We start from the raw sequence: 72,089 nt of genomic DNA, 5'->3' as shown, positions 1-72,089 counted from the left end.
GGTGGTCATTTCAATTTTCACATATAAGGCTTTACATTCACCCTTCATAGTTGGTTTCACGGTCCGTGCTATGTTGCATACATTACTGATTACTACAACCATCTACCTTCTATACCTTTCTATTAACTTATCCCTTACATATATAATCTTATTGTTTTCCTTTAGGTCCACGCAATAAAGCTTTTGTTCACTAACTGCTTTTTATTAACCATACGCAACTCCTCGAGGTCGGTCAAAAGCGCCATAAGCGCATTACGTAAAAATACTACTGTTTTCTAGCCTTGTTCGTTTATTTTAATATGTTGTTACCTTCTCTGTGAATTTACTGATATTTCTAAATGATAAATAAACGTAACACATGAATGGCAACCCATTTTATGTCATGAACAACTTGTGGATTTTCTTCTTTATAAAAATTAGGGCAATTTCAAGGATATTATTATTATTATTATTATTATTATTAATTATTATTATTATTATTATTAATTATTATTATTATTATTATTATTATTATTATTATTATTATTACGATTAAAGTATTTTACCCGGCAACACCTTCCTTCCTTTATGTTCGACTTCGTGTAGCGCTATTCCCTTTAGTAGTGTATGCGGTCTTTCATTCAACTCCCAGTGCGCTTAAAACATTTAAAAGCTTTTTTTTTTACAAACCACCCGCCCTAAATGAGGTTTTCCTCATCAACACTAAGTAAAAGCCAAAATATTCCAAGTCCCGCTCTTCGTTCATTTTAACCTAACTTAGTATCTATAATTGAAAAACTCTACATACTAATTTATATGACTTTTCCCTTTGCCTACTATCATTCCATTTACCGCCTAGTATTACTAAACTAAATTATATTTTCCAATTTAGCAGTTTTCTCTTACGTTTCTCCACTTTTATTATTATAAAAATGGCATCCAGTCTCTCTCTCAACTACCACATATTTATTTATTTAAACATCTCCATTCAAAACACAACACTTCAAAGTTAGTGCATCTATTTTTCATATCAGAAATTTTCCTAAAATTGGTGCTAGAAATTTTAAGTTCAATTCCCTACGTAAACTTTTCTTCCTTCACATTACGTAAATAAATGGTGGTCCTATCTAAAGCGCGATCAAAGATAAATCCTAAGTTCCATACTAATTAAGTACTATACAGTAAGAATAATAATTCACAATAATACATTATTTCTACGTAAAATTACTATTTCTTTTGCTCTAATGCATAAGTCCCTAGTTCAATTCTTAATAGGTAAACAAACAGTGTGTGCGTGGGTTTCCTTCCACTTTATTCAAAGGCAAAGCTAAAAAACTATTTGCTTTAGCCTACCCTCAAAATTAATTTGTAAAAAACAAGCCAATCCCCTTCCCTCCCACAACGCAGCGCTATTCTCATGTCCGGACGCTATCAAACTTATTCTGAGGCTTACTTATAATTAGTCAAAACAAATTAGGTAAGGTATATTTCCCTTTTTCTGTTATTTTCAAAGGTCCTTTTTAAAAGAAAAGCATTAAACTGATAATGTATATACAAAAGGTTAGCAAGAAATAATAATAATTATTAATTGAATATTACCTTCCTCCTACATATTGCCTAAGTAGGTTTTAAATGAACAGATAATATTTTTATTAACTATTAAATCCATAATGAGTTTAAAATATACAATTACTATTACGATATTACACTAGTGTTACCCCCATACAACTCAATATATCATATACTCAATAATAAATATAATTTATATGTTCCCCTTCGTAAATCAACTCGCTACATCAAATTAACACAAGTAACTTCCAAACAATTTTAATAGAATACTCAAAGTAACAGCGCTATATTAAACGCAATTGTATCTAATTTTACACAATAGAGTTTTGTGTTTCTTTTCCAATCAATACGTTTCTCCAATAAAATAATAGCGCTTATTATTCTATTCCTATAATATTTAATTAGTGTTCTATTACATTGTTCATATTTCACAAAAAATATTTACTTTATCTAAGTTACGAAAAATAACAATTAGCATCCCTTTCTTAATTGTATGCAAATATAAGTTCCCCCAATGGGCGGGTTTCAATGCTGTTTTCTACTTTTCCATGCCTTTAAGTTTCTAAATTAATTAACACAATAGCAAACAAGTTTGCTACCAGCTCCCTCCTTTTCTATTATAAATTAATACTTGTACAATGCAGGTCAAAGCCAAACCATTTGTCACTCCCCCTCTGCTTTTTTCTTCCCATTCACAATACAAAACTTTACCCCTAAGTTAACAATATATATGTACTTACGTTTTACAAATTTCCAGTTCTGTTCCACTAAGCAAAAAATACTCTTCCTAAAAAAGAAAAAATAACATAAAATTAATAAATACTACTACAACAAAAATCATTTTTTTTACTACTACTACTAGCAAATATCAAAACAACCCCTAACATTCTATAATAGCTCAGTGGTTATTTCAACTGCATACAATCCCTGGTTCAATCCCCAACTATCATAAAATAAAATTTCTGCTGTCCACCATTTCATACTTGGTCCCTCAGTTTAATTCCCGCTTGCTCACTCAAAAAAGCTAAATAAAATTCTTTTTTCAACACATTCACAAATAGCATGCCCACAAAACGCGCTCTGCATCTATTTTCTGCATTCATAACATCTAATGTGCCACCTACTGCATATACTACGCGCTCTGCCTCCATTTTTCCGCATCCATACAATCTAATATATACTATGTACACGATAGCAGTCGCTAACATAAACAATGTAAAAGTTATTCCATTTAGTACGCGCTTTGCGTCTACTTTCACTATTCATAGGATCTAATGTATACTATATACACGATAGCAGTCGCTATCATACCGTCGCTGTGCTAATGCTGATCTTTCATACTATGTTACTGTCACCCGCTATACAACTAAGTTACATATCCATAAGTATGATTATATAGTCCATCTCTTAATACCATTCTCAACCATCATATTTACTAAATGCTAAATTTGCATTTTTCATGCGCTATATACGCCTTCCGTTCATGCTCTTGTCACCCATTGCATCCATCTAATTTTGCCCTTCCGTACGCTATATACGTCATCAATTAATACTAGTGTCACCCAACACGCATTATATATGTATTTTGCATTTTCCATACGCTATATACATCATTACTTCATGTCGCTATTACTCATTACCAATACTACTCATTATGCTCCTATACGCAGTATAGTATACTTTTCACATTATCATAATCATTTATTACCATTAATATTTACTGTACATAAAACTTGGCAATGTCGGCCATCTTTGTTTTAAATCTGCAACTTTGCATACTATAAGCGGCCATTTCCACAAAAAACTCTTACGCACGCTTCACCATAATACGCTACCATCAAAACCATATACGCAATGCCCGCATTTTTTCATCGCACCACAGCAAAAGGCGGGTCGCATATACTTCGTCACAAAAATTCCGCATACCAGTACAAACTCTTATTCAACAAAAATGGCGGTCACGCAAAACAAATCAAGTTCCGTACACAAAATCATTCACAAAAGTATGTTCCGCATACATATAAAATCAGTTTACTATAAATCAAGTAAATTCCTATGTTCTTTCATTCAAAACATGTACAGTTTCTACTATACATTAGTATCAGTTACCATAACGTAAAGTGTGTTCTGCCATATGGACATTAGGTAAGTAAACTATTTCTTGTTTTATTCCACTATTCATAAGTTCGGACCAACACAACAATATACTAACTGAAATTTCATTATTGTCTGCAAGCTCGCGTAGCGTAATCACACTCAACACTCTCGTCTTTGGTGCTTGGGGTTTCCCACCAATTATTTCAACATTTTTTCATGACAAACACCTGCTCAAAGGTTTTTTCGGGAGTTCCTTCCACTTTCTATATACTTTTTTCTTTACAAGTTTCATAAAACCAATAGTGCCTTTTACCTCACCGGCATAATCGTCGGACGTAACACAATAAAATCGTTACATAGTTCTCTCAATATTTTCCCTTCTCCGCCCGTCATCGTTCACTTACTTTAATCATACGTCTCCCATTAAACTCACACATTTCATTTCGCAAATGTACCATACTTTGTATGCTAAAACAGTCTCTTTTTTTTCCCTACATATTTAAATAAGGCAATGTCATTTAAAACTTGTACACCATTTATTCATTCATTCAAAAATCTTTATGTTCGCCATTGCTTCTTACTCTGCTAAAAGAAAAAAAACAAAATGATGGAAAACCACCAATGACCAATCTATCTTAACCAACACTCCACCCATTAAAGTCAACCCTTCTGTCAATGTCTTCAGCACCGCCTTCCTGTCAATTTTCAACAGCTTAAAACTCCTTCAGGTCAATTTTCAAACCCCCTGCCAAATAGCAATATCTTTAGCCCTGCCTACTGTCATTCAACGCTAGTAATAGTTAACAAGACTTCAGCCATTTTAAAAATCAAGCAAAGTCTCTTCATTATTTTTATAATTCGGTTTTAAAATTACATATAAATAGTTTTCTTTTTTCAAATAAAGCTCTTTTAACTTCCAAGTTTAAATCGCTTGGCTTCAAACCCCAGCACCAAAATAAACATCCATTGTGGCTAGCGTACGCATTTTTTTTTCGTAAAAAGCCAAATTCCATTCCCCGCAGCAGCTAACATACGCGTCTTTGCCGTGGCAAAGCCGGGTTCCATTCCCGTCAATGGCTAACTTGCGTGTCTTTGCCATAGCAAAGCCGGGTTCCATTCCCCGCAACAACGGCTAGCGCGCGCGTCTTTGCCGTGGCAAAGCCAAATTCCATTCCCGGCGGTGGTTAACATACGCGTCTTTGCCGTGGCAAAGCCAAATTCCATTCCCGGCATTAGCTAACGTGCGCGTCTTTGCCGTGGCAAAGCCGGGTTCCATTCCCGGCGCCATCTTATGTCTTTCAAATTGTTAATATAATCATTACAAGCAAAGTCTTGTAAGCATATACAACAATATAGCCTCGCTGCCAATAATTAATAATTGCCAATAATTGAGTTAATTCAAAAGCAACTCAACAATCAAAGTACTACCATTATATTTCTAATAACAGGGCATTTATCTCATCTTATATTTTTAATATTCAATTCATATAAATAAATAAAATTCCTTACCTTCAATAATAAATCCAACCGTTCCAATCAAATGACACCGTCTACAAACAACTTAGCACTTAAAAACACAACATTAAAATCATGTAAGGCAATATACTTTATTTATAATTCAGTTTTTGCTTCTTATCCACAAAAGGAGGAGGGATTTATCTTCGCCCACGTATTTCATCCCACGTTCATGCAAACGAAATCAATATCTCTATGCTTATTATCCAAAACTTCCCTTTTTGCCCACGCAAAAGGAGGGAAGTCTGCTCCAATTAAAACAAGATGATACACATATCATTACTTCCTTTGATATTCTAATCAAACACACAAGTTACGTGACTCAAAGCATATATTGCTTTCCGTCACTTTATTCATATCTTATATTCAGTTTCCGCTACAAAAGGGGAGAAAAGAAATCATATCACAACCTCTTCCGCTCTAATTAAAATTATCATAAAAGATTTTCAAAATATCAAACTTTCTTCCGCTCCAATTATCGACTCACAAAATTAATCATTCTTGATAATTTTTATCACTTCCGGGTCTAATCTCCCCCAGTGCTATTCAAGGGAACACACAATGATAATTTCCACTCTATACTATACGATTTAATATGGAAATTAAAGTCTTATCGAACCCGGACTTCCTGGGGACATCTAAGCTATTTTCTACTGGGCACTTTCGTTTTATTTTTTTTTAAAATGTTTTTAGACTCATCTTGATGCAAAGAAATTACGCTTATAGGCGATTTAACGTATTTTAGGGGAATAATTTTGTGGTTCGTTGGCGTTCCGTCGCTTCTCTGCCGGTGGTGGTATAATTTTCAAAACGGAAGTGAGACCAATTTTTGGCTGCGGGATCGCCAATTTTTTGGGACATCTCACTAGTTGCCTATCGGCGGTCTACCGACGCTTACGGCATGGGGTTGTCCCCTCGCGAGTGAAGCAGATTGTAATCGACCAAGAGTGCAGTGGTGCCCACCCCCCCTTATGTCCATGACGCACCCCCCCTTAATTGTCTATCCATAGGTGTTCTTCCATGAAAAAAAAATCTTTTCGATTAATTTTTATACCACCTCAAACATATTTATATAGATTTTTAACCCCCCCATAAAATTTCAATGACGCAGTTTGCGTCATAGCCCCCCCTTGTGGGCACCCCTGCAAGAGTGTTTTGGAAAAATGGGAAACATCTTCCGAATTCGACTTCTGAATAATCCGTTTAGGATCAAGTCGAATCAAGGCTGCGCTACGGGAAGGTAGAACAAGTGAGGCAATCGTTCCAAGCACTACGCTCGACAGCTTCCGTCTCATTCACGACTTAGACTCTTCAGGAAAAGTAACAAGTTTATTACTTGTAATTTATTCTTTGAGTCAAAGTATTTTGCAATAAACCATCGTTTTGTAAGATATTTTTACGATTGTATACTATTAATTTCGAAAATTGTACTCATAATATAATTTCCCATCATGGATTTGAAAAAAATCAAAGTTGGAGCAAAGAAAGATCTCCGATCCACATGTCTCTTCATATTTGATATGGAAGTCTCGTCTTCATTATTGACCCTTAATTTATTTTAGTCCTAGGCAACGCGAATCGACGGGATGGCTCTAAGTGAAAACATTCATTTAGATGGTTAAGTAATCAGGAAATTCCTGCTGTTATTTCACGAAACACAACAGATCTTGAGGGAAAAAAAACAACTTTGCTTACCAGGGGGAGGGAGTAAATCATCTGCTTACGTTTGCTTAACTAGGAAGAAGGAAAGGGCGCCGATCCTGGGGGACCGAGCCCGCTCAAAGCTCATGTAGGCCTCCTTTGTATTTATGAATATACAATATTTGGCATTATTTGAATGTAATTTGTCTTAAAATCCTCATATATATATCTTCTGCATTTGAATGCCCCCCTCCCCTCCAAATTTAAAGAGAAATTGGCGTCCTTGGAAGATCTAGTGAAATGAATAAAAATGTGATAACGTAATACTTGAACAACTCTATCTAATGGAGGAAAGTAAATTAGTATTCAACACTTCTTTCAGTTTTAAGCATTTCAAAGATTCTCGTAATTTAGTAGCGTCCCGGATTTGCATTTTTGAAGTACGGGAACTTTATACCTTAACGTGGGAATCGGTTTCGGACCATGCATTTAAGCCGCTTTGCCATAAGAGGCACAAGGAGTATTTCTTTCGATTTCCTCAGGAATATTGCGAATGGTATAACTTTTAAAACTATGTTTAAAAAAGAATACACATCGACATAATAAGATGATAATCTGATATCTAGGAAATATATTGAATTGTTTTTAACTTGTTCTCACGCTTCCAAATCAGTATTTATGCTATTTTTTATTCCAGCCTTTTAATATAAGCATTTCAGACTATTGTCTGTTCTAGGACGATACAATTCTAGTTCATGTATATGCTAGCTTTGGAAATGCAGTAGAGTTTCGCTTATCCGACATAAACAGGCAGGCAGAACGCTGGATAATATGGATGTGTTAAGAAAAGACCTATTAAATGTAAAACTTATGATATAATTTTACATATTACGCATCTAATAATAATGTTTTATAACAAATAACTGCACTGCACTGAATCAGGGACGTATCCAGCGTAAGGGCCTGAGAGCTGTCTCTCTCCGAAACTCAAGCACTTTTTAATAAACTTGCCTTTACCCTTTTGAGGTTCTTTTATATCAGTTTACTAGTAGTCAGTGTCCAAACTTTGGGCAATGTGCTGTTGTCTTGTTATAATTCTAAGAACATACCATAATGCTATTATACCAGGTGCAGTGGCGTATTTAGGGGGGTGGCTTCCGGGCTTAAGCCCCCCACGAAATCTTACTTAGTATAGTAAAGTAAATGAAATATCTTGCAGAATTTTCACATTTCCAGGCAAAGCGCCCCCCCCCGAAAGTTAGCAAATCCCCTCCCGAAACAAAATCGTAAATACGCCACTGACCAGGTGGAATTAAAGAACAGTTTTAAATAGGATTAACATTTCGTTTCCGTTCTGTTTTTAACTTTAATATATTAGAACGATACACTCCAAGTCTTCTTGCTATTTTTGTTATGTGATATACGTAGCAGACAGTTTTCTTTAGTTACATTTCTCTCGAAAATATGTTTTATTTTGTTTGTGCTATAATGCAGTTTCCAAAATAAACCGGTTTATAAATGAAAAGTAGGAAAAAGTTTAAGAGAGGTACAGAACTTTTGCATTATTATTATTATTATTATTATTATTATTATTATTATTATTATTATTATTATTATTATTATTATTATTATTATTGATATTTAAAAACATTAGAATTACGTGCTTACGAGGATTCGTGTTGGGCCCCCTCCGAATAGAAAACCTGGATACGTGTCTGCACTGAATGATAGACGTATGAGTCAAGGTGTAGACGGGCGCGCTAGGCGATAGACTCCACAGCATGAAAAATAGACTAAGACCACAACTTGCAGATCTTCTTGCCGATTGGTGCTATTTGCAATGATATATCGGATCATATGGTATGTGGAACAAAGGATGGTCGGATAAGCGAGACCATGGTGTATTGGTGTTTCACGCACCTAAACCTGTAAAATGTTTGTATAAACAATTATCTTTCACTCCCTAGCTAAATTTGTGGGTATGATCACACACCTTGCCTCATAAAGTATAGTCTTATAAAGAAAAACGTATTTTTTTTAAGCTAAATCCTAAAGAAAAGCCAACTTCGATTTTTTTTTAAATAATGGCAAACTAGTCCACTTCATCACGATAAATCACGTTTGGTACTAAGATGTCTTTCTCTGTCCGTATATATCCTTCACACTTCGTTGGAGACAAAATTGTTTTTTTCCCCCAAGAAAACAGGATGAGAGAAACTATACAACAACATGAACAGAAAAAAATAGCTATTAACAATAGTTCTCTAATCCTGGATAAATACGTCATTACAGCAAAATATCAGTAAGTTGTCCTTATTATATTGCTTCGGTTCTTATTAACATGAAAATTATAATGTTTTGTAAAAAAAAGAAAAGAAAAAAGAAAAATGAAAAAAAGAAAAGAAAAAAGAAAAATGAAAAGAAAGAAAAGAAAAAGAAATGGGATGGGATGGGACGGGATTCGATGTGGTGTCAAAATTATAAAATAACTACGACTCCGCCACTCTACCCACCTAACCACGGAGGCTACATGGTGTTAGCTCTTTTTTTTTAAAGAAATAATCTTCATAACCATGGTCCGTATCGCTTCGAACCTTAAGATAAGAGTTTTTCTGTTTAATTCTATATTTTCGTACGACATCTTAGTTACAGAAGCTAATTTATATTTGGCAGGCAATCTATACACTAGGTTTTAACCAACAAATGCAACATATTAGTCCACTATCCAGTTCCTTGATCCAACTTCTCGATTCCCCCACTGAATTCCCTCCGCAATTGTGATCTGCTACTGAAAAAATCCCTAGAAATCATCGTTGCCAGTATTCACAAAACCGAGCATAATTTTGTTTTTTGCCTATATTTTTATTATTTTATTATATTTTTGGAAATATCTCCTTAGATGAATTGCTTTCTATTATCTCCACATACTAATAACTGAATTTTAGCCATAAACGTAAGGAAAATGGAATAAATGCGAAAAATCTTGAGTTACAGTATACGCGCAATTTTTTTTGCGCATGGGAGTACATATCTATATATAGAAAATAAGTACTCCAATTCCAATAAAATTGTAACTCTATAATCAAAATAATTATTACGCGGTAGAGGAAAAATTAATCTTGCTACCCATTGAAAGAACAGATAAAACAACACAAAATAATGTTGATTTCAGGTTTTAGAAAAACGAATTGTGGAGAATTTAGTTCCACAATATCCGACGTATTGGCAGAGTTATAGCCCTCTGTACTGGTTATTAAAACCTTAAAGAAATCAACGTGACAGACTATCACCAAACATATTCCTAAATCCGTAACTAAATATGCGCTAAAAGAAAAACAAAAAAAGCTTCCTCCTTCTTGTACAAAAGTAAAAGTACGAATACCCACAGGTAAATGTGTAATCAAATCAATTCTTCAAATATATATATCAGTATATATCATATAAGCACAAATTTTCGTCATACATAAATCCCAACTCATCTTCATGATGAAATACGCAAGTTTACTATATACACTGCAGGCGATGAAAAATTGATCATTCCAAAAGATCACTAAAATCACACAAGAGGTTATAACGGTGTATATTCCATTGAAAAGAATCTATTGACTGAGTATATTCCCAATAACTAATAACAAATCGTAGGATCAAATCAAAAATCCAGAGAAAGAAAAACTTCATTCTTCTTTACATTCACATTTAGGTCATAAAATTCATCTTGAAAAATGCAAAAACCGTAAGAATTCCTTCTTCATCACTATCATAACATAGATAGCATACAAATATCGATTCACAGTTGCGTCTATCTCCCTAGTTTTCTTCTGCTAAACGTAATGTATCAATAAGATGCTGATTTGGCGCCTAGATACTAATTTATTCAGTTTATAAGCTGTTGATAAGATGACTAGGAAAAAAACGTGTTCTGCAAAGTTAACCAACAGTTCTAAGTAACTGAAAAAACAATGATGTCTATATGAGTACTCCTTTTTCTCCTTCTTTTCGTTGTAATTGTTATTGCCGGCAATACTTAGAAATACAAACAAACCAAAACAAATTCCATAATGACATGGCCAGTGTCAAAACAAAATTCGTCACCAACTTCACAGATGTTCCTAATCCATCAAATCTTCCTTTGAGAACCGTCTTGTTTTTTCCTCTTTTTTAAAAAAAAAAACATTTCAGAGAACAGCTTCCACTTCTTTTCCTTCTTCCAAGGGAAAATACACATGTAAAAGACGCTGATAGAGATCCCAATTCTCCTTGTCGAAAATACACAATACAATAAGGTCTACGTTGTCCACATGATCCTCTAAAAATTTTCGTGTACTCAACAATGCAATTCTCACAGCAGGTTCCTTAGGGAAATGAAATGCGCCAGCAGCGATGCAAGGAAAAGCCACAGTTGAAAACTGATTTTTCAACACAAAATCAAAACAATTGTTATAACAATTCTCCAAAGTCTTCTTGTTTGCATCTCTGGGACCAGACGTCAATAATACATGATCAGCGGGGATATCATAGCCTGGAGCAATCTTTACTTGTCCTGGTTTCAAAGAACGTATTTTCTCGCAATCTTTACGAAATTCTTCTCCTGCAGCTTCTTGGACACTTCCTAATGGATAGGATGGACACTTCTCCTAATGGAATAAGTAATTCATTCGTGGGGTTGACACCAGCGTCAGCTTTAATCATAGCGATATCTCCTCGAAAAACACTGATTTTCTTGTTGATTACAGAGTTGGCACCAAATTTCGGTTTCAAACCGGAACAATTCTTCCCTGTTTCAGCCCAAGTGGGTAATTGGCTGGCAATCACAACCTCACGAAGATTCACAGATGGAATATCTTCTTTTTCTATCATGTTTACTACGGGATTAAAAACAATTTCACAATGTTCTTCTTTTTCTTTCTCTCTCTTATGTTTTTTTCCTGTACTTCAGCACAGCAGGCATTTGCAGTAGCATTCTCAACAACGTCTTGCATATCCAAGTCAACGTCATCTTCTTCTCCCTCTTCCTCGTTTTCCTTCTCCTGTTTTTCGTAGTACTTCTTCAATCTCTGTACTGCAATCGAATCAACCTTGAATCTTCCTTGCGCAGTTCTGAACTTAACAAAATAGGAATTTGGGTGGTCAATATCTTGAATTATTCCTGGATCAAAATAACGTTCACTGAAAGCTCTGGTGGATCCTTTCTTCATGGTACTGTCCAAAATCCATACCTTGTCTCCGACTTTGAAATTGGGTTTCGAATGACGTTTGTCATAAAATTTCGTTGCCGTCTTATGTCTCTGGAACCATTTATCATGGGTTTTGTCTCCTATTTCTCCAAGTTGCTGTAAACGTTCAGCATTGTCCTGAAATTGACAAGGGGTGTCCAAAATTGCTTCGTGTAGCATTCTACATCTAAATCCATGCAAAAGTTCAAAAGGGCTGTATCCAGAGGATAAGTTAATAGTTAAATTGTGGGCTGACACAACAGATGGCAGCAGTTCGACCCATTTTCCTTGATCTTTATTGCACAACGCAGATTTCAGTCTCTGTTCAATGTTTCGGATAGCTATCTCAGCAGTCCCGTTAGCGTAATGAGCTTGAACATTTACAAATCGAATCTTAGCTCCAATCATTGCACACAACTCCTTGAATAGGTTACTTGTAAAACATGGACCTTTCTCTGTGACTAATTCTTTAAAGAAACCGTATTTCAAAATTACATTCTCATAGAGAAAACTACTTACAGAAAATGCTGTTATATCTGCTAATGAACCACAAATAGTATACCGAGTAGCAGCATCGACAACGACAATTAAATATTTGTGTCTCAAAATATTACTCGAGGAGTACACCCCTCCAATGTCTACGAAAATGCAATAGAAAGGCGGCAATTGAGGATACGTTTGCAATGTACCATAAGCAGAACCAGGTTTAATTTTGCCTGACTGATAAATTAAACATTCCTTAAATTTCTGATAGGTATATTGTTTCATATTAGGGAAATACACAAATTTTACCAAAAGATCATATGTCTTAGAAAAGTCTCCGTGAATTGAACCAATGGCAGAAGTATGAGCCGCATCAAAAACTTTATAGCGTAATGAAACAGGTACAGCAAATAAAAATTTCATACCACTAGATGTTTTTTTTTTGTTTTCTATATAAAATTCCATCTTTAACCGTGAAATAAAATGCCTGTCTTTCAATTTTTGGATTTTTCTTTTCCTTGTTTTCTAACCAATCAAAAATATCCTTATAAAACGGGTCCTTCATTTGTTCATCTCTGAGAGAAGACTCGTCACTTAGCATATTGTTACACTCAGTAACAGTGGAAGAAAATACTCGAGGGTCTTCCTCATTTTGTTGCTCATCAGAAATGTCCCTGGGGGCACGAGAAAAACGTGAAATAGCGTCAGCTTCTAGGTTAGACACCCCAGATATGTGTGTCACAGTAAAGTTATATTGTTCAATAAAGCTAAGCCACCTAGCAAATTTGCCTACATTTTTTGTCTGTTTCAGAAACAAAAGACTCTTACAATCGGTTTTCAAAAAAAAAAGTGACGTCCTAGTAACAAAATAACGAAAGGATCGAAAGGCATATATGATGCTCAAAAGTTCAAGTTCATAGGGATGTCTAGACTTTTCACTTTTACTTAAGCTACGGCTACAATAAGCAATGGGTGCTAACTCTTGGTCATCTGGAGAAGATATAGGTTGTTTGAGCACGGCAGCAAGACCCCAAGTTAATGCATCACAGAACAAGTATACAGGGTGTTTCGGATTGTAATGCATTAAATATGGCGATTTTATGATAAAGTCTTTAATTTTCTCAAAAGCATCTTGTTGTTTTCGTGTCCACTTGAACGGTACATCCTTTCTGAGAAGCGAGTTCAAAGGCTCCGGAATTTCAGAAATATTAGGTAAGAATCGTCTTACAAAGCTAGCTAATCCTAGAAAACTTTTCACATGTTTTTTCGTCTTCGGACGTTTATAATTATTAATAGAGTCAGTTATTTTCTTGGAAATGCGCAAGCCATCGTACGAAATATCCCAAAACCGTTAATGAAAAATAAGCCAATTTCGTTTTTTTTCTGGTGCAAGTTTAAGACTACGGTCTCTAATTCGTTGAAATAACTTCGTTTAACTTACCTAAATCCAAATTGAATTGGACGATTAGACGTTAAAACAAGAGGACATTTGGTATGTATTTATTATTTTTCTATTGTTGGCATACAGTCTAAAAAGGAACATTTATTTGGAATTTACCTTATATAATGTGATAACATGCTTTACAGATATTTATTTCATAAATTGTTGTTTAAATGAATTCGCGGATAGTCAAATTTGTTTGATATTTAACCCGAATTTGCTTGAATTAATAATCTCATTTTTGAGAAGTTGCTTTCACATTTGTTTTCGATTTTTGAATTCTAATAAAATTTGTTATATTTCTTTCGTTGAAAATCTCATCTTTGATTCTATCTGTGACCTGAGAAAACACCGCAAAACGTACCATTCGAGCGGTTTAGTATTAATTTACTCAGATACCGCAACATACTCTAATGACAGGATTAACAGCATCCACTCTAGACTCATTGACAAAAATTTCGGCTTTAGAACAGATTTTCTCATTGGGTTCAAAATATTTTTAACTTCCACTAAATCATCAATCTTACGAACAGGTACTGAAACATTGGAATTTGGAGGCAAAGTAATAGATTTCGCCGTTATGAAATACGCTTGCATAAGGTTCGCTGTTTGTTTGGAAACTGTGCCTATAGCATGACTTTCAGGTAGCGCGTGATCAGTAGGCTTCCCAAACCTAACTATATGAACTACGTGAATATCCTGGTTGATAGTAACATGTTGAGGAAGTAACCAATCATTCCCCAACAAAACTGAAGATGCAAATTTGTCTACAACTCTAAAAGTATGCGTAAATGAATAGCCGTCAATTTTGAACTTCAGCACAGCTAAGGTGTTAGTTTCAAGTCCTTTACCCGAGATGCCACGGATGATAGTACGTCTTTTAACAAGTCTAGTGTTAGGAGGAAGAAGCTCCCTAGTGCAAATTGAAATTTGACTACCAGAGTCCAACAACGCTTTATACTCTTTGTTTCCAATAGTAATTTTGATACAAGACAGAATCCTATCCCTGACAATAGGCGTAGTTATCGTGTGGGTCTTAAAAGCAGGTCTCTCATCATTCCCTGAAGTATTTCCGCTATGTAAAGCATTATAATTATTACTTTCCTTGAATTGTGCTATGTTGCACTCTAATGCTTTAGGCGGACAGTGTATTTTGTTATTCACGTGAGAAGTACTACGATTCCCTTTGCGCTTGTTCTGTTCGTTCTTAGCAATAACAGAAGTATTCATCGCAGAGCCCATTCTATCATGCATATTATTATCATTCTTGGCACTCTTACATTCAGAGAAACTAAAAGAAAGAAAGGAGTTACATTTCTGTTGATGAAGCGGCTGTTGATAACCGTATTCTTTCCCAGCTGATGAGATATCATAATGCAAACGTGCAAGCATTTCTTTTCTCGTCTGTTGTTCTTCGAGAGGAAATGACACATGAGAATTATCGCGCAATGAAACATCAGCTATCTTGGCGATAAATTCCGGTGTACTGTACTGCAAGACTTGTTCTTTTGAATTAGCTCTAATAAGCGTCTTATAATTCACTATTAACTCAGCTGACTGTTCTTGTAATAGAAATTCACACAACGCATTAACGGATGAAAACGATTTATTGCATGTAAGCTTAAAGAACTGAGGCAATAACCCTTCAATTAGGAAATTGATTTGTTGTTGTATAGGCATGGCTTTATCAAAACTAAGTATGAGATCTAGCTTCTCATAAATATATGTCATGATAGGTTCCCCTTCTTTTTGATCTCTAGAACGAATGGTGTGTTCCGTAACCTTCTTAACTACAAAACCTCCAAATAATGTAATCATTCGTCTCTTTATATCTACATACGACAAGTTCACAAATTCGTCTCTCCTAGTTAAAGCTAAAAGCCACGCTAAGGCTCCGTCCCGTAATAGATATGGAAGCAAATGACGCTTCTTCACTGCATTGAACTCATAAATGACGCAGTAAGCTTCGAAATACTCAAAAAAAAAACGGATGACGTCTTCCCCATACTTGCCGTCAAAAAATGTGTGGCGCACAATCGAATCTAGAGACGGATGTCGAGCTTGTGCCATAATGCTACAATTCACCATTTTCTCTAAATATCTCTAAATAGTATGGCTAAAAAGCACATAAAACAAAATAACACAGCAAATTGAGAGGGTGGAGGGAGGGTGGTAAAACAAATAGAATTTCATCAAATTCTAACGGTGGGCGGCAAACAAACTAATGCAAAATGAATCTTAAATATGTCCAGCTAAATGGAAATAATCAAGGTTTACAGATATGTGTGCATCCACACAAGTTAAAACCACATCTCCGCCATGTGCAGTCGCCCCTTGACGGTCTGAAAGCTCAGATAATGTACTCATAAGTAACGCAATGGGGGATGTCAGTACCGACAAGTTGCGCCCAAGATTTTGTATACGTTGAACTTAACAAAATAAGAAGTACGGGATCCAACCTTGGTTGCAAGTAAATACAATCCAAAACGTGCAAAAGAAACAGACTGTGATGTATAAGGGGATGAAAAGGGGTCAGAAGGGAGTGACTTTTAGGAATGGTTAACGTACTTGCACTTACTTGCGGGTCTGATGGTTGCCTTCTTGACAATTCTTCCAGCGGACCGACGTCCGTTCATCTCTCTGTTTGGCTGGCAGGTTGTTCAAGTAATCGAAAGGAGAACGTCGCCATGTTCCAACTGCTTATCTAACAGTGTCGCTTATCTAACAGTGTTACCAAATAAAAATTTAATCCTTCCGCTACCGTTTGCACTTTATTCGATTTCATTATGAGCATTTTTATGAAAATTATAACCAAATTAAATCCGTCCAGAGTTTATGAAAACCCTGTATATATATATATATATATATATATATATATATATATATATATATATATATATATATATATATATATATATATATATATATATATAACTTTATCTATAGCCGGAAAAAATTGTAAGTATTATCTATCTATCTACCTATAATCTTTGACAATGTCTATTGCAACAACTATTTAAGAAATGACAAATAATAATAATAATAATAATAATAATAATAATAATAATAATAATAATATATTTGAATATCTTTTAGTATTAGACGCTAACTATCAGTTTCCAACCCTGCTTTGTACCAACATTCTGGCTCGTAGATGGAAACAACGAAGGGAGTTCGACAGCGGCTGTGATAGTGAGTGCCTCGTGGCTAGTGGTGCTCCAAGAGGAAGGAGTTAAGTGGGCCCAGTAATACACCTACACTACACTTCCACTTTCTGTTACATTTACACGTACATACAATCCCTTCTTTTTATACTCTTTCTCTTTTCTGTTTTCATTTCACACTTCCCACTTTCCTCTACTTTTGCCCTGTTCACCTTGGCTTTTAGCCCTCTTTCCCTGTCTGAACTCCTTTCCCGACTTTGCCTTTTTTCCCGATTGTGTCCTGTATATTATTCTATTTTGTTTTTCAATCATAAATCCTCTGTTTGCGGTACACATTTGACCAATTAGCATTAGTAGCACCTTTGACTAGAAAGCTGGTGCACCTACCTATTTGCCTGTTAATAGTCTTATGAAGTGAACTGAAGTGAACAACGAAGTGTTGAAGTGTGTTCTGGTTCGTGTCAGGTGTCACAGTGTGGGAGGTGGTAACACATCCCATCTTATCTACTCTATACTTTAAATCCTTTGTTAATTTATTATACGCTTAATACACTCAATAACTGCCCAATGAGCTTTGTTACCAGCATTAAACAGGTGATGAAGAAAAAGAACCAATTGTTTTCAAAAGTCAATTATTCTGAATTTTATTAAAAGCTGATCCTAGGTTTGATTCGAAGTTGCTTCTCTGAACGTTCTTGTAAATCATTTCATTAACACTGGCTGCATAAAATATAAGGGAAGTATAAGAATAGTGTCAAATTCTTATTAAATTTGAAATCATAATGGCTGGTGAGGCGTTTGTTAAGTTTGAATTGATGTGCAAAAAAGAAATTGATTATGACTTACGTCAGGAAGATCCACTCGAAGGGAAAGGGTGGACATACGAACTGATGACTGACAACAAAGAACTAGTATCTGCAACGAAAGGAGAGCAAACAATGGACAATCATAGTGCTAAGTATTCTTTGGATGTAGAAATAAACGTTGATAGGGTGAAATCAAAATTCGCAGTACAAGAAGATTCTGCATTTGAAAGTAATTTAGATACGCTAAGAAAAACAGTGGTTCAAGGGACTTGCACGTCGTACTCTAAGGACTCCCAACAATTAACAAGAAGTTTAAATTCAGTTCAGCCAGAAAGGTAATGTTGAATGTTCCGTATAGTAATTGGTTCAGGTTGGTAATACGGTTACATGAGTTTGGAAAGTTTATAGGTTAAAAGCAATACCTGACGAGAAATATCTAGGTATGGGAGATACCTCGAACGTAAATTAATAACCTACAATTTAGAAACGGAATGGCACACATAGACTAATCGTAGGCTATACCAATTACTAGTAATAATAAGATCGATACCACCTATATAAATGTTATGTAGTTGGAATTTTCATGAACTAATGATTGCTTTATAATTGATGACACATTTCTCATCAAGCCTTGTATATATTTACAATATGAGTGCTCGACGATAGTGTTTAATTTATATAGAGGATTTTGTAAAGTAACAGATGTCGAGAATGAAATTTACACCACAATTTTCAAAATTTAAACGTGAAAGGTGTTATACTGGAGGTGCCTTCCATTTCAACTCAGGCAATAAATAAATAAATAAATAAAAATTAAAATAAAATAAAATAAATAAAATTATACCATCAACATCTCAGATATTGTTGAAACTTTTTTTTTTGGAAATAGACATGTTTTTAAACAGACCCTTTTTTTCTCGAAAAAAATTTTCCCGCCAAGTAATGGGCCATCAAAGACGGGAGCACAATTTATGAATTGGAAAAGACATGGAAAATGGTCAACTTCGGAGCCCCACCATTCAGCTATGGAGACAGGTAGAGTTATAATTCTTGTTGTGGTATGTACATAGGGATATAAATAAACTATATTTTATTATAGTTGGGTTTGCGCATGCGTACCTTTTTTTTACATATATTAGCAAATGAATGTTAATTTATCTGAAAAGTCAGTGTTTGCGAATTTTTTTCGAGCACTTCCGGTTCGAATTTTAAAATTCTGTTTTCACGGTAGGTAAGACCTAGTTGCTCGCCTTGCGAGAAAACTTTTGTATCGCTTCTGTGTGCAACCGTTTTGTCCCAAAAAAATCGAGAATATGTAAAATTCTCAAAAATCGCCATTCTTGGGCGCCATTTTCTCGAAAACATCATCCTTTAAAGTTCTGAAATTTTGTCAGATGGTTTAGCTTAACATAAATAATAAACACACCGAATACCATTCTCGACCAATGCTTCATGAATTAACTACGGCCTTTTGAAGTTAGCAAAGTTTCGTTAACTTTGATATCGTAGTTAGCAACACTGGAAACAAAAATGGAATGATTTGATGATGTTTGTGGTTCACATCAATTAAATAAAGAATAAAAGGTTTTCCTGGCTGGTTGTTTATTATTTTGATAAAAAAGCGCTCTGAAATTGTAAAACGAGCCTCCCCCTTCTTCGTTTTCTTTTTTTTAAAAAAACGAAGTAATCTGAGATGGGAATTACGATTACGAAACACACAAATTTTAAGTTCACTTACTCAAAATAGTCTTCAGAAGCAAAATTTCACTGATTTTTTTTCACATGGAACAATTATTTGTTTGCTTCGTGTCTTCTTCGCTAATAGCAGTAGTACACTCAAAACTCGTCCATAGGTGGATCCAAGGAGTCGATCGCCCTCCCAGAAGAAACTTTCTTATCTTATATATAAATAAAACCCATTCGAGAGTTTGCAGCTCTTAAAAGTTGCTCTAAGTAGCAGTATTACACTCCCCCTCAGAAGTTCGTTCTGGATCCGCCCCAGCGTAGCACATTGTCGATAAGTACAAAACACTTATTTATACTTCTCTTATGCTCTTCTGGAAACCTTTACCCTGCTGAAAGTCCGTGTGGAAGAATAAACAGCACTTCAACTGTACGTAATTCATGATTTAGGGTACAGGTTTCCACACGGACTCCTGTTGTATTTATGAATATACAATATTTGGCATAATTTGAACGCAATTTGCCTTAAAATCCTCATATATATACCTTCTGCATCTGAATCCCCCCCCCCCAATGTACAGAGAAATCGGCGCGTTTGCGCATATGTATGTAACAAAAGTTCCTTTTTGCAGACTTCTTAAATCTACACTTTGAATTGCAGAAGCTCGATTTTGCGGAAAGCATGAAGTTAGTTCATAGTGACCCGTTACTGCCATAAAAACTTCGCCATTTTCCGAAAGCCAAAGGTGACTTCGTTGAATACCAGTTACCGGTCGCATACTTTCCCATTCTTGTTTTTTTTTTTTTTTTTCTTCCGGAAGTTGTCGAATTCAGTTCTAGGCAACAAAACGAGAGTAATACCCGGAGTTTGTACTTGCACAATACTCACGAATTCTTCTGCAGTTTTAATACTGTGTATCTGTTTCTGCCTAAGGTTACGCCGCGTTGCCATATTCTTTACACCTCCCCAATACTGTCGCTGAGACCCTAGCTTGGCCGGTTTCACTGCAAAACCACTGCTTTATCGGACCTGTCTGCATTTCGAACATCTGAAAGCGATTTTTAAAGTGGGATGCAGCACCATCATAAATCACTGACACGGTTTGGGAAATTGTACACTTATTCCACGTATTCGAACTTTTTCTATAACCTATATTTTCGCTTTTCTTCGAGTATTTTTAGAATTTTGTCTATGGCTATGAGTACATGAGCCGAATCGTGTGTTTTGTCGTCGCTTATTACAACAAAATTGTCAGTTGTTCCAGATTCCGGTGATATAACTGAATTTCACTTTTCAGAATAACAGTCCAGTTTTCAACGAAGTCCACATGAAGTAAAATAGAATTTGTATCTTGAAATTTTATACGATGCTTTTCGATAGCAATTAAGTCTCTTTGGATTTTCTTGATGTAGTCATGAATTACAATCCTTACAGTTAAACCAGCAATGTACGATACGAAAACGGAAAGTGGCACTGTTTTTTTAACGAGTTTTCCCATAAGGCGTACGTAGTACTTTCATTTTCCGCATGATCAAAGACTCTGCACTTATTCCTTTCATTCCAGGACATTCAGTACATTCTTGAAGAAGACAGCTGTCATTTTCAGCGGGAAAAATGAAATGAAATTTTAAAGTTTTATGTCCCACGGTTATGCCGGTTAGGCTAAAGGAGACGGTGATGATGAGAGATGAGTGAAATGGTGGAAAGAAGAGAGTGGGAGGAAACGGGAAAACCCCGAGAAAACCCGCGAGGACGGTGTTTGTCCACTACAAAGTCCACACGGCGCGAGCTGGGATCGAACCAGGGACCCCAAACACCGGAGGTAGACGCTCTACCACTGAGCCACCGCGCCCCCGTCTCATTTTCAGCGGATCATACTACTAAAGGAAATAGGACACTCATGACAGCTTCAATACAGGTTGCACCTTTGATATGTTGCAACGCAGTAGCAGATAACTTAAAATTTGCACAATACACACACACACACACTTCCCTAGCAGGTTGCGGACTCACCCACTTTAGTCGAATACTATAAAATTCCGAGTGACCCAATCATATGCTGAGGTTGTTCTGTTTAAAAGAAAGTCTGTAAATCTTTGGTGGAACGCGTAAGAAATTGTTTCATTTTTTTATTTTTATTTATTTTTATTTATCTTTTTTTGTCCTTTTTCGATTACTGTAATGACATCGAACTTAATTGAGACTTTGTCTGGATCATTCCAAGTCATGACTGAGGTAATAGTTCAGGCTTTTTGTAGATCGTCAGAATTTATTGGATGGCCATTTTAAGTAAACTTAAAATTTGTGTGTTTCGTAATCGTAATTTCCATTTGAGATTACTTCGGTTTAAGAAAACGGACGACTAAGGGGGAGGTTCATTTTACTATTCCAGAGAGCTTTTTGGATCAAAAAATAAAAAAAGCAGTCACGAAAACATTTTGTTCTTCATTTAATTAATGTGAATCACAAACATCATCAAATCATTGCATTTTTATTGTTTCCAGTGATATCAAAGTTTGTTTCCATTGCTAAATGTGATATCAAAGTTAACGAAACTTCGTTAACTTCAAAAGGCTGTGGTTAATTCATGAAGCATTGGTCGAGAATGGTATTCGGTGTGTTGATTGTACATGTAAAGCTAAACCATCTGACAAAATTTCAGAATTTTAAAGGATGATGTTTTCTAGAAAATGGCGCCCAAAAATGGCGATTTTTGAGAATGCAATTTCTCGAATTTTTTGTGACAAAACTGTTGGACACAGAAGTGATACAAAAGTTTTTTCGTAAAGCGGGTAACTAGGTCTTACCAACCGTGAAAACAGAATTTTAAAATTCGAACCAGAAGTGCACGAAAAAAAAATTCGCAAACTTCGACTTTTCAGATTAATTAACATTCATTTCTTACTTTATGTACAAAAAGGTACGCTTACGCAAACCAAACTATAATAAAATATAGTTTATTTATATCCCTATGTTCCTACCATATGAAGCATTATAACTCTACCTGTCTGCATAGCTGAATGGTGGGGCTCCGAATTTGACCATTTTCCATGTCTTTTACAATTCGTAAATTGTACTCCCCGTCTTTGATGGCCCATTACTTTGCGGGAAAATTTTTTCGACAAAACAAAAAAATATAGGTATCTTAAAAACATGTCTAGTTGCTATAAATAAGTTTCAACAATATCTGAGATGGTGATGGTACATGCTCTGCCTGAATTGAGATGTTAGGCACCTGGAACTATGATCGTTTGGAATTTTATTCAGAACTTAGCTAGAATGAGTCTAGCCTCACTTTTCCGGAGAGACATTAACAAAATGCAAGATGAAGGAGAATTCAAACGAACAGGAATGTTAATTAATTGCAGATTTCCGTACTGCTACTCATTTCATAATGTAGAGACCCAAAACTGCACATTTCATACCGGTACTAATTTCTTTTTAAGGAAATCGACCTTTTATATTTTCACCAATCATTTCTAGGTTATGGAACTTCCATTTCTCCCTACAGGTTCACTTTAGGGGCTTATTGCACGTACACGATATAAGAATTATTGTACGATCAACACTAACAAACTGTGGCGGTATGTTCGTTACTCTACACTGGATGCATTCCGCTACTTTCACTATTAAAATGTAGGCGGGTGGGTGAGTGATAATATAGTGGTTTTGTACTGGTACTTATTTAGACTTTAGTGGTTAGAAACAATACCGTCGTAATAGCCTACAAAAAAACACTAATGCACCTTGGTCTATTGTTTATCTTGCGGGTCCCCCCAGGAACACCCCACCCGGATCCACCATGCAACAATACTGCCTATATTGCATACTGGACGCGCTCACAGATACACCTAGAGGCACCCACAAAGTTAACCTGTCACAACCATCACTTCCAACCTACTGAACCCAGAATTCGGGGACCAGAATGTGCTTATGTAACCCAGTGTAAGGGTATAATATTAAGCTGTATTTACAACGTTGTCACTACGTATTAAATTACACGTATAAACGGAGCTTACAGTTACTTGCTTGCTTAAAATATTTTGCTTACATGCATACAGGAAATAAAAAAAACACAAAGATATCATGCATAGCTAGGAATTTCTATATATGTTTCAATTAGGCATTAGGCAATTATTTTTATTTTAGTCGTATGATTTTATATTTAATTGAGGCCCTTTAGATTAGCGCGCGGTTACCGTTCGCGTAAAATTCTTTTTTAAAGGAAAAAACCCTTGCAACAATAACTTATCTGAATGAAAAAGTTTTTGTCCATCCTCTTCTTACCAAGTTGCACTGTTTCAATGTTTTGCTTCTATTTAAGACATTTCTTTTTTGTTATAATTTACTTATGTAAAGTTATCAATAAAATTACCCTAAATGTGAGGGAACGTCATCTCATGCCTTGGCAGGACACTTGGCATATTATTCCCTATTCAATAAAAGGCTTCGGCCGTCCGGAAGTCACATAGTGGGTCACGAACGCCTACTAAAGCCAGCAATATATATATAAACATTTCAAAGTGTTTTTACGCTTTTTTTTATCCCAACTTACTAAGTTTAGGATTTACAAGATGATTTATTGTAAATGACAAAGCATAACTGCAACAATTAATTTCATCTATTAAATATTTCAAATGTTTATCACATTCTATCTATCTTTTCACTAACTTTTCCATATTTTCGTTTCGACTCTTGCTAGAATTAAATACAGATAAATCTACTTTCACATCATTAAAATTCACATAAATTGTGGTGTCATGTTCACACGAATCTACATTTAGACAATTTGGAGTTGTGAACTCTAATTAGTTTTCATGTACATGTTTTTTGGCAAGTTCTAACCAAAGTTGTCTAGTTTTTGAAGTTGGTTTCCAAACTTTCATACGATCTATTGAATGAGTTCCTAATTATTCACCAGTAAGTGGGTCTATCAGTGCAAACACCTTATCTGTTATTTTTGTTTACAAAGTAAAGGCCTCTTGTACAAATGAAAAAAAAAACTTGCTAATTTTCTTATCTACAGCTGAACTAGGATGACTTTGAAGCAAAAAGAAAATCATTTTCTTTTATAACATATTTACCTTGTGTTTTATTATATTTTTCATTTTTTTTCAAATGTTTTCTTTTCTACGAGAATCAGCCATTATAAGTCTATTTTCCTAATTTAGAGGTTCATATTCATCATATTTATCATTTGTAACTATTCCGAAATACAGAATATTGCGGTTATACAATGAGATAAAGACTTGCTGGACTTACTCCTAAACTATTACATACAGAATAGTTTAGTAAAACAACAATTTGCAATATACCTCTCCCGTGTTAAGTGGTTATCATTGCACAACAATTTAAACAAACGATTAGTTTCTCTATAGATTCTCTCCACCACAGAACTCTTTGGATGATATAGACTAACATAATGGATTTTAATCTCATATTCTTTCATTTTTTCCTTAAATTTACTAGAAACAAAACAACTACCATTATTCACTAAGACAACGAAACACCCCAAAGTGGAAAATAGTATTGCTCTAGACATTTTAAAACGCATCTCGCGGTTGCATTTCTCATAGGAAACATTACATAATATGTACTAAAAACATCTAGCACTGAAAAAGCGAACTTATTTCTATTCTGAGAAGCTTGATACGGCCCTAAAATATCAATAGAAAGCATATCTCGTATGTTCTTTACTTTTGCAGTCTGCAAAGGTTTAGCCGGAGGTGATGTTTCAGCTTTTGTTAACTTACAATCCATACAGTCGCTTTATGAAATCAATAACGTCTCTTCTTAATGACTTCATATAACACACTTCTTTAATAGATGCAATTGTTTTTTCAGCACCAAAAGGACCTTGTTCATGAAAATACTTAACAATTTCGGGAACCATGAAAGGAGGTATACAAATTTTCCAAGAGTCTGGAAAATGTAACTTCTATTCAACAAAACATCATTATTTAACTTGTTAAAATTTTCAGTTCCTATTTTTCACTTTTACGTATGGGTCATTTGGAATACGCAAAAACAATTCTTTTTTTGTACTCTGAACATTCTTGTCTGATTCTGAATTCTTCAACAATAAAATTTCCGAAACATGATGGCAAAACCTCAAATTTATTAACTTCGTGTTGATCAACTTTTGTTTTGTAATATTACCCGTGAGAGAGGATCACTCAGCTGATTACCTTTAGTCTTAATATAAATTATTTTTACTTCGAATCCTTGAATTTCAATGCTCCATCTCGCTAAACGTGAATTCCAATTTCTTATGTTATGGATTTATACTAAAGAATGGTGATAGGTGTAAATTTTTATATGTCTACCATACAACAATTGACACCATTTTCTTAAAGCGACAACAATTGATAAAGCCTTGTTTTCGGTCGTTGTGTAATTATTTTCAGCTTGTTTTAAAGTTCTACTATGGAACCCAAGAATATGGCGTTCGCCATTAGTTTCCAGAAACAAAATGTTCCCTATAGCCACTGAACTACAATCTGTGATGATACTAAAATCATGATCTAAACGTGGATGAGTTAACAATACTTCTTGAGCTAAATCATGTTTCAATTTTTGAAAACTAATTTCACACTCATCATTCCATATCCATTTTTTCTTTTTTTCTCAAAGGTGCAAACAAATGTTCAGCTTTATGTGCAAAGTTACTAAGAAATTTTGAACACCATTGAAATAAACCAAGTACTCGTTGTAGTTCTTTCAGATTTCTAGGTCGTGGTAGATCCTTTATAGATTGTACGTATTATGGATCTTTTGTTATGCCTTGAGAATTTAGATTAAAACAAAAAAATATTTTTTTTTGTTTCAAAATGAACATTTTGTAGGATTCAACCTCATTCCTGCTTCATGTATTTTAGTAAATATTTCATCTAGCAAACAAATTTGCTCTTTGAAAGACATTGTTGGTACTAAGACGTCATCGACATAACAGGCCAGTTGATCATCATACAATCCGAAACCTAACACTGTTTGTAAACAAGTCATGAAAGCTACTGACCCATTTAAGTATCAAAAGGAACAGGTGTAAATTCATACATTTTGTTGTTCCAGTAAAAGGCTGTATAAGGTCAACATTTATCAGAAAGACTGACTTGCAAGTAGGATCCAACAAAATCAAGACAACTATAAAATTGAACACCTTGAAATTTTAACAATAGGTCATCAATTTTGTTTACTTTCAACTGTTTAAGTTTTACATGCTTATTCAAGGAGGTCAAATCGAATACGGTACGTAGTTTGATGTATTCTGTTTTGCTACATATAACAACGGATGAGCATGAATAGACACACACTCTTCTACAACTCCGTTTTCAAGCCATTCTTTTATTTGTTTTTCTATGTTATCTTTAAATTTAAATGGTAAGGGATATTTTCTCTTAACAGTAGGTTTGTCAGTGTCAACTTCAATAGTGTATTCAAAATGATTACATTTACCTGGCACATCACTGAACACACATATATGTTTAATTAACAAATTATAAAGTTGTTGTTTTTGTTGGTCATCGAGATCAACAATTTCATTTACTTTTTCTTTAATGTCACATACAGAAGGAAAATGTTCATTTTCTGGGCTATTATCTTCTACTACAATTCCTGGACTGGTTTGATTTAGAAAATTGATTTTGTACATACTATGAGATTCTTTTATTTCATATTCAATATCGCCAATCTATTTTCCATACAACTCATACAAAAATTTTGATTCCTGTACTAAATCTAAATTTAACTCTTTCAAAGATTTATTATTTACATCTGGATTTTGGTATCCTTCACGTAAATGCTCATATATTTTATCTCTTTCATTAATTTCGTTTAACTATTCAGTCATACATTGTTGTCTTTGCTTAAGCAAATTCTTTACTACGGGACATTTACTTTCTAAAGAATGGCTAAGGTCTTCAGACTCACTTTCAAAAGAAATTTCTGAATCATCAAACTAAGTGACTTTTACATTGTTTACTAACTCAAACTTCTAACCTTCTCCCTTTTGCCTTGTCAAAATTTTAACTTGGTTACTAGTTCCAGAAGAAGGCGAATTACAATCGCCTCTGTCAATTCCCTTTTTCATAGGTACCCTAACGACATTCTGGCCGTGGCCTAATAAAACGATTTTCTCAGCAAAATCTGTCTTTGCATTTGCTAAGGTTAAAAAATCTCGGCCTAACAAACAAGAACAATTTAAATCATTTACAACCAGAAACCTTATGCCATACATCAAAGGCCCTATTTCTAAACAGAGAATAACTTCACCTTTTACTTATTTCATTTTTTTTTACCAGAATAATCAACAAGTACAATACGGGAAGAGGTTATTAATTGAGCATTAGAAACAATGGCAGAAATGGATTTCCACATTTAATAGCTAAGCAGGCTAGCAGATGCTCCAGAGCTGCACAAAGCGTAAATTTTTTCATTGAATATTTGTACCTTTATTTCTGCAGTAGCCTGTGATGAAACAATTTTTTTTAAATTTCTATCACTTTTCCCTTCATCCTCGGATGAATTTTCATCACTATCCCATTGTACAACATGTAAAAGTTTCATTTCAATAGTAACATACACAGTATGACAACCATTAGTGAGTGCATTTACGTTATTACCAGAACTTTTACTGACTTCCCTGTGATGAGCACCCACCACACAAGGGGAATTTAGTTTGGGTGCGGAAAACGAACTTGTCAATCTGGAAGCAAGACGGGCAAGAAGGTTTTGCAGCCAATGGTTTATAGTTCATTGTGTATAAGATTTTTAATATATATTATGTTTCCACTTTCCTCCCTTTGTTTAATTTGCATCTTTCCTCGATTTTATATATTTTTTCACACTATTTTCGAAAGTATTCCGCCAAAATATGAGTTTTTTGTTATCTTGTCAGCACTATCGTGCATTTATAGCATTTCGTATACTTCATACTGCCTTTTTGCACAAGTCCGTACTTTGTGCACGTTTAGATGAAAACGCTCAGCTATTCCCTATAAAATCAGCAAGTTGGCTGCTGAACCCTTAAAAATTACAGTCAGATTTACATTTCAAATATTATTACCAGTTGGTGAAAAAAATGGAAGGCTGAAATTGTTTTTGGAGCCAGTTCTGAAATTACACGGTTCCAAATTACTTATATTTTACCAACATAATATTGCATGCTTTACATTTGTAAGATTAGCATTTGATGGTGGCTCAAACCCTTGGTTTGGTTTGCGTTTCGCTTTTAAGCGTATGCATCACACATTACAAGAATTGCAATTATCAATCATGTAATTCCATTTTTTCTTTGGTTAGTTATAACTCAGTAGGTTACGGTTATGCATTTTAAATGTTGCATGGTCTCTAAAATTTAAACTCAATCCCTTTCTCTTTCGTTTTCTTCGATTTTTTTCGTTATTTTTTGAATGTAAAATTTACTCTAAAAGCATGTACCTTACAAATATAAAAATCCTAAAAACCTGGAAGTGAATCAAGAAAACTACTTTCTCTTCTTTGTCTTCAGTTAAAAATATTGTTTTTATTTTGATGAAACGTTCGTGATTAATTCCCATTAGTATCGTCTTAAAATGAATAGGATAAGTGCGAGTTAAAATGGAACTATAAGAAGGAAATACTGCTGACAATCATCAGGAATCATCTAAAACTGTGTTCTTGGCTTTGTTTTTATTGTTCCAAACATCATTTTGTTATGGTTTGTTCTCTTTTCTGTTTGATTTGTTGACACATAAAAAAAAACAAACACATCTGCAATCACACACATATATTAAAACGATCATTAAAAAAGTGATCTTTACTTGTTCGAGGTTATTTTTAGAAATGTTAACTTTGTTTATAACAGATTTTTACGTCTTCGTTTATAAAGATTTTTAATTCGTGCTAAAGTAAGGTATTACTTTTTTTTATTGTTTTCGTAGTGTTTTTCTTTTCGACATATTCTTCACTATTTGTTAGTTAAGTTCTGAAATTAATTCAATTTTATACTTTACCATCTGATGTTATCAAATGTCTCTGCATTAGATTTCTTCTAATATCAATAGTGTTCTCATTTCTACCAGGGTCAGAATGCGAAGCCGTGGGGCGAAGGACGTAGCCCGGAATTCATTAGGAGAGTGCACTACCTCTAACACAGGGATGTTATTACGTATGAGTATTTTATGTTTAACTGGCCTATCAACAGTAGTATATAGTCATATTACAAAAATATCCTCTCAGACCGTTTAAACACTCAAAATGTAAATTTCAAAACCACATAATTATATTCCGTTACACTCAATAAAAGATCTACATCAAACATAAAGTGAGGTCTTTGGAGTTCAAGGGGAGTAACTGATTTTGAAGTAAGTTTATTTATGCCAAGGAAAAGGATTCTCCATTCTGATATATATAAACTATTAAGAAAACCATGACGCAATTCACTCATTGCTTGACCCTCGAGTGGACTGCGGTGTGATTTTCCTTCTAGTTTGCATATTAATCTGCGGAGTCATTTTCTGAATATAAATAAACCTTATTGGAAACGTCATGTATGACATAGATCCCTTGTATTATGGGACCCTCAATTGAGCTTCTGAAAGCAGTGAACTAAATCCCGTTTTTGAACTATATTTAATTAGATTTAACAATGTAGTTTTTCATGATTTGAGATAAATTAGCACTTTAGGAAAAGGTGGTTGATAAACTCACATGAAGAGGTGATGTAAAAGTGTGGTAATTTACCTTTCTTGTGCTATCTGACATCTTGGGTTTAAAGTTGATATCTCGAAAATATAGTTATGATAGGGTTCAATTTGGCTTCAGACAGCTTAATTGTTATTGACGCAGTGTCTCATTATATATACATATATATATATATATATATATATATATATATATATATATATATATATAAAATTTAAAATTTCTCAATTTTATCTGTTTACATGGCATGAAACAAGGAAATGTCAAGGACGTTTCAAGGTTGTCTTAACCAAGATTCACCCTTAATCTAGATAATAATCTTGAGTTTGGAAAACGCTCGTTCGCAACTTGCTTGTGTAAGTGGGATCGTAAGAATGAATTTGTACCCTTTAAAGAGCTATGTATAACTGAAGGCATATATGTGATATTCATATATACATAATTTTGAACGCACACGTGAGGCAAGACTTGCAAGTTTTCTTTAAGTTGGTTTCCTACATCGCTGGTTCAATATCGTCTTGCCATGTTTCCTCTTCATAATCACCACTTAATTCTACATTATCACATTCACCCACATCTCCGTGCGATGTCTTAGACAATATCTCTGCATATAATTTTAGTTCTTCGATAGGTTTCCCTTCTATGCTGGGGCTCACAGATTTTGTTTATTGCGTTTGAGGGTAGTTCGTCTTTTAAATCAAAAATCCGCCTTGAATCGAAACACAGCAAGACGTAATAAACATTTTTGTTTGAAAACCAGTAAGTCATAGTTTGATTGATTTTGTCAAGGACTTGCATGCATGGATGGACAATATGAAGCGGCCGCGATACGACTTCGCGAACAATTTTGATTATGTATGTTTGTTTACCGAAAAGCGTAAGCACATTTCACAATAAAAAAACTTGGCCATTAGAGATAGGAAAATTGTGCACTTATGGCTCGAGTCCTCGGACATTGTTTTTTCACCATCCATTGAGGAAAAGCAACTTCACTAGAAATATTCTTCTTTGTTGGCGGATTTCATCTTAGTCGCATTTTGCATGAAAAGTAGATATTTGTATCCTTTTCGGGCGTAAATTACGTGGTTTTATCTATTACTTTGATTTCAATAGCTTTTAATTTTCTTAGCCTATTTTTGTGTTAATTCACATTTATGTTGCAATTTAAGTGATTTTAACCAATTATAGCACCATTTCACCACTTATATTATCACACAATAATTATTAATTCATATAGTTAAGTGGGACGAGGTGTGAATTAGTTTATCTGTTGTAGCGTTGAGAGTCCACTGCTCGCTGCACAAGCATTGCTTCCTGAACAGACAATAGTTTTATATGAATACACTTCTTGACGAGAAAGTATTTGTACCAAAACATTTAGTTTTTGAGTAGTTGCTACTCTCATAGGAACTAATACATTTTTTCTTGCGTTGTTAATAATACAATTATTATACTTGTACACACATTGACATCAACAATAACTATTAATTAGCAAATATGAAAATTATAAAATATAGTTCGTTACTTCGCACTTTAGCTTGCACAGAGGTAGGTGGAAGCATCACACTGTTCTGAGTTCTTCTTCCAAATTAGGCTGCGCGAAGGGGGATGTGGGCAACAAGAACACAAACACACAAAAGAACTTGTGAAAGAGGAATTTCGTAGTTGTGCTCTTCGAAAAATTACGTCTTGCCAAGCACTGATTCGAAGAAATCCTCTTGTATGTACGAGGATTATTTAAAGAGCTTATAACGATAACGTTATTAGTTTATATGAGTTGATCACAGCGAACCGTATGCCTCCTCCTGGTGTCCTCAGTACCTCCCACTCTCCAATTCCCCACTTCCCCTACAACCTCCCGCTACGCGCGAGACCCAATCTGTTAGGCAACTCTTGGCTTACAACAACATTGCTTTTGCTAAACTAGTGTTACCTTATGGTCGACACCTTGTGTGAAATGCCCCGGATCAAAATTTTCTTTCATTATCTGGAGCGCACTAGCGGATGCAAAATAGATCTTTTTAATTTTGTATCTAAGTACTATGAGAATCATCAAGGTCTCTTGAATGGATTTTTTAATATTTGTTTTTAATGTAACGATTAATTTGTTAAACATTTTATATTTTAATTTGATGTGATATGAAATTCACGAAATATCAAAACTGTTTGTGCTGTGACAATAATAACTATCATGACATGACAGCACATGATTCGGGTACTCCTTTCTTAGTGTAATTATTAGCAAAACGAACCTACACCTGCGAAACTATTTCGAAACAAGCAAACGGAGTGAAATAAATTGTATATGCCCAGTGAGGAATGTCCGGAGAAATAATAACTGTATTCCTTTCAATAGTAACTGTAGTTTAACGCAGAACCCAACTTTAAAGAACTTGAAACCACAAACTTAATCAAACGACTTAATGATCTTACCTTTCTTCAGACACTATTACGTTTTGACCTTGAATTTCATCATGAAACCATTGCATTAAGGAAACATAAAAACACACAAATCTTGAAAGCTAATGTTGATAACTACTCTTTGCACCTCTTATACGGTACACCTTCTATACAGTATACAGCTTACCTTCTTCCAAAACAAAACACAGTCAACGCAGCAAGATGATAGCTAGTCCATAATTCGGTACCATGTTTGGAAATTTGTAGAAACACATGTACCGTACCGAATCATCAAGATTCCCATAAGGCCCTAGAGTAACTTTTACGTTTGAAAAGAAATGTTTAATCGAATATTTCTGATTAAGGCCTACAAATTCGTGATAACAGTGCTACTAACGTGAAATGTCCAGAATATCGCTTGAGAACGAAATATTTAAAAATGTACAAACTTGGGCCTGCACTTCAAATTAAATAGTTGAATATAATACAAAGTATGAGTAGTCACATACGTAGATTACTTTATCTCTGTGGGTTCAAACTTCAGAAGAACGATCACGCGGTACTTCACTATCTTCGACACAAAAGCCGTTGCTTGTATGGAGCGCAAGCCTTGGGCCGCCAGGTTGGTCCAACGCTGATTTCTTCCGGTGTGTGGTCTACTATGCAGTAACATGTTTAATCATATTCGATATTTAATCTTTTAGTATAATAACTAAATTAACCATGACCTGTATCAATTTCCATTGTTTCTTTGTTTAATTCTTTTTCCTTTCATAACTTTAATAGTCTGAATATGTTATTCCAATTTGTTCTTTTTGGTTAATTTTTATCTTGTTATACATTTTCTTTGGATGATTTTGCTTAGTTACTTTACTAATCGGAATGTTTCCAATTATTTATAAAATGTTCGCTAATTTCTTCTTTTAAATCCAACTTTTTATCGCTTGTCATCGTCACCTAACGATTAAAGTTTATGGAGGTTGATGTTCGAAGAAATAGTAGTTCCTTAATCCAGTTGACTTGTTTCAGTGTATGTTTGATAGCTGAACAGCGAACATGACAATGCATACATGCATCAAGGCGTGATATGCCAGAATATTTCCCCAATTGAAGCAAGAAATAAGATATACTTCGGCATCATTTAAAGAGCCACTAGATGGAAGCAATAAATTGCATTCACGTTGAATTCTGAGAGGTGACATTTAATGCAAAGAAAGTGTATATGATAATATGCATCATGCAGAGACGTAGAAAGCATGGACAGAATAACGAAGTTTTAACCTTTAAGCATATACAGTCTGCCCCATGTTTCTGTTTTGGGATTTCCCTTATGGAATAAATCTCTTTTAGTAACAATATCAAACATAATTTTCAATGCTAAATTCCTCGAGAAACGAACTACAATTCCAATCTCCGAATCGAACTTAGAAACTTTGGAATGAATCTCACACTCTGTCCCCGTAGGTGCACAATCTAATGCGTATTTTTAAATCAGCTATAAAACTCCACATAACCATGGAGTTGCCTACGGTTCCATTTGAAGTTTGAATTTTATTTACGGTCTTTAGACATCTATGGGTTAATATCTGGTTTCAGAAAAAAGCATTTTATCTGTAGATCAAGATCACGCAAAAGTTAATCCACAATCTTCAGATCTTACTGTTGCAACTACATATATGTAGGTCTAATGGTGCATTTGCTGTGAGAAAAGCTAAACTATCCAAGCTGGAATCACTTGAAATGAAGTTTTGCGCACAATGCTGCACATATCATGGACCGAAAGAAAAGGGAATGAACAAGGATTAAAGGAAACTAATGAAGGACGACAAATCATGGAAAAGATAGTCAAAAGAAGAAACGGCATTTTGGGCCATATTATTCGGCACTCCTATTGGATCACCATGCTGATAGAAGGAAAGACAATAGGAATATCGTGAAGAGGACAACCAAGGATACAATATATAGACAGTTACGAAGAAGAGACTTTATCAAGATATAAAACTGATCTCCTATGTGAGAGAAAAGTTTCAAAATTTCCATGTTGCCCACCAACCTATGGTTGGGTGAAGAGGAAGGAATCGAGAATTTAACGAGTGATTTCCTAAATTTACGATATGAGCACTAGTTCTTCATGGATGATTAGAAACTTTATTTCATAAATCTAAGAAGCCAATCCCACCTCTTGAACGAGTGTTCTCACTATTAATCCATGCATGAATGACATGTCGTAGCTTTGTTACGTAATATACGTGCAGTGATAATAAAACTTCGTAATTGCTATTTGCAAGCTTTCATATGAGAACGTCGGTACGGTGTCGTGTTCCTCTATGAAATAACCATCGTTCAAATATCGGCTGCTACAAGTTACTTTTTACTCTCAAAACACATTCTTTTGTTATTATTGTTACATTTTTTAGCTGCACTTCTTGTAGATTATCTTAAACTTCGTTGACCAGTGGGTAGTGAAGGCTAGGAAATATCTTCACACTTCTGTTCATTTCTTTCACTGCGTGGGTTATTCCTGTGGCCGTAATGTGGTCTTTAAGGGGTTAAGCCGTGTATAGTACGGAGACTTGTACGTACAAGTTTACGACATCTTTTCGCCTTTTTGTACAGTAAATACAAGGAACAAACCAATACTTGCATGGTTGACTCGGTGGTTGGATGGTTAACTCTTTGACGTTTGGAATGAGCGGTCGCGGGTACAAGTCGGCAGGTAAAATATTTTGCTTTCTAAATATGTTTCTGTATCTCCATTTATATTATTAATGTATGTTTTCTTTCATTTGTCGTATATTAGATGTTTTGTTCATAGACAAGGGTAGGTTAAATTAGTTTTCGTTATACATGTTTACACTTTCGTATCTTTTGTTCAAAATGGATTTCTATATGCTCGTATTTATTAATAATTAATTATTTATTTCAATGTTGGTGGTCATGGGTTGGCGGTGATTAGGTGAGATTATGTTTGCAGAAAATATAGCAATGCGTTATTTTTCCTTTGTTCAAAAATTGCTGTGAGTGTGTGTTATACAGCTAAACATTTTACTTACTGCTGGTGCCAGTGTCATCAGTTTTCTGTACGTACACGCTCTGTCTAATCACGTATTTAGCGACTCATTATGTGTTAGCACGTATTTCGAAAATGACCTCTGGATTATTATCCTGATACAAAAAAAAGCTTGATAATAAAATAGTATTAAAATTGTATTTGCTTTATTTGAACACGTGCAATTTTTTACATTACATTTTAGAACAAGCATACCAGAACTCGTTTGGTATATGGCTTAATATCACTACTAATTTTTTGAACCATATATGTAAGTCTCAATGGTATGCTGTTGGTTATAATATCCATGAATACAAACGCATGCTTTTGGACTAAAACTATGCCGTGTGTAAGTGAGGGCAGTCTTCTAGAACGGATTTGCTCGTGCGTCCGTCTGTGAACAAGTATCAGTGGAAAATGGTTAAATATTAGTGAGAAAAGGATTTCTTGCAATTGGTTCAACCTCCAAAGAATAGGTTCTGTCTTCTTATTTAAGTCTCTATTCAAACTTGAATTGGTTCAAATTAATCATTTCCAATTTCAACGTTTATCAGTATAGAACGAATATTGTAATATAGCGAGAAGTATTTGTTTCCAAACGATTGAGCGTCTTAACAAAACTTTCACGACTATCCAATGTACTTTACCGAAATGAAGATAGTTCAAATTTAATATTCCGTCCAGTTTCAAAAGTGAATTCCGTATAGAATAAACGCTAAATCACTGTTTCTTATAGATATTTCAGCGTCCCTCGAATGGATTCAATTTCGCCCGTTAACCCTCTATTCAAACAGAAATTTCTTCAGACTAGCCATTAGTTTCAGACTTAACGAACGAAACCGTATAACAAAACGTAATCCATAACGAGAAGTGATTGTTTTCAAATGATTCTGTGTCTATACACAACACATAATGACTGCCTACAACGCTCCTGCTAAAACCGGCAGGTTTTCAAATTCCCTATTACTAATTCCACTTTCAACGTTTATTGCCTAGAATGAAAACGGTATCAGGGAAGGAAAACCGGTTTGCTGCCAAGAATTCAACGTCTCAAAACAACATACCGTTACTTTCCTGGATATTACTAGTGTTTCTGGTTTCAAAATTTATTTCCGTGGAATGAACACTATAAATCCTATCTGGAAGCGACTTTTCGCATTGGACGAAGCACCTCAATCATACGTTCCAACTTCTGCGTTGAAATCTTATTCAAACCAAACCTGGTTAATAGTAGCCACTTCCGGTTTCAACTTCTTTCGCCAGAGAACGAAAACATAGCAAGAAGACGTCTTTCAACAAACAATTGAGCGACAAACATAACATGACTCTTAGCATCGCTCGCCCAAAACTGGAGGTGGCTCACATTTTATATTAATTAACCGATTAAGTAAGTTTCTGATACTTATTTCTATATTGATATCGCGGTAAGAGTTATTGAATGCGTTTCTACAGTCAGCTGAGCTTTCTAACTAACCCACAGCGTACCAACCCACCTTGTGCATTCAAAGCTGTGCGATTGAAATTAACGATTTCTGGTTCTAATATTTTACATCATGGGACGAAAACGGTAACAGACTGTAACAAACTGTTTTTATAACCGATTCAGTGTTTAGAGTGAACAACCCACAGCATTTTACCAACATCGGAAGTTGTTGAAAGTTTCTAAACAGGTAATTCAAATACTCATATTTGTAGAGTAAGGACGATAAGAGATAACGACATATGGTTTTGTACAACTGATTCAGCTCCTCAAGAGTAGGTCCATCGCCTTCGTTAACCGTCTGTTCTAATCGTAAGCATTTCAAATTAGCCATTTCCGGTTTCGACGTTTATTGCTACAGAATGGAAAAGGCAACAGATTGCGAAAGTCGAGTTTTTGCAAACATTTCAATGTTTAAATTGAACGTATCATGATTACCTACAAAGCTCTACCAGAAACAAACATCGTTCAAATCTACTATTACATCTGGATTCAATATATTTTTAAACTTTTATTGCCACAGAGCAAAAAGATAGCATATGACCAGAATCAGTTAGTCATCCATTGGAATTCAATTCAAACTGAAATTAGTTAGAATAGACCGTTTCTTGTTTCGATGTTCATCATCATAAAACGAACACCGTATGATTGTGAGAAGCGTTTTGTGCAAACGTTTTAGCGTCTAACACATATTAACATATCTCTACTATTCACAGCACTATATCAGAACCGCAAGTGCTTGAAACTTACTACTACTTCCGATATCAATACTGTCTTCCATAAAGCGAAAATGGTAAGATATATTAATATATGGTTTTCTAGGATCGACTCAGCTTGCCTGAAAACGATCTTTCTCGTTGTAGCTCTATTCAAACCGAAAGTGGTTAAAAATATTCGTCTCCGGTTTCAACAATTATCGTTATAAAACGAAAATGATAACAGTATCGAGGAGCTGTTCTTTTTTTTTATTTTTTTATTTTATTTTATTTTATTATTATTATTATTATTTTATTTTTTTTTTTTTTTTGTAAATGATTGCTACTCTTGTTACCTGATTTTTGTAGAGAAAACTGAATAAGATGTCAAAAATCTCTTCTGCGGTCGGATCAGCCTGACAACGATACGTTCTAAATCATTCCTTAATTTTCTGTTCAAATTGGAAGTACTTGAAATTCGCGATATTTTCAATATTTATCTCCATAGAAGTAAAAGGTAACGGATAGCAAGTAATGGCTTTTTGAGATTTATCCAGCAAATAGATTCTATCTTCGATTTTGTTACTTTATGGCAACCAGTTGTTACACATGTACAACTTCAAGTTTCAGTATTGATTTCCCATATTTTGGAAGTCTTAGTTTCACACTGTGAAACGATATTCACTTGTTTACCCTGGGTATGAGTAACATATTTAATACACCCTACCAGATTAATACAGTTAGTCATATATAAAAAAGTTGTACCTATAGAACAGATATTTGGCAGAAGTTATGGGAGTGGTTAAAAAAAAGTATGTCGCCCTCACAGTTTGTCCTTCACTGCCATTAATTTGAACCTTTATCCTGATTTGAAATATTATCCTAGTCCAAATTAGTACTGTTATTTGGATCGTCTTTCAGCCAACGATGTATGTTTTAACCACGACAAGTTTTTACCATTCTCACATTTACGTTCGTTATTTCACACATTCCGCTAACACCGTATCACTTGTACATAAACGCAAATATTTTATAAATTCTGTAACGCTTTCAACTTTATCATGAGATTTTTAACATTTTTTTTTTCCTTATTTCCATTTTTACGGAATATTTTTCCGGCTTCTTTCTCTGTACTAACTACCTTATAAAGAAAAACTCAAGATATTAGCTCTAGGAAATTCCAGGACTAACAATAAAAGCGTAAGTTCATGAGTTTGAGACTCGTTTAGGTCATTTATTTTGTATATAATGATATATACCTTAGTGCATGAATAATTATATTAATAAAGTTTGGACCGTTCTTTACACTTTAATTGATATGTGTGTACCAAAAGTTTTCAAATTTGTAAAATCTACAGGTTAATAGGAGTAATATTACGTTCTAGGATTAATTTGCTGTAAATGAATAATAATTTCTGTAATGTTGGTTGGTGCTGTAATCAAGGGAATTAATTTAGTTGTTAAAATAGACCTAACACGCAGCTACAGTTTTACTTACAATTAATCAGCAAGGAGAAAATATCTGTTGACCTGTTTTCCAAAATGCCATCTAAACTGTAAACTATTCTTAAGAAATACCAAACTGAGAAAAGGATGATTTTCTTTTCTATCTCATCTTCAATTAAACTTAATAGTCACAAGTCCACGGTATCCATTTATATTCCTTTCCACCCGTACGATTTTTTCCTAGTCTAGTATGATCTACTTATCCTGATGAATATGATTTTGTTTTTTCTTTAAACTAGTAGCTTTCGGAAAAATTAACTTGCACATTTGTGCATGTTCGGCCGATACTGAATATATAGGTAATTCTATCTACCTGCACAATTGGGTAGGTCAGTGCTGAAAGAGTTAAATGTGGTAATTAGCACGCAGGAAAAAGATTACCAATTTTGTTTAACTTACCGTGAGATGAACGAAAATAAAGGTTATGTACTTTATGTATAATTAATATTTACAATAGTATAACATAAGATATTTTTACACAAATAATGATATCGATATATCTACAATAGGCGGATCATTTCACTTGCGTGAGTAATACGCGTGGGAACTGTAAAATTTTTGTGAATGGTTGGTATATCAAAAACGATAAGATAATACTTTAAAATACGACACTAAGAATTTGTTTTGATAATCCAAGTTGGCCTTGTTTAGTGCAGAATGATTACCAGTTGAGAAGTTAATTTTGTGTGCTATGTGATTTCCGGTTTTGTTAATCACTGTGTGCATGAGTTTCGTATATTCCTGAGTGTATACTAATGTTTAAGGTAAAGTATATATATTTGATTTTCTTGAGCATTTAATACTTGCTGCTCAAGGTACACAGTAAAAATTACTATGAAATCTTCAAATAATAGTCACGTTTGTTGCAAATAATCAAATCTTTCGGCCTTTATTATTATTTGGCGAAAGTGTGCTCAGTACATTTTACACACTGCGACAGTTTTTTAAAAGTAAAAAGCTAGTGTGCAATTGTGCTGTCTGTAACGAGAGAGACCCGTCGGATTATAATTTTTGACGTACAAATATAATCCTCTTCCCGTCCTTATGATACTCATTTCAAAGAAGGTAACATGCTAAAATGCCACTTATATGAAGACATTGGACATATATTAGATAATTTATTTCAATCAGTTCAGCCTCCTGTCTTTTATAATCTGACGCATAAGTTATTTCTTCCATTTTTCGGTACTCAGAATGTAGCATTTATCTTCACACCTCCTTTTTGCTTGAAACATAAAATACAATAATGGGTCAAGTGTTTCAAGATGTTAATAACACTGGAGTGACGTCGTTTGCAAAAAAAACCCTGTGGTAGGAGGTTTTCAAATCCAGTATATCATTTTGATTTCTCCGAATAGCATTACACTGTTATTAGAAATTTAAATTCTATCTTCTGAACTCAAACGTACAAGCACTGGTGTAAATGTAACTTTGACGAAGGTACTAATGCGTGACCATATTTCCTTAACGTGGAGTTCTGTAATCTTAATATCATCTATATGAAACAAATAGATAAAAATTACAAGAAATTGAAAGATCAACATATCTCAAACATATTTATTTAATAAGATGTAGCAATATAACAACAGCCGCAAAGATTGTTGCACCTATTATAATTTACTATTTCAAAGTATCATATTTTTTAAAAGTACACCTAGAGATTGATATATTAATTGAAATGACGTTTTTTGTGCAACATTTTAAAAGTTGTTACTCTTTTTCTGTTTTAATTGTCAGAATAATACAATTTTTATGTAGCTGCAATTGCATAATGGTCTTGCGATTTTTAAATTTTCTGACACAAAAGTTAAAGATATATAAATATTTTTAGTGACAGCGAATTTGTTTTCGCTCATAAAGATGTTTATTCCATATAGCACAAAATATGTATGTTTGTATATACTTGATTTAACTCTGATATCTTATATTTAAAGGAATTCAAAATTTTGTATAGTAAAGCGTATTTTGAGAATAGAGAGATATGGAAACTCCTGAACAGTTCTCGGTTCCATATTTGTACATGGCTTTATTTAATAGAACAAAACTAAACATATTTCTATTATGAAATATAATGAATGATTTTATATCTTTACATCTTCATTTTTACTTAGTAATTACCTCAATACACATTAACTTGTTTATTGAATTTCTTACAGGCGAGATGACATGTTTGTTCTTCAAAGAGAAAAGAATACATTTATTACATTAAAGGAAACAATTTCTTATTCAGATGAGAAATCTCATCCCTCGAAGCAGTTTGACAGAGGATTTAATCGGTCACGATTGTCAAGTCATTTGCTTGCACATAAAAGTGAGAAGCAATATACGTACCGAAAGAGTGATAAACGCTATGGTCAAAGTTCAAATATATCAAGTCATAAAATAATACATACCGTTGCAAAATCCCAAAGATGCGTACAGTGTGGAAAGGGATTTAGTAAACGTTCACGTTTGGCTAGACACGTGTTAATTCACACAGGGGAAAAATCTCACATTTGCCAAGAGTGTGGAAGGGGATTTAGTCAACGTTCAAATTTGTCTAACCACATGTTAATCCACACAGGGGCAAAACCTCACACATGTCAAGAATGTGGTAAGCGATTTACTCGACGTTCAAGTTTGTCTACACACATGTTAATCCACACAGGAGAAAAACCTCACACATGTCAAGAATGTGGAAAAGGATTTAGTCAACGTTCATGTTTGTCTACTCACATGTTAGTCCACACAGGAGAAAAGCCTTACACTTGCCAAGAATGTGAAAAGAGGTTTTCTGTACGTTCATGTTTAGTAAAACACATGTTAATACACACAGGAGAAAAGTCTCACATATGCGAAAAGTGCGGAAAGGGATTTAGTCGAAGTTCAAGTTTATCTACACACATGTTAACTCACACAGCCGAAAAACCCCACGTTTGCCAAGAATGTGGCAAAGGATTCCTCTTCCGTTCAAGTTTGTCTAAACACATGTTAATCCACACAGGAGAAAAGCCTTACACGTGCGAAGAATGTGGAAAGAGGTTTCGTGTACGTTCAGGTTTAGCAAAACATACGTTAATACACACAGGAGAAAAGTCTCACAAATGTGAAGAGTGCGGAAACAGATTTAATCAACGTCCGCATCTGGTTAGGCATATGTTAATTCACACAGGCGAAAGACCACACGCTTGCCAAGTATGTGGTAAGGGGTTCAGTGTTCGTTCAACTTTGTCAACACACATGTTAATCCACACAGGAGAAAAATCTCATATGTGCCAAGAATGTGGAAAGCGATTTAATCGACGTTCAAATTTGTCAACACATATGTTGATCCACACAGGAGAAAAACCTCTCACATGTCAAGAATGTGGACAGGGATTTCGACGACGTTCAAGTTTATCTACACATATGTTATTTCACTCAGAAGAAAATGCTCCCATATGTCAAGAGTGTGGAAAGTTTTAGTGTACGTTCAAATTTGACGAAACATATGTTGATCCATACAGGAGAAAAGCCTTACACATGCAAAGAATGTAGAAAGATGTTTAATCAACGTTCGCATCTGGTTGCACACATGTTAACTCAAACAATCGAAAAACCACACGCTTGCCAATTATGTGGAAAAAGATTCTGTGTTCGTTCAAGTATGTCTACACACATGCTAATCCACACAGGAGAAAAACCTCACACTTGCAACGAATGCGGAAAGGGATTCACTCTTCGTTCAAGTTTGTCTACACACATGCTAATTCACACAGCAACAAAACTTCACACATGACAGAAATGTGGAAAGCGATTTAGTTAACCTTCAAGTTTGTCTACGCACATGTTGATCCACACAGGAAAAAAAATGCTCACATATGTTAAAAGTGTGGCAATATATTTTGTGTACGTTCAAATTTGACAAAACGTATGTAATACATACAGGAGAAAAGCCTTACACATTCCAAAACTGGAAATGAATATATTCAACGTTCAAAATTCGGTAGAAACATTTTAATCCACAGAAGGGAGAAATCTCACATTTGTCTAAAATGTGGAAAGGGATTCAGTGTTCGTACAAATTCGTCTAGATACATTTTAATCCACAGAGGAGAAAACCTCAGGCACGCCAATAGTGTTGAAGGGGATTTAGTCGACGTTCAAATTTAGCAAAACATATCTTATTACATGCATGAGTTAATCTGACATATGTCAAGATTGTGAAAAGGGTTCGGGTGGACGTTGAAATATGGCAAAACATATATTAATACACAGGGAAAAGATCTTACAACAGCCAAGGATGCTGAAACGGATTTAATGATGTCCAACTTTGGTTACATACATGTAAATGCCTCAAAAAGATTACATCTATTAAAAAAAATTTCTGATGTTGTTATCGTACAAAATATCCAGTGGAAAGGTTTTGCGCTATTTTGAACGAATAGTCCTAGTCCAGTTCAATTACGACAAAAATCCATCACACTTAAGTATTTTTTTAAAAAAAGTTAAAACCGTTAGGATGCTATATGTATTGATATTCTACGAAAGAAAGTCCCAAAACTCTAGTTGCTGATTTCATGTTATTTTAAATAAGCAGTACGCCATCTTGAAATTTTCCTCAGCACTTAGTTTTGACTTATGGCTTTTAAGCTAATAAACGTAAATGTATCATTTTTTATTTATTATACTTCTAATGTTATAGGTTCTATAACAGGTTAAATGTTTCTCCGCGTTTGGCGTTACCCAAAGTTTACGGTGTACGGTGTACGTTAAAGTTTAATCTATTAGAGCTTGAAAATATAAATTTAGGATGAAATAAAAATTCTGACTTAAACAAAGGACTGATTATTAAAAATGAAGGAAAATATACTTACTGAATTATTTCAAGTGCATCTTGTATCCTATTTACAATAAATACTATCACATCATATTTCGTGATTTTCACTATTTCATTACAGTATATGTACTACCTTTTATAATTGTGCTTATATTCTTCTGCGTATATATTAACCTTTTAAACTTAAAGGTATTGTAGTTATGAAAAGAAAGACAATATACTGTGATCTCCACTTGAATTATAGACAACTATCTAATTGCGTGTAACACCACCTTTTGCGTTGATGACGGAGACTATAATGCGTGGCATGGACTCCACGAGGCGTCTGAAGTGTTGTGGAATCTCAATCCATATCTGCTGCGAAGTCTCCTACAGAGCTTGCAGATTAGTTGGAAGAGGTTCCACAGCCGAAAGCGTCATTCCATGGCGTCCCAGATGTATTACATCGGATTGAGGCCCGGTGACCATATTGCAAGATCAGAGGAGTGCTCATCAAACCAGTTCGCTGCAATCCTAGAGCGATGGGCCGGCGCATTGTCCTGTAAGATGAGGTCACCATCTGAGTGTAGGACCCGCGCAAATGACATGACATTGTCGTCCAGAATATCGCGGTATCGGTTGCCTGTGAGGGACTTTGTTTCATGTGTTAGGGGAACCATTTCACTACATACTAACTACATACTCCAGATGAGAATACCACCAGCCTGCACACTTCTCCGCTTTTACGATAGATCCATTTACTTTTGCGGTCGGCAAACACACTTACCGGTTCATCGGTATATACCAATGTGGGACTGTCGAGGAAACCTTTTCCCACATTTGCACGGTCCATGGAAGTGTTTCTTTGCTCATTCTAGTCGTTATTTCCTGTGTTATGCTGTTAGAAGCAATACTCGTGGTGGTCGGTGATTTCTGTATCCCATGGCGAGCAGGTAGTTGCTAATTGTGTGGCTGCTGACACGGCGTTGTTCCCTTGCATTGAACCTCTCCGCGATTTGACGCACTGTAGCCCGTTTATCGGCTATTACGATGCAGGCCATTTAACGTCTATCCCTGTCTTCGACGCGCCCCTGACCAAGGCAGTTTATCCGTGTAGGTGCGATTCTACTGGAAGCCAGGAACTGTGACGATGTGCAGACTCTTTTTAATAATTTAGCTCGTTTTATTCCACCATAATGTAGAGATCTGCTCACGCTATATCTTAGCGGGTGTCACGAAAGAAATATACTTAAATTACACCATTATTTTCATGGGAAAAAGTGGTTTAATCTAGGGGAATGACAACATTATTTATAAAAAGTAAGTTTATTACATAACTAAAATGGTAATATATAACAACATTTAATTTAGTAATTCAACAAGAGTAATTTGATATCTGATAGTTCATTTTATATCTTAATATAGACTGATTAACAGGCTAGATATTCAAATATTTAAGTTAGAAGAAACGGAAGATGAAATACGAATATGCGACTTCAGTCCTTAACCTTGAAAGTTTTATGGTAGGTACACAAATCATTTTGAAGTACCGCATGACATCTAAACTTGAATTTTATGATGCAACAAGAGATTATACATACCTTATGGTAGTATTCTTGTAACTCTTAGAAACTTTGACGATGATTCTGTCTAGTCACAACCGACGTCTCGAACCTCTGCACCGGAACTTCTGAACAACCGTTTGAGACCTTGAGGTTCTTTTATATTATTCTCGAGGGTCACACCCAAGCCTCACATCCGTCAGTACATCCGTTTTATCATCTCCACAAATATGGAAACTTATTGCTCTTTTGCATTTTGATTGGCTCTTAGAGACTGCCGCACCCAAAATACGTGGCGTGACACACATGTACATACGTGTACTGTCACAGCCGGAAGAATTCAATAGCGTGATCTCTAGACTTATCTATAGATTCATATCTATATAACCAATTTCAACATATTAATGCGGTGTCACGTTGCCAAAATCATGATTATGTATCCTGTAGAATGACTATGAGTAACCTTCGACAAGTAAACTTCCTACAAAATTGCGCAGCAAAAGCAACATTAGTCACCTTCAGAAGGTTTTACGTATTTCCCTTTTCTGTTGCTAGCTTGTAGCAAGTCAAGAGAGAAAAATGTCTTTTAAAATGCATATTAATCAAAATAATCTTTTTCAATTCCTTCAATAAAGAGCAACCTAACCATATTTTTGAACTCAGCGTCACATTCCCACTGCTTCATAATTTTCGACCTCGAAAATCATCAAGAAGCGAGCGGTGAAGCTGGAACACAGATATCCTTACTTTTCGAGCAACCCTCGTAAAAAAATTATATTGAAAAAAAAATTTTCGCAAAGTGAAGAAAGCGTAGGCCATGTATACTTATGAGTCTGTTGTCAGCATAGTCGCATTTCATCTCTTCTTAACAATAGTACAGAGAACGTTTATAACAAAATGGTGTCTCTGTTCCTTCACATAACACAACTAAAATGGAAATACAGGTGATTATGAATGAGTTACTCATCAACTTAATGAGTAAAAAGAATATTTTAGTGATTATGAATGAGTAACATTAACTAACAAAAAAAAAATTTAGTTTGACACATCATATAACATTACCGATGTACTATATCAAAGTAAAGATGAACAACATTTCAATGTGTAAAAATTTGCAAGAATTCACTCGAATGAAATATTACACTAAAGTTAAAGAGTCAATGACATATTGAACATGATACATTAGGAGAAAAAGTCAATTTTCTCAATTGTCACAAATGCTACGATTGCAAGAATGCAACAGGAGAACAACCTACATAATGTTCATTAACAACTAACAGTTCTCAGTTCTGAAGATTCATTACCAAGAAAAAAATCTTCTTGCATAAAAATCTTAACGACAAGCATCGTGATTTTGTAATGTTCAGCACACTATCTTAGATTCAATTCAGTTTCTTTAGTACAGTAGATTCACTAATGGCAAATTCTGAACTTTAATAAAAGTAAGTATTATTATACAGCTACGTACGTTAAATACTACAATCTAGTGAGATGTGTACCATCTCATATTCAACGAAATAGGGTCCCATTAGAAATTTAACACTACACAAGTAAGTAAGAAATATTATTGTTATAATTAGTAACAATGTAATATACTCAGGAGCACAATAGTTTGCATTATTTCGTTACATTACACACATATTTTAAGTTCAATATTGTGCTTATGAAGTGATTGAATGAATAAGAGAACATAACCCATTGATTAAGAGATTGGCACCTATGATGAATGGAAAAGAAGATATGCCAATACATAAATTGTGGTAATTACATAGCAAGACAGCCTTGTTTCGTTGTTTACAAAGATAAATGAATGATTACAAGTTAATCACCCCAAGTAATTGGTAATGAGCAATTAGTAACATCAATTATTAATGGGGTTTAAATAGAGATCTCTACAGTTACATAAAGATTCGTAGAGATTTGGTTACATAAAGATTCGAGATAACAACAAGGGTTGAATTACTATTATTGACTACCATTGATTTGTTAATTTATTATAATGAATTTCCAATATTTAAGTGCATGTAGATTCAAGGAGGAACTACCGTCAAACTGTTGATATTGTGATCTTGAATTTTAATTTATCCCTTTACTATAGGTTATATTATTTTAAGCGTGACAAAACAAACAAATAATAGTACATTATTGAGTTTACTCGTAGCCATTGCCTTGAGTCTACATGTCATGAATTTAAAATTTATTGGAACCCTGTTTCGTCTTAAGTAATCCTCCAAAATAATGAATAATCCTCTCTTTCCTTTCTCCTCTTTTGTGCGTTTTAAAAAGTTTACAGGTGTATTCAAAGGAGCGAGGAAGGAAAAGGATCCTTTGTTGTTTATTATTCGGGAACTTCGGAGAATCGAACCAATACTTATTTAGATTTGGGACTTCACACCTAGTGGTTTTGACTTCCGCCTGGTCATGGGCGAGTTTTTAGGTATACCGAATTGAGCCAATTAAAGTAGCTTAATCATTCACATATTATTAATTTCTTGCCGGCATCAAAGTATATTGCCATAGGCGGTTATTTGCGACCTTAGATTTAGGAGGAGCAGGGGCAATAGTCGTTTTTGTAACCTTTCGTGTAAGGAGCAATCGTCTCTCCTTTCTCCTATTATTTACTTTAAGTAGTCAATGGAGCGAGGAGAGAGGATTTTAGATTGTCGATCTGTGACGAGGGGGAATTGAACCTCAGAGTACTTGTATTCAGGAACTAAATCGTATCCTTAATATAATTTTGAATCAACATGGAATCAACCTGGAATCAACGTTTCTAGGGGTTATTTCACTAACATTACGACAATTGAACAGATACATAGAATTAAAAAAAATACATTTTCATGCATAGACGAGTTACATCAGAGGAAATATTAGATAACATGTATTATGAGCTACGCCGTGGACAACCACAATGCTTGATAGGAGTTTCCTGTTTACGCACTAAAATGCTATTACAGGAACTTGTGTGAATGCAACGAAGAAAGTTGCAGCAAAATTTCCATCTGTAAGTATGAGTTTTAAATCAAGATAGGGTATTACAGAAATCTACAAATTATATTCTTCAAGCTGTTTATGTGCGATATCGATATACTAGTGAAAAAAATGTGGGGATAGAACGTTTTAATTCTTACTAATGTTAGCAAGCGAATCCATAACGCCTAATATGGGTTGAAAATATGTTTTCTGTTATTCGATTGGTGGCTGCAATTTATTAGTGAAAATCCGTTCGGGCGTTGTCCGGAAACGATTCGTATCGAAGTATACTATTGTTCTTCAATATTCAGTCCTAGGAATTCAGCAGGTATGCCAAGTAGGTGGTGTACAGTGTACAGTGTATTTAGTGCAATTTAGTGCAGTTATTTAGTGAAGTGAACAATTAAGTGTAAAAAAATTGTTGTAGAATTAGTATAAAAACAAAAGTATTAAAGTGAGAACTAGAAAAGGAAAGTTTCGTTAACCAGGTAAGTAAATAGGCATTTTCGAATGTCTTTTCCTTAGTCCTATCATATAGACCACCACGAATAATACATTAGTGATACTGCAGGTGCTCCAAGAATACTATTTTTGAAGGGTGGACTATCCTTGTAAAGATCACAGTCATTCACTTGTCCGTCCAATAGCTGTTCCAAATGCCTGAAGAATTAACCAATTTTTGAAGTATCCCCTTCCAGTGCTGGCCGTTAATTTTGAACGAGGTGCCTCTCGAGCCGTAGTCAAGAGTTACTCATGAAAAGACAATTTAAAATATGTTAATTCATAATCTTATTAGCTCTAAATAATAACTAAATAAACTCTAATTAACAGATCCAACTCATTAATACATAACAATAATATTAATCACCATTAACGAATTTTAATACATTAATACTTAATGATAACTTCTATAACAACACAACACAATTAGTAGAATTGATAGATAGTAAGGAAGGATAAATAATTTATTCTATATCCTTGTATTGTTCTTTTATATTCTTGTTCACCCTTTGTTTTCTTTTTCTTTTTTTTTTTGAGTATGAAAACATTGGTAGTATAATCTAAAGTGCATGCGTAACCGCATAATAATGCATTTGTCTGTTCATTCATATGTGTGTCCTTGTTCTGCTGATAGCGAGTCGTTGGAATTTTGTGATGATAAAGTCTTCCGAGCTTCCAACTTTACGTAATGATAAGATTAAGTAATAGTGAAGTTGAAGAGTATAGAATGTTGCATGCAAATGTTTGCATAGACTTTCTCTCTCTTTTTTTTAATATATTTCTCTTAAAAATAGTAAATAGATAAAAGGAATCCACACAATTGATATTAGGCAAACCCCTGATCATAAGATTAATTATTTATGGTGTCATTTGTCTATTTTACCTAATCAAGAGTCTACCTGTGTCTTTTAATAATAGAATTCGTATTAAGAGATAATAGGGGTCTGTCGTCAGCTGGAAATGAGAATACATTTTAAATAACTTGATTTGTACTTACAACTTGTGGCAAAACAAGCTTTTATCTATATAGAAAGGAACTAGATTATTACAAAATTACTTTATTTTCTTTTGTTAATACCATGTTGTACCATATAAATTAGTGCGATAATGAAAATAATATTAGATAATAAAAATTTATTAGATAATGAATTTCTTGAATTACGTCCCATGATTATGCCTGTTATGTAAGAAACGGGAAAATCTCGAGAAAACACATGGTGTTGTCCACCATAATTATTAAGATAAGAACACTAATGAGTAAGAACTTAGAATATAAGGTTAGAATGCACGTTGAAGAGGAAGAAGGCACTCATCAACATTCAATGACATTTAAGAGGACACCTCACTGGCCGCTCAAAATACTTCCGGAACAATTTAGGAAAATTTACGCCAATTATTCGGGGACGCCGGTAGCAGAAAGTTAAACTATACCATAGATGTTTGCATGATGTAACGCCCTGCCTGGTGTGTGGATGGACCCTAACAGTCTGCAATGGGGTTGATGGCACTATGTTGATTACTAATAACTTCCGTTAAAGGCAACCCTGACTCTAGCGTGATTTTAATTAAACTCCGTTAGGCAGGGGTGTCCCTGGGGGAATGTTGTTAATTCACCTCGCATTCGCTTTGCAATTGAAAAATTTTGAGGGATCATTTCTTCAGCCAAAACAGAGATTTGCGAACCACTGTCTAATAATGCATCTACTTTTTTATTAAAAATTCTAATTGGTATCGTGGGCAATCTGTGATCACACAAATTCGTTCGAGTTCTTTTCAATTCAATTGGCCTACCATCTCTCCCGATATCACGTTTATATGTCCACATTCTTTTAACAAACGAATTGTTTTTAGCACCCATATAAAGTTTTACATGATGTGGTCTTAATTCTCTACATTTTTTCTTCATTTCCTGATGAGATTCAGTATAAATGTCAGCTAAATACAATAAACGCAACACATGAATAGCTTGATCTGTTGTCGATACTTCCTTTAATACTAAGGCCTGGACATAATTTGAAGGCAACGCTTTATACAATAGGCGTAACAATTCTCTCTCCCATTTCAGGTCTTACGAACTTCCAGTCTCGTATTAAGGTATATGCGAAGTTACAGGTGGGAAACGAGGAGGGAGTCGTTTTCTCTTTAATTTTTGTTCAAGCTGTCCTTTATATAAATCGTCAGGAAATGCTCGAGAAATCATTTGCTTTAATTCTCGAAACTGCAACTGTTGGATGGCATCCTTGACATAGGAACCAATCAAGGGCAGAATTTTCGAGACAGGCCGCTAAATAAATACATTGCTCCTGGTCTAACCAATCGAGGGCACGAGATATGGTCTGATATTCATCAAGGAATTTAGTAACCGATTCTTTAAGGTTTCCCTTAAATTTCGGCAATTTCAATATCGGGACACTGGCTACTCGATCTGCTGTTTCTTCCCGTGCACTTGATTCATCAGGATCTTGTCTATTTTCTATTTGGGGTCCTTTCGGAGGGAGTAAATTAACATTTATTGCCTTATTCTCGTCCAAGGGTAATGAATCCTCTGACGGAGTCTTCACTTCGTGATTATCTAAAATTTCTTGCCTAATATTCTCATATAACAATAGTGCAAGTGCATTATCGGCAGTGGGGGAATATTTCACTTGAGGAGGGTGAGAAGCAACTTGCGGATATTTAGGAAAACTTAGGTTTTCTATACAAGGTTCGTCATTTATAAACTCTTTAAGTTCTTCGCCTGAGTCATATGAGAAAGGACTCGGTGTTAGTACGTCACGTGCAGTCTTTTCCTGATATAGCTCCTTCTTTGCCAATTGTTTAATTTCGTCTTCTGAATCATATTTACTTGATTCAGGTGGTGAATTTTCTGGGAGTTTACCTTTCAAGGGTTCGCCCACATAAGGCGGTATATCAAATGGAAAATAAACTTCATCCTCAACCGCTTCGGAGGCAATTACTTGCTGCTGTTCTTCTGTCTTTAAAGGTGTTGACGCAAACCTAGGATCAAACTCAAAATCACTCGTCATAATACCAGGGGATTCTTCGGAAGAACTAACTGCATCTTCATTAGAAGGGTTAGTCAGTTGTTCTGGCTTAAGAAAAAATTGTCCGTTTCGCGACCACTGGTTTATATTGTGTACTGTCCAAAGGAGTCAACGATGACATTTTATTACAAGTTTTTTCAAACTTAACTAAATTTTCCTTATAACGCTGCGTTTTCGTTATCGGTTGCTTATCCACAGGATCTGGTAAACTATACTGCTGTGGATGATTTATCCGCGGTTCTAGAGAAGTAGGCGAACTAGCTACTGGCAAACTAACCTGCTGCACTGGCAAATCGGTTGCTTCTTTTGCCATGGGACATAACTCGGAATGCAAAGTCTTCCTGAGCGCAGTTTTCTGAGCAAGAGATTTCCTACAATATTTGCAATTTGCCTCACCCGATTTTGTAATATACCAAGCATGAAACTTGGGCGGAGATTTCTTAGGTTTGAAAAAGGGAAACCAATGGAAAGACATTTTGAATTATTACTTAAAATTTTCGTTTTCTCTAATCGAAGGAAAGAAAAAAAATATATATAAGGGGGTATTTCACTATGAGTAATATAATCGATCACTAATTGTCATTATAATCCACAATAATACAGTGGTAAAATTACAACAATTCACATAATTTACTTAAATTATGAACACTATACACTATGAACAATATACCAAAACAGAACATAAAACAAAAACAGAAAAAAAGAATGATGTCATAGCAGCACTAAAAACTTTTTCGTCCCGAAAAATGAAAAAAGAAGAAAAGCTTTGGAAGAGCCCCCATTTGTGACGATGTGCAGACTCTTTTTAATAATTTAGCTCGTTTTATTCCACCATAATGTAGAGATCTGCTCACGCTATATCTTAGCGGGTGTCACGAAAGAAATATACTTAAATTACACCATTATTTTCATGGGAAAAAGTGGTTTAATCTAGGGGAATGACAACATTATTTATAAAAAGTAAGTTTATTACATAACTAAAATGGTAATATATAACAACATTTAATTTAGTAATTCAACAAGAGTAATTTGATATCTGATAGTTCATTTGATACCTGAATATAGACTGATTAACAGGCTAGATATTCAAATATTTAAGTTAGAAGAAACGGAAGATGAAATACGAATATGCGACTTCAGTCCTTAACTTTGAAAGTTTTATGGTAGGTACACAAATCATTTTGAAGTACCGCATGACATCTAAACTTGAATTTTATGATGCAACAAGAGATTATACATACCTTATGGTAGTATTCTTGTAACTCTTAGAAACTTTGACGATGATTCTGTCTAGTCACAACCGACGTCTCGAACCTCTGCACCGGAACTTCTGAACTTCTGAACAACCGTTTGAGACCTTGAGGTTCTTTTATATTATTCTCGAGGGTCACACCCAAGCCTCACATCCGTCAGTACATCCGTTTTATCATCTCCACAAATATGGAAACTTATTGCTCTTTTGCATTTTGATTGGCTCTTAGAGACTGCCGCACCCAAAATACGTGGCGTGACACACATGTACATACGTGTACTGTCACAGCCGGAAGAATTCAATAGCGTGATCTCTAGACTTATCTATATATTCATATCTATATAACCAATTTCAACATATTAATGCGGTGTCACGTTGCCAAAATCATGATTATGTATCCTATAGAATGACTATGAGTAACCTTCGACAAGTAAACTTCCTACAAAATTGCGCAGCAAAAGCAACATTAGTCACCTTCAGAAGGTTTTACGTATTTCCCTTTTCTGTTGCTAGCTTGTAGCAAGTCAAGAGAGAAAAATGTCTTTTAAAATGCATATTAATCAAAATAATCTTTATCAATTCCTTCAATAAAGAGCAACGTAACCATATTTTTGAACTCAGTGTCACAGAACTCACGATACACCGTTGACACAGTTGCCTTTGAATATTGGAGTGTCGCACCCACTTCCGAAAGCAAGCAACCCAATCGTCTGACCCCCACGATTTGACCGCGGTCAAGTGCGCTTAGGCCCTTCGTCTAGCACATCACACACTGCACTGACAGGGATACCGAGAGAGAAAGTACACGGCAGTACAGCGTACAGAGTACACGGCAGTACACGAATTACCCTATCGACGCATTTCATTGACATGCGCTGGTGGGGCATCTGCAGGGCGGCTTCTGCAAGTTTTCTGTTGTCTGTAATTCAAGTACTGATCAGTGTATATGAAAAGTGAAAAGTCTTGGGACGAACTTAAAAAAAGTTCCAAATATACCAATGTACTTTGAGACATACCTTTCTCGATGGCGTTTTGCACTTGAATGTTGAGTTTTCGTTAACTTCATTCTCAAAGAAGTCGGTTTTGGTGACAGCTTCATAATCAATTCCTTCATCTCATTTTCAATTAAAGTAGTGCTATTACCACATCCGTGTCTACTACTCTGCCCACAAAATGATGTACGATGTTCTTGTGTTTTGCACCCACAATTGTTCCCGCAGTTCGCCTGGCAGTTGCATGCAATAAACTTTAACGAATCTTCTGGAAAAAGTTGTTCAAATGTTGTTACAGGTTGTTGCATCACAAATTCTTCAACCCCATTCAACTGGAGTCGTCTCTTGATTTTTCCACTGCTGAGCTTGATAGACCACATGGAGACTATCGTGATTTGAAGCAGCTGTTGTTGGAAATAGTACTGATAAGTTGAAATTGTCTCTAATGCGTTGTTTGGATACAATCTTTCTGAATTTGCAAAAAACTTGTACAATCCAGAATTTCTTTCTCTGCAGATCTATATAACGCTATTTTTTTCTCCAGCAGCTGCCACATTATCAACAGATGATGGTGGGTTGTTAAAAGCATCCATTTCTCGATGCAGTTTTAATTTTTTCCAATATTTTGTGCGCAACTTTCTTCACTTTACTGTGTGGAGTAGAAGTTGTATTGCAGCCAGTGAAGGAAGCAGAAATTAAATGCACTTCAATATATCGCCCAATGCTCTCTGATGTTTGGCATTGCTATACATATCTTATGTCGTGGCTTCGAGCCAGGAATAATCATGTAAGTCTCAGCTGTTACGAGTAATATCATCAGAGCCACAATATCTGAAACTTTTCCCACTCTTAGTAACGAGCCAGATTTTCCAAGATTTGTTGCGAATAACACAACTAATGTGTGTTTACGTTTCCAGGTGATTCATGTACGGTACGACCAGATTTCTGGAGATTTTCGTCAGAAGTGATATCAATTCGGATTTATTCTTTGTGTTAGAATCAAATTCCTCTCAAGATCAATGAACAACGTGGATGTTATCCTCAACTATTACGCATACTCATGTTTTTTTTTTGTTTTTTTTTTTCTTTGTAGATGTCCAGTGTTTTATATCCTTTACGCTAGGTCTAATATCATAACCATCAAATACAATAATTTATTTACCGTAGGTTTTGGGGATAAACCTCACACCTTGCTCATATAATTTGTAGCAAACAATCTGGAAAACAAACAACTAGAATTTCAGGACTCTTTTAGTATAATATCAATACATATAGCATTTCAATAGTATTAATCTTTGTAAAAAAATCTAAGTTTGACCGATTTTTGTCGTAATTATCGCTAATTGTCGCTATTTATTTAAAAAGGTAGAAAAACCACAACTAGATTTTTTTGTAGGATAACAACATCAGTAATACATATTTCAATAGATTTAATCTTCTTTTTAAAACGTTTATCTCAAACACTATTTTCAATTGACACATAGGCTTACATAAAGAAAAATAGTTTGAAGGTTTACTTTCAGAGTTCTTGCGCATCCCTGCCTACGCCACTGTTTACGATCTCTTTATTAAACTAGCCGGACTTACAAACCTCTTTATATCTACCGGAAATTAGAATGAAAAACCGTCTCAAATCACTAAATAGTCTATCTTTTTCCTCATGTTAAATGATTCATTCATATCTTTCAACAGAAATTTGCGCAGTTAAAGCTTCATTGCGCATCTCTGACATTGTATATAATGATAAATATACATCGATTTAAAGTCTATGAAATTTCAATCAACTTTTATTCGAGCACTTTTTAAGTTGTATGAGGCAAAATTAAGTTGTATGAGTACTATGATAACATAGACGAGGATTCAATGATCTATATGGCTGATGATGCAGCTCATTGTGTTAGAAAAAGTGACATGTGAAGAATGTATACGTTTAGTGGTGGTTGGTAAGGGAAATAATATAGATAATCCTTATTTTGATTACCTTCAAAGAGAGAGACTTTGCAACAGATCAAGTAAAATTTCTTATGTTTCACATATTTCCTACTTTGCACTATATTGTTAATAGTGAAGAATTACTAACAATGTTTTTACGGCAAATTTCCCAAAAGAGTGTTCGACATGCCTTGGCTCTAAATTCACTCTCTTAAGAACATACATTTTATATTGATCGAAATTATAGTTGCCAAATTTGTGAAACCAATTCTCGGTCTATTTTTAGTAGAGTATTTCGTATTCTGAGCAACGTACTTCTAAGCTATTACACAAAACTTAAAAGTGAAAAGTCAACATAATAAAAGAAAATTTCTTGTTCTTTCTTCATAATTCATAAACCTTAATTTAGTCATGATACACTATTAAATAATAAGCTTTTGCTTACTGATTTATATTATAATACTACATTTTTCTTTGTAAAGGTTGTGGGAGCGTTCTCTTGGTATTAATGTTTTGTGTAACTTTTAACTAAAATATATAGTCAAAATGCAATAACACCTTTAATTTCCCCGTTACAAAATTTATTTCATGTTAAATGATACTTTTAATTACTTTAGTTTCTAGCGTTCTGATAGAAAGTCTAAGTCAGACCTTTAGACATCAATAAATTCAGTATAAAATAAAATAATAGCTGAACAATAGAGTACCTGGTATCCTTGGATACTTGTCATGGTTACAGTAATAGGGTACTATTTGAAATTCTTGAAATGGGTAGAGGCAATGAAAGATGTTAGGTGTATCTAGAAAAAAATGTAATTTTTGCACAGAAATAAATAGAGTTCGCAAAATTGAATTTAATTTGGTAAATATAACTGCAAGAAATTCATTGGTATTGAGTCAGTTTGGAAATTCCCTTTAGCGTTAATTTTAAAGGGCAAAAAATAATTTAATGGCGGCAGTGCCCCCTCTAGCCCCTCCCTGACTACGGGCCTGAACTTAACAATTCCTTAACAAAGTTCTAAAAATAGCCTGATGATTCTCCTTGACTGAGGTTAAAACATATTATCCACTGCGACTGTCAATTATTATAACGAAGTTTATATTACAAATATAAAGAGGTCACGGATATTAACAATGCTCGACTCGGAGTCTACGCTTCTGTATACCTACTCCGCAACCTGGATTCTACTGCGTTTTTTTTAATTCAATTTTATTTGGGGAAGAGACGAAACATTGAAACTTTATTTTTTCAAAAAGCAGGTTTGTTATTCGAAGACTTTTTCCCTTCAGCAAAAATTAAACTCTACTTCCATACTTACATGCTACCGGTTCCACGATACAACTTTTTTTTATGAAATCCAACACAGTCGTGATGGCTGCCCAGCTGGAAATCAAACTCGGATATTGCCAGCAACAGTAGGAATGAACTATTTTTTTTAATGCAGCCTTCGGCAGGGATATTTGTTAAAAGTTCACCACATATGAAATACTAGAATCATATATGGGCACCTTAGGACATTTGGGTCCCTGTGAGAAAACCGATTCAGCTATCAGTCTCAAAATTAGTTGATAATATTCCTTGAACCTTTGTCTATCTAATGAAGGATTTCAGTATTATATGTATTGACACATTTGAGAAGGAAAAATAGAAACTGGACAATTGCAAAGTGCCCATATTGGGAACAGGGTCATCTAATACGTGCAAATTTACATCAGAGAAAATAAGACTCAGTTAATAACTGAGAAGTTATTGTATTAAGAGAAACACTAACATTAAGTTAACTAACTGTGTCAGAAGCACAATAACACAGTTACAAGAACGTTATGAGTTAGAACATTATGAGTATAAATAATTACTAACATTGTGAAAGGAAAATACTGATTTTATTAAACGTTAATTTTTAGTCGAAATTTCTAAGATAGAAATAATAAACCACAATGATAGTCATGGGAAAAATAATCCCCAATTTAATCATTTTTATACAAACTCTGTGGCAGACATGTAGAAGCCTGAAACCGTTCTGCGGTATGAATTGTGAAGCAGATCGCCATGATAGGTGACCATGTTAATTCAGTAGAACTGGGAGGATTGGGCAGGGCGTGGGACAATTCTTATGTGAAAATTTGACTGTTACTAGACGTATGTTGTAATGGGCGTGCGTTGGGTAGTGTTGCTAAGTCGTGGGACCCGTCCGTGCCTGTATAAACAAGAAGAAATATGATTTTTCCTCTTCTCGTGAAAATTGATCGTTGCAAGGTCTTGAGTGAATAAATCTGGAATGGGTAATTAATTTGAACTCCGCCCACCCTCGACTATGAACCGAGGCTGAGATATGTAATGATCGAAGCTTCCTATAGCATTCCATAATATTTTGAAGACGTAGGAATGAGAAATGAAATCTGAGTTCTACGTCCCACTCTTATGCAGACTAGGCTTAGGGAGACTGTGATGATGAGAAATGAATGAAATGGTGGAATGAAGAAAGTGAGAGGAAACGGAAAATCTCGAGGGAATCCAAGCACATGGTGTTTGTGCACCACAAAGTTCACTTAGCAATAGCAGGGATTGAACCCGGGACAGTATGTACCAGAGGTGAACGCTCAAACACTGAGCCAGCGTCGCCCCAACGTAGGATGAGAATTCGTAAATTCAAGTCCTCATAGGTATTGAAGGAGTCCTTGTGTTCCACGTGAAAGTTGTTATTTGAAGGACTACATCATCGAAATTTAGAATAATATATGATGAGGACTGTATTGAAGCCGAGATGAGATATGCTTCCAAACACGTCTCCATAGGAAAAGTACATGTTGCCATGGCTATTTTTCAAAGTTACATTTGCATTTAGCACTGGATCACACTATGCCATTGAATATTTGGAAGACGCAATTGGAAGTTAATATGACCTTGAAGTCACACGTTAAATTAGTTGTTGTTAATGTACGATAACGATACGGCCTTGAATATTTGAAGACATGATTGGAAATGAATGTTGTTTTGAGTAACGTTTCAAGGTCACTTTGCTTGCCTCGATACTTTTTATGACATGTTTCTGTCGGAGGTATTCACTTGATTGTGTGTGTGTGTGTGTGTGATTGAAGTTTATATAGGAATGGAAAAGATTAATTGTGTTTGATAATTTATACACTGACTTTGTGTTTTTTTATTAGTCTTCATGTGTATTCATTAGATGTTGGTTTGTTTGTGCATCTGATCGCTTTGCTGTTTATTAAAACAGGTAACAATAAAGTGAATAAATCAGTGTGTGTGTGTTCAATATTTCTTAAAGTTCTACGTCCCACTACTATGCCCGATTCATTAAAACTATGTCTTATATATTATACATATTGAAACTTATATACAAAGGAGCTACAAAGAGCTCGAGAGATAACTGGGAATAAAGTGTAGTTCTCATAGTGTTTTCATACTTGCTAATGTAACGTTAAGAAAGACCAACTATAGGTATACAAATACATACAAACGTTGTGTACGTAAATATAAGATAACAAAATATATGGTTGTGTTTATTGTTTCGTATTTCAAATCCGTTCTAAACTGGTGTGTGAAACGTCTGGAGACATGTGTGAGAGCAGATGCTGAACGCTACACGAAAAGACTCATCACTTGTTGTATGTTAAAATAGTAATATGAATGAAGATGTGTGTGTGTGTGTGTGTGTGTGAGTGTGTGTGTGTGTGTGTGTGTGTGTGTGTGTGTGTGCGTGTGTGTGTGTTAGCTCAGATAATATCAAATGGTAGATTTTATTAAGCTGAAAACATTAGGCACAACCCAAACACACACACGCAGTGTTTGTTTCTGGCACCCCACGTACCAAACATGAATGCTCGAACTCTGAAAAACCCTGTATTTATATAATATAAGTAAAATAAAAGTGTCAATCTGTCTGTCTGTATGTAAGTTTTATGTATATATGTATGTGGCCTGGGGCCAGACGAATCAACGAAAAGTTATTAAAATTCGGTCGTGACCAAGACAAAGCGTTTTTCTTTTGTAATATTTGGGTAAACACGAGTTTACTTTACTTTCAAATGTATTCCCCCAAGAGTTTAGGAGCACCCCTAAAAGAGAGTGGGTTATCGAAACATAAAATAATAATCCTAAACGGCCGATATTAGTGTCAAATCCATAGTTTTCCATGTCGTAGAGCTCAATTATAAATTCAAGTTCGCGTTATATAAATATAATGATCAAACGATGGACCCCAAAAACCAGAGGTAAGCACACTCAATCATTGAGACACCGTACCCCGTAGGAGAGAGAGAGAGATTAAGTCTATCAGTTTAACATTCCACAAATATACTCTTTGCGCTAAAGGGACACATGCAGTGGCGACATTCAGGGGAAGTCAATTCTGTGATAAAAATTGGAATATCTACTTGCTAATAGCATCATTTCGTTGAGTTTAAAAAAAGAAACAGGGGACAGATGTAGGTCAAGTTTATTTCTTAGCTGTAGGGCGCGATGGCTTGGTGATAGACCAGAACGCTTACATCTATTGATTTGTTAGTTCGATCTCTCACAAGTAAGTTTGTGCTGATGTAACGTCCAATGATTATGTCCCATCGCTAAGGGAGACAATGATTAAATCAAGTGAACGATGCTAGAAGAAAGTGAGAGGAAACGGGAGTATTCCGTGATACAGTGTAGAAAATGACTGATATTACTATTAAATTCATATTTTTTGCGGTCGCTGTAATCAATGGTGAAACTCCATTCGCATTCATCCCATTCGACTACCGTAGCGACTAGGGATAGCGAGATATGAAAAAATCCAAAATGATCGACATTAGCATCAAATCCATATTATTCTTGGTCGCTGAGATTAATGATGAAATTCAAGTTGCGTTTACTTTCAAATTTATCCCTCACATGAGTTAAGGAACAGACCCTTAACATAGGGTTATCGAGACACATAAATCAAAATGTTTTAACTATTATGCTTCGAAACTAAGGAAGAAGGTAATAATATTGACGAACTAAATGGTTAAATGTAGAATCCCGTCCATATAGTGTTTGTCCAAAAAAAGTTTGATGCATGCTGGGATTCAACCAGGAAACTCACTCACCGAATGTGAACATTTTGTCATGAGCCACTGTTTCCCCTAGAATAATTAATATAACTATATTAATCAATCTATTGGTTATGTTGCATCACTACAGGGAATCGGATGGAAACGAAAATTAAAAACGGAAGAATAAGTAGAAAAAACACACATAATCCTTGTCATTCAGAAAACACACTTGAAGCAAAGTGTGAACATATACTTGTTTCTTTTACGTATTTATTGTATGAATACGAGAAAATAGTTCACAATTATCGCAGATGTAAAAGAAAATTTTTTAGTAAATGTGTGATACTGGAAGTGTCCCGAGTAAGTGAGTTACTTTCAGGGAATACTTTCGTTTTATCGACATCATAAAATTCTGTCTCACCTTTTCCAGATGTATATACATTAGTAGAGGGGTGGCACCTGACCCCCGGTAGCTGAAAAATCGCCCTTTTTTCAGGGTCTCCTGAGATCAAGGACTCAATTTTCCAGGGTCTCACGATACGCTATGACCCACGCACCGTCCACCCACGATCTTTTACGACCTCCATGTTAGGGGTGTATTCATTCCCTTTTATGAGCATATTTTAGGGGGAGTACTCGTTCTCTTTTATGAGCACTTTTTAGGGGTGAACTCGTTCCCTTTTATGAGCATATTTTCCAACCCCTATTTTAACATAATAGAAATTACGAACACATAGAAGAGCAGATAACACATAACATAACAAGGGTGTACTTGTTCCAACCCCTATTTGAACATAGCAGATAACACATAAGATTACGAACACATAGAAGAGCAGAAGACTACGTAACATAGCAGAACTAATAAAAGAGTATGGCATATTTTCCAACCCCTATTTTAACATAGCAGAGAATAAATAATATTCATTCCCTTTTATGATCACTTTTTAATCCATATTCGAACATAGCAGAGCAGAGAATACATAGCAAGGGTGTACTCGTTCCAACCCCTATTTGAACATAGCAGAAATTACACTGAGACTACGAAACATAGAAAGGGTGTACTCGTTCCAAGCCCTATTTGAACATAGCAGATAGCAGACAATGAATACCAACATAATAGAAGGGTAGCAGAGGCAATAAAAGAGTATGGCATATTTTCCAACCCCTATTTTAACATAGCAGATAATAAGGAAGTGTATTCATTCAACACAGCAGGGCTCAGATGAGAACAGAAAGTGGTGGATAATCTAGCACATTGAAAACTTCTTCTTTTGTATGAACAAAGCAGAGTCAAAAATTTTGATTTCGAAAAAGTTGAAAGTTGCACGATGTTTATCAAACTCGGGTAGAAAATACGTTTGATGATCTTAAATCGAATGATGTTAAAATTTTATTTCTATCTCTCACCGTTTTCCAGATATAACGATTCGAATTTTTCAAAATTTTACTAACTTCGACCCATCTGGTTTCTGAGTTTTTGAAACTCTGTATATGTGTACTCCACTGGAAAGACCGGTCAAAAATGTGGTTATGTTTGCTCTATCTCTTATCGATATGACGGTCTAAAGGCAAAAATTTCGATTTTCGAAAAAGTTGAAAGTTGGGCGACGTTTACCAAACTTGGGTAGATTATACATTTGATGATCCTAAATCGAATGCCGTTAAAATTTTATTTCTATCTCTCACCGTTTTCGAGATATGACGATCCGAAGTTTTTTTGGCAACTTGGCCCACCCTTGTCGTACAAGATTGAAACATGGTTCCATGGTTACTTCATGTGTAAAAACGGCAAGGGGTGAGGTACGGGGAGATTTTTTTCTATCTTTTCTGATATTTTTGACCGTTTTCGAGATATCGGCCATTTTCTGATTTTTGGACACTCAAAATGAAAATGTTTAGCACATACCTTAGCCGTTTTTGTTTTAGCCAATAGTAAATAGTTTTATTTTAGCCAATGAGATACTTGCCTTGCAGATTTTGCTCCAATGAAAAAGAGTTTTATTTTAGCCAATCAGAGGAAAACAGAACAATTACATAAGGGCTGAGGTTCGAAGCAATTCTCAGTCAGTTATTCGTTGGATTGCTAAAAGACAACATCGTGTGCAAAGTGAGAGAACATTGAAGTGAATTTTGTGTGTGAATTAAGAGTAAGTATTTTTGGACTTTGTTATAATTTCGGATGGTGGTTTGTAAGTGTTCCTCATAACCTCACCCATGACTGATTATTTTTTGAAATATACGTTGTGTTGAATACGTCGTGAAAACCAGAGGTCACAGCGGTCAAAAATAAGTGAAATATCGATTTTTTAAAAATTAAGTATTTTGAACTTTGTCAAAATTTCGAGTGGTGATTTGTAACTTGCCCTATGGTTGGTTGGTTTATGAAATATTCAATGTTTTCGATTATGCTAATTATTAATATTATATCTTTCTCATAAATAATAGTTTATGTGGGATACGATTAATATGCGATTTTTTTGGATGATTTTGCAATATAAGAAATGTAATAATTTGCTTTTTTCTATTTTCAGCTTTAGAAAATATCACTAAAAACGTTAGGAAGAATACGTTATTGGAAAACACTTCTTGGTGGTCTATAGTGGGAACAGCCCCAATTACAGTAAAAGCATCAATTGGTACATACAAAACGCGAAAGAGTTGAAGGAAGTTATGATACAGTGCCTTATGGTTTTAAGAGAAATAGACTATTGTAAAAAAAAAGAATAAGTTGTGTAAATAGATAATTATACAATATGGATAAAAACAACTTTTAAGTTCTTTCTACTTCATCGATAATTCCACAGATCGTTGTGTATATTTGAAATATAGTAGTGATTATAAATTTTATGTGTTTGTAAAATTACGCATTGTTAATGAATGTATTGTGTTATCAATTAATGAATGGTCCAGTTTTTTATCATATTCCATGTATATAAATGATTATTTTAGAGAAGGTGAGAATGCAACTGAATACGCACTAAGTGAGAAAACGAAAGTAATACTTGACGCTAATAATGACGATGTTAATGTATATTTGTGCAAATGATGATAATAGTAGAGTTGAAATAGATTTTTCTACATGGAAAAAATATGTTACTATTTCCCATGTATTGATGAAGCAATTTCTTCATGTTCTACACTTGCTCCTTTAATAAGTAAATTTCTATATGAATGTGTTGTGAAGGGTAAATTTTCTAAAGTTACTTTTGTTGAAGATACTGTCACAGCAAATCGTATTCAACTAGAATTAGTTTCTATGTTATTGGGTGATTGATAAATATTTTATTTTTGAAGAAATATAAAATAGAGAGAAAAAATGGAGTTTCACCACCCTTTCACTTGCATTATTGCAGGCCCTACTGGGTGTAGTAAATCATATTTTGTAAAAGAGTTTTTAAAACATTATGCCGAAAAATGGAAAAATATAGTATGGTGTTCTGATGAGTGGCAACCTCTGTATGAAACTCTATTATCAGGTTGTACATTTAAAGAAGGGCTCCCCAAAATAGATGATTTTTCAGCACAAGCTGATCCACATCTTGTAATTATTGATGATTTAATGCGAGAATGTGATACACGAAGTAGTAGGCCCCCCGTTATGCCCGAATGACTCATCCTCACCCTCCTTTATGACCGGGGTCAAAGGTCAATGACCTTGCCTGGGGTCAATGACCTAGGGGTACTTAGGACCACCCCCTCTAAATTTTGGCAGGGGTACCTTGGCCCACCCTTTAAATTTTGGCAGGTTTACCTAGGACCACCCCCCTTAAATTTTGGAAATTGCCAAATCTAAAAATTGGGTGTGGTAGCCTAGGACCACAGTATGTACCTCTATCAGTATTGGGTGTCTATGTCGTTCCCTTTTATGGGTAAAAAATTGCCAAAAATTCAAATTTCGGGTTTTTTGACCTAATTTATCCCCTTGGATGAGGTGTTAATACCTTATATAGTTATATGGGCGTATAGAGGGGTCCATTACCTTTCATAAGACATGGGTATATTAATGCCCCCCTTGAAAAATTTGGGAGGGGTACCTTGGCCCACCCCTTAAATTTTGGAAATTGACCAATTTAAACATTGGGTATTATAGTACAGGACCTTAATATGTATTATGATAAATTTGGGTGGTCCACCTCGTTCCCTTCTAGGGGTACAAAATTGCCAAAATATAAACGTAAGCAATACGTTATACCACGTGTTTGGTTTTTGGTCCCTTTTATCCCCCTTTGATGAGGTCCTATTACCTTATATAGTTATATGGTCATATATAGGGGTCCATTACCTATCATAAGACATGGGTATATTGGTGCACCCCTTTAAAATTTTGGGAGGAGTACCTTGGCCCACCCCTTAAATTTTGGAAATTACCCAATTTAAACATTTGGTATTATAGTACAGGACCTCAATATGTATCATGATAAATTTGGATGGTCCACCTCGATCCCTTTTAGGGTACAAAATTGCCAAAATATAAACGTAAGAAATATGTTGTACCACGTGTTTGTTTTTTTTTGGTCCATTTTATCCTCTTGGATGAGATCCTATTACCTTATATGATTACAGGGATCTATTTCATATCATAAGACATGGGTATATTATTGCACCCTTCTTAAAATTTGGCAAGGGGGGTCCACTGAAATTGTCCAATTTAAGCATAGTACAGGACCTCAATATGTTTCGGTGGTCCTATTACCAAATTTTTTAGTACAACCACGTGTTCGGTTACTGACTCAATGTATCCTCTTTGATAAGGTATGGTCGGGTATCCCCTTTCAATTTGGTATAACCCTTCGGGTGTAGTACGGTCACGTGATCGATGATTTGTTTTTGATGCGCGACGAGGTCCCTGGTCAATGTTCTCTAGGAATTAGGTGGAAACTTTGCCCAGAGTTCTCGTCTTATATCGCACAGTTCTTTAGGAGAATCTGATAACGTTGTATATGGAATGAACAATAAAACACATAAATAAGCATAAATTGTATTTTATTCATTTTCTGGTTTCTTCTTTTTCTTTCTTGTTACACTAAGGTATTGACAATATTTGTATATTGAGATGGATTTCTTCATTAGACCGCCTCCTCTTCTTGATTGTAATGATTTGTTTCCATGTTTTGCAGCATAGCACCCGTTTGCAAAGCTTCGTATTGTGAATTCTGTAAAAAGAACGAGGAAAAAGATGATTAGTATAGAAATAGATGATGATTAAACAAATACACTTACAATGATAAATATGATAAAATTACCTTGAAGGTATATTGCAGCAGTCTACGATCATTAACCGTGGGTACTGTTGTGAACAAGTATTGAATTTCACGCAGAGATTTTCCTTGGGCTTTACAGCACAAATAAAAATAAGCATAATAGCCACATACGGATGAACCAAGACTTTGCATTTGTCTATTATTATATTTATAGTACATACAATGAAGTTTTAAGAATGCAACATGTTGTGGTACATAAGGAGGAAGGCCATAGCTGTCAAAATATTCTCCAACACTGCGATTATCAATATAAATTGCAATCCAATGACGTCCTAGTTTTGTGGATGGATCTGTATTTACAATGATTGCCAGAGGAAGAGAAAACCGTGAGGGCAACTCATCGCTTGCAAATACCCCAGTAAAATGATTTCTGAAGAATGGACTACCGTGTAAAGCACTAGCTAATTGTAATGTATTCAACATCATGAATGGAAATGATACATAACGTATACGTACCTTGTAATTTAAAAGTCCAGGATAATGTTGCGCTCGTGGTCTATCTCTAGGAGTGAGGAAAACTCCCCATACAAATTACAGTTTGCAGGTGCTGCTAATTTCTCTTGGAAATGAACTTCCAATCGGATGGCTCCATGTCGTTGTAAATTCCAATAGTGACAATCTCCAGCAGAAGAATCGGGAGTTAAGTCAAATACAAACAGTGTATATCCATTCTTGTAGTCGGCTCTTGAAATTGTATTTCCAGTATTGGTAAAATGTATGCCAGAGCCTGAGAACAATGTGTGGTACGATGAAATGTAGAGATTTTCTTCAAAGTTGGGTTGCAATGGTTTTGAAGGTACAGCTTTTCCATCCACGTACAATGTAAAGAAATTAATGTTTAGATGTTGAAATTCAAATGGATTGCTGGTAATAGTTCCACTGGATGCTTCATTCGATGTAAATCCTACAATAATACGATTTGGCAATGTTCCCATAAACAGGTTATCAATAGTTTTGGATTGTATATCCTTCGGGATGGTAAATGATTTCATTTGAACCCTTGTCAGAGGATACTTTGCCGGTGTAGATTGTAAAATTTTATTGTGTGCCAATTTGACACTAGGGCTGATGCTGACTTTTTTCACCTGCAACGATGCATCTAGAATATTGATTTTTGCATTGACACCACTTTCACCGGCCATGAGACAAAAGTTTGGTTTTGCAGGAATAAGTTTGACACGTAATTCCACTCCATGAATTAAAAATTTATCTTGATTAAAAATGTCACAATGAAGTTGTCCAATCATATCGAATTTCATACTTTGTTTTGTCAGTTCATAGCGTTGTTGAAATCCTTTGTTCTCACTTGTGGTTGCGTTCATATGACCAGCCGTATCTTGAAACCACATTGCTGTTTGTAAATGTGTATTTTTAGCTCCATCACTATAATTGAGCAGTTTTTCCATGTACGAACGATATGGATGATTATGTGACGGAAATGAAATCAGTTTATTGTTCAAGTAGATTTGTACTTCACTAAACATAGCATTTAGAAAATCATTGACAGGTGCAATTGCTTTATCCGTATTGGTGAAGGAGGAACCATCTGGTTTCACAATTTGTGCTTGGATGTACAATAAGGTTTGTGGCAAATCAATGTATTCATCACTGCTACCACTCACTACAAATTCTATTGGTGAATTTTCAGCTATTGAACTAATTGGTTTGTAGCCTATAATACGATTGTCCAGAACACTGGTTTGCGTGGGTAACGTTGAAAAAATGTCCAATTCACTTTTTACACATTCACAGGATTGATGATGTAAGAAAGCCATCGTTGAATTAATCAAAAATATCTGGTGACGATGCCAATGATTTCTTCTTCTTCTTATGTGATAATTTACGTCTCTTCGTAGGATTGATGGTGTTGTTGATCGTTGGAAGGTCAACCTCAAACTGAGAGCAGTCATCCCATTTTCGTTTATGATATCCACTTCCCAGCATAGTTTTCAACTTATTTTTAGCTTTTTCTTGTAAATTTGATTTTGCCTCTTGCATACGTTGATGAAACGATTCTTCCAGCGGTTGATTCGAGATCACAACATCATTAATCATATTGGCACCTGATTTTAATAATTCTTTTCCCACAGTTTTAGCGCCTTGCTTCACAAGTGGTAACACTGAACGAAATAAGCCACCAAGGAAACTTCCAATGCCATGTCCTGATTGATAGGGACTTCCCACATAGACGTTGCCGATACCGGACAACGCTTGTTTTGGGTAGTATTGCAAATACGGATCAGTCATGACGACGACGACGGAAATGTAGTTTTGTACACACTGTTCCAAAGGTGAATGGCATACGATGACCTGTGCTATCCCTTATATCGATTTGTATTTGCTCAAAATTCATTTTTTCCACCGGAACATAATGTGCAGGATTAAAGATTTGTACTGCATGACTTCCAAAAGTATGATTCACAGGATCCATGTTGACAATTCGTAGCAATGGTACCATTGTATCTCCAACAATGACAGATTCAATAATGTCACAGTAGACGTACATTTGTGATGGTAAGCCTAATCGTACATCCGGTGTATATTGTCCCTTTTCCATATCTTTTAAATCACTTTTCGGTTCAAATCCAAGCATTAAACTAACACTTGGTGAGATTTGTACAGAAGTATGGATTTCCTTATTGGGATGTCTTATGAGGCATATATTATTAGTTGCATCATGGGATATAAATAAATTGGTTTCTTTATGATGTATATTAATTGCATGAATAAGATCCCGTATATTGTTATAATAGCGTACAGGGATCGTTACAACCTTCCACGGTTCTTGATCATTACTACTTGATGATTTGTAATATATTTTATTGTTTTTACTGTTAATGTTCAGCAAAGAATGTGGATAATGAATCTCTACAATTGCCACATCCCATTTCTGGCGAAACTCTACACGTCGTTGTAATTTCGTAATATATGAAGTCAATGTATTTTCTGGAAAATAATCCATGGAACTATTACTGGGAAGTGTAACGTAAAAATCTTGATCAGGTTCCATTCTTCTTCTTCTTCTTCAATGAAGTTGCAGGGATCCACGAATTGAATGAGGAAGGATATCCTTTCCACTGGACGAGATACTCCTTTCTGCGACCTTTTGTTCTTGTACGTAATATTTTATCGATGAGGAACGTCGAAGGGAGCGGCACTGGTTGTAATTCTTCTCTGTAGAAAACACCATCGATGAGTTGATGATTTAAATCCTCTAGTCGATACACTGGTGGGTTTCTTGGTACAATGGCTTTTACTCTGAATATTTCCCAAGTCCAGTTCTCGAGGTAACCCTTGTCAAAGATACGTTTTGTTTTACTTATACGAACAGTATCACCAACAGATAAATCCGTATCTTGTTTTGAACGTTGTAGCTTTTTGTCGTATAAGTTATGCCACACCTCCAGTAAATTGTCCTCAGAAACGTTTGCAGGTGCCATTTTAATACTGGAATGCCGACTTTCATTGTATGCTTTTACAAGTAAAGGCAATACTTTGATGTAATTGTATGTTTGATATTTGGTAAAGTATTTCCACATACGATGTTTCAATGTCTGATTAAATCTTTCTGCGATGCTGGCTTTAATATCTGGATCCTTTGTTGTAACATGTTGCACGTTGTGTTTCCTGAAAAACTTTTGTACTGTCTTGTTAGTAAATTCAGTTCCTTGATCACTACGTAGCACAATTGGTTTCCTGTCCTGGAAAATCATTTCAAATGCATTCACTATATCCTCGGCACTTTTTGATTTTAGTGGTACAGCCCATCCGTACCGACTAAACACATCAATCACTGTAAGAATATAGCGGTAATTGTCATTATAGTTTTGAAGTGATTGTAAATCATTTAAATCACATTCCCATTGATCATCAATATTGTTGACAAGATAAAAATCTCTACGGAAACGACGACGTACAGGACGATGTAACGTGTAGGTAGGTTGTTTGTTTAACCAAAGTTTTATTTTGGCTAGAGGTATAGATTTTCCTGTGGCTTGCCATAATTTCTTTGCAGTAGAAAATGATGCAGGATGTGCTCGATTGTAATAAATGGATTTCAACTTTTTGTTCATGGTTTGTACGTTGACCATTGTGGAATGATACGTTTTCTTTTTGGTCGGACTTCTAAAACATCATCATCTTCTTCTTCTTCTTCTTCTTCTTCTTCTTCTTCTCCGGAAGAAAATAATTCAGGTGCCGGTTTTGGTGGTGCAGATCCTTCAGATGCTGTTGTACTATTATGCTTGACAATATAGTTTAATCTTCGTTGATTACCAATCAATTCTTGAGGTGTGTTTGACGATGCAAGGTAGTTGCAAAACAATTCCCAGCCTTGAGGATTAGAATGTTTCCTCGGTCGAGTCACATCACACATTAAATCTACAATATTGGATCCATGTAGTTTATTGTCGTTGATGTACACTGTTCCTTTATGATCCCACGTAATTGCGTCATCTTGTTTTAAACGACGGAATAGTAGTTCGGCTTTCTTACGATACATTTGTGGTATTGCGGCTAAAATTTCTTGTTTCGTGCTATCGTCAACATTCGGGACGTCACCATCAGGTTTCATTGATGTAATTGTAAGTGGTATTGGTTCTTCTTGTTTACGTATCACATAAAGATATTTCTGTAATATTCTATTGTACTGATTCCATTTTTCTTCATCACTTGGATACGATGTATTCAATATAGATTGCATTTTACGATCGAGATTAGATTCTCGATTTTCACTCGCACGGGATGATGATGCATGCATTCGTTGAAGCATTTCTGGTGGCACTAAAACCATCTTCTTGCTATGTTCGATGATGTTTATTGTTTAAACAAAATACTGGATAACACACTTCCTACAATAGGTGCAAGTAATACAGGTAAGAATCCTCCTTGTTGTACGGCTAAATGTTTCTTCTTTTTATCCAATGATTTTGTATTGTCTACGAGATAGCGGAGCGTGTTCTTGTAACGCTTTAATCTTGACTTCTGCGCACTTGTCAGTGGAACATTGCCTTTTAAGACATTATAACAACATTCACAAATACTATGAATTAATGAAGCGTCTGCATTGGCAATAATAGCTTTACGCAATCTTGGTTTAGCTTTGTGCAGAGCACGTAGCAGATCAGCGTGTTTCACTGTAGGAGACATCGTGACAGACTAAGTCATTCTTTTCACATGCACAATAATTTAAACATGTTTTGTTGGTACGTAAACATAATGATGCAAATCGTCGGGAAAAATATTTGTACGAAATCGCATTTCATCGGGTGTATCTTGTTTAAGATCCATCAGTAAATAGCCATGTGGATTTCTTGTTGCGTCTGCATAACTTTCTTGTAGAAACAGTGGATGATCAGGC

At 35.0% G+C, this 72,089-nt stretch overlaps 1 protein-coding gene and 1 non-coding gene across 2 annotated transcripts; one reads left to right on the top strand and one right to left on the bottom strand.

Annotated features, from left to right (window-relative positions):
- The first annotated feature begins 17,108 nt into the window (after positions 1-17,108).
- LOC145691077 (uncharacterized) lies at positions 17,109-43,041 on the top strand. Its single transcript, XM_081766743.1, has 2 exons — positions 17,109-18,243; positions 41,562-43,041. The coding sequence occupies exons 1-2, from the start codon at positions 17,885-17,887 to the stop codon at positions 42,847-42,849; spliced, it is 1,647 nt and encodes a 548-aa protein (XP_081622869.1). The 5' UTR covers positions 17,109-17,884; the 3' UTR covers positions 42,850-43,041.
- TRNAR-CCG (transfer RNA arginine (anticodon CCG)) lies at positions 21,373-21,444 on the bottom strand. The gene has a single exon. It is a non-coding gene; the product is annotated as a tRNA-Arg (tRNA).
- Positions 43,042-72,089: the final 29,048 nt, after the last annotated feature.

This window comes from Thermobia domestica, chromosome 7 (genome assembly GCF_964235325.1).
Source record: "Thermobia domestica chromosome 7, izTheDome1.hap1.1, whole genome shotgun sequence".
NCBI lineage: Eukaryota > Metazoa > Arthropoda > Insecta > Zygentoma > Lepismatidae > Thermobia > Thermobia domestica.
The sequence above is the reverse complement of the archived record's forward strand: the minus strand, read 5'-3'. Positions and strand labels throughout refer to the sequence as shown.

Excerpts from the sequence above, each read along its gene's own strand:
- LOC145691077 (XM_081766743.1), top strand. The coding sequence starts at position 17,885 with ATGGCTGGTGAGGCGTTTGTTAAGTTTGAATTGATGTGCAAAAAAGAA. Across the intron at positions 18,244-41,561 it reads AATTCAGTTCAGCCAGAAAG|GCGAGATGACATGTTTGTTC; the intron begins GTAATGTTGAAT and ends AATTTCTTACAG.